Source organism: Nicotiana sylvestris, chromosome 5 (assembly GCF_000393655.2).
Source record: "Nicotiana sylvestris chromosome 5, ASM39365v2, whole genome shotgun sequence".
In the NCBI taxonomy this organism is placed as follows: domain Eukaryota; kingdom Viridiplantae; phylum Streptophyta; class Magnoliopsida; order Solanales; family Solanaceae; genus Nicotiana; species Nicotiana sylvestris.
The window spans coordinates 121,279,073-121,351,161 of NC_091061.1; the positions used below are offsets into that span (position 1 = coordinate 121,279,073).

At 38.1% G+C, this 72,089-nt stretch overlaps 3 protein-coding genes across 3 annotated transcripts; 1 reads left to right on the forward strand and 2 right to left on the reverse strand.

The window, feature by feature from the left end:
- Nucleotides 1-26,996: 26,996 nt before the first annotated feature.
- Nucleotides 26,997-39,346, forward strand: LOC104241985 (aspartic proteinase 36). Its single transcript, XM_009796958.2, has 10 exons — nt 26,997-27,701; nt 28,633-28,762; nt 28,890-29,137; nt 30,307-30,531; nt 32,550-32,712; nt 32,801-32,874; nt 34,121-34,211; nt 36,315-36,390; nt 38,347-38,418; nt 38,638-39,346. The coding sequence occupies exons 1-10, from the start codon at nt 27,475-27,477 to the stop codon at nt 38,781-38,783; spliced, it is 1,452 nt and encodes a 483-aa protein (XP_009795260.1). The 5' UTR covers nt 26,997-27,474; the 3' UTR covers nt 38,784-39,346.
- Nucleotides 39,347-40,003: 657 nt separating this feature from the next.
- On the reverse strand, nt 40,004-43,340 carry LOC104241984 (uncharacterized). Its single transcript, XM_009796957.2, has 5 exons — nt 42,914-43,340; nt 42,207-42,433; nt 41,415-41,495; nt 40,359-40,709; nt 40,004-40,225 (listed from the first exon to the last, which is right to left on the reverse strand). Exons 1-5 carry the CDS (start codon nt 43,056-43,058, stop codon nt 40,124-40,126), a joined length of 906 nt encoding a protein of 301 aa, XP_009795259.1. The 5' UTR covers nt 43,059-43,340; the 3' UTR covers nt 40,004-40,123.
- A 9,912-nt stretch (nt 43,341-53,252) lies between these two features.
- On the reverse strand, nt 53,253-53,575 carry LOC138869241 (secreted RxLR effector protein 161-like). Its single transcript, XM_070146843.1, has 2 exons — nt 53,446-53,575; nt 53,253-53,347 (listed from the first exon to the last, which is right to left on the reverse strand). The coding sequence occupies exons 1-2, from the start codon at nt 53,573-53,575 to the stop codon at nt 53,253-53,255; spliced, it is 225 nt and encodes a 74-aa protein (XP_070002944.1).
- Nucleotides 53,576-72,089: the final 18,514 nt, after the last annotated feature.

Here is a 72,089-nt window from a genome sequence, read left to right on the forward strand (position 1 = left end):
TTCAATAATAAATCCCGTTTCGATTGTCCCTTAATTGGAAAAACTCCATTTACGCCCTTGGTGAGGTGCAGGAAAAAGGAGGTGTGACAGCTCTGGCGACTCTGCTGGGGATCGAACCCAGAATCTCTGGTTTAGGGTTCAGAATTCGGGCTTAGATAAATTGTTATATTTGGCTTTGTTTATTATCTGATTTTAATATGTTTGGGCCTAATGTGCCAAATGCTGCTTTTACCGCTTTGATATTATCTGAACTGTATATAAACTGTGCTGAAACCCTTCTCTTCTTACCTCCAAGGATGTGCTTGCTGGTTAAGACTCCCTATTCTGTTAGTGTCATACCTGAAATAAGAAAGAGGCCGGACAAGTTACTAAGTCGGATGGCCTTTTGGTTCCCGGTACGTAGCCCCCTTCTCGACTCGAGTTGTCCGCTCGGGTACACAGTCTAGAACAAATACTCAGGTTATGAACCTAGAATAACTCAGCTTCATGTCGGATCCCTAGTAGGAACGTTTGTTTGCATCACGTGCATTTGACTTTGGAGGCTCAACACAGGGGTTGGGTCTGTCTAGGACAGGTGTACCAAAAAATGAAAATGGCCATCCTGATGCATCTTACTTGCTACCTGTGCATTTATTTGCTTCAGACTTGCATGCTGACTGACTTTTTGAGGAAAGCGAAATAGCAGTATGAGGGTTAAGGAGAGTTAATCGCCTGTTTTTGAAAAAAACCAATGTCCAAATAGTGTCGAAACTCTGCCAAATTTTTTGAGAAAATGGAAAAAACATATATAAGTTTTATTTGCCAATGAAAAGAGTCTGGTTTTCAAAAAGAAGTTTGTTTTATCGGCCCGAACTACGTCGGTTTGATTCTTACCGGATGTGAGATACGTAGGCAACCCTCATCGGGTCCAACTTCCCCTTTATGCAAAAATACCCAGAAAATGTCAAAAAATTTTAAGTTTTGTCATAAATAAGCCGGGTGACGTCGTTTTTGTCAAAATAGCCGAATCTTCCCGAAAGAGACGCCGGAAGACTGACTTTGCATAAACAGCCACTTTTAGTCATTTTTTGGATTTTTGACCGGTTGACTCACCCAGCTTTAAAATCTTCGTTCTCGAAGTGCTAAAAAGCCGTGTGCGGAGCCGGATATTCCTTTTAATCTGTGAAAAAATAAAAAATAGTCAATTTGTTAAGTCAAATAAATTTTATTTCTTAATCACCTTAATAAATGTGCAGGATGAGCACGATGCAAAATGAACCTTTTTCAATAATGACTAAAATCCCTTTCAAGTTGCGGCTATGGTGGGATGATTTAGGTGGTGAAGGGCAAGATGAGGTCAAGAAATATCTAAAATGTCTTACGGGTTTATTGGAAATCCAGCCTCGGGGGGATATCATAAGAGTTTTGGTCACCTGCTGGGACCCGACACACAATGTTTTCCACTTCTCCAATTTTGAACTCACTCCGACTTTGGAGGAAATAGTCGGGTACATCGGAAATGCTGAAGTTCCGTTGAGGCAAAAATACCTGGTTGCTCCAAGAGCTGTCACTGTGCATCGGTTTTTGGATTCGTTAAAGATACCCAGGACGGTCCATAACCCAGATTTGGCCGCAGGTTTTTGTAATCCGCGCTTCATATACGATAGATACGGTCATGTCGGAGGATTCAACAACCCGGGTAACAAGTTATGCAGCAAAAGTAACCATCAGAAATGGGACGAGCATAGACGAGTGGCTTTTATGATAACCTTTTTGGGCCTTTTGGTATTTCCAAGGAAAGACGGAAACATTGATCTGAAAATAGCCGGGGTCGTCAGTACCTTGCTCACTCAAGATAAAAGCACTCTTGCGCCTATGATAGTATCTGATATCTTCCGAGCTCTCACAGCCTGCAAAGCTAGAGGGAACTTTTTCGAAGGGTGTAACTTGTTGCTACAAATATGGATGACTGAGCATCTTTGCCACCGTTCCCAGCTCTTGAGTTATAGTTCCTCGAAGAAAACTTGCATAGAAGAGTTCTACACAAGAATCAAGGGGGTCAGTCTACCAGAGGGAGTTACGGCGTAGACATCATTCTTTCGGACCCTCACCGCCAGCCAAATACAGTGGACACTAGGATGGTTGCCTGTGGATGCAATCATATATGCCAGCCACTGGACCACATTTCCTTTTGATGGGACTCCGGAGTATTCAGCCCTATGCCCCGTATCGAGTCTTGAGACAGTTGGGGAGATGCTAAATAGTTCCGAAAGATGAAGATCTTCGTGGCAAAGTAGTCGAGATCGGCCCCAACGGACAGTTTCCTGAAGCAGCAGTCCGACAAATTTGGAGCGAGTGTCAATACTTAACAGCCAATACATGTGTACGCGATCGGTCCAAGGGTGAAGTTTCGCCGGGATACCTTGCTTGGGTTAGGAAAGAAATCGAGTTTAGGAGACCGGCCAAAAGGCCCCATCTCCAGGAGTTCGTCCAGGCGTCGCAAGAATAGTGGGATTGGTTGGTTAAAGAAGAGAGTTGCAGGGCAGAAATAGGCAAGCTGAGGCAACAGATTAGAGACCTGGAATTTGAAAATAGTCTACAAGTTGATGCCGACCGGGGAGAAAAGAGCAAACTGGCCCAAGAAAATGAGGCACTGAAAGCCCAAATCCGACAAATGCGGAGAGATGCTGACAAACAACAAAGGAGTCGGTCAGATGAACGGTTAATAAAAGGATTGGAAAAGGAAATTGGTGAGAGCCGGGATGATTTGAAGAAATCTGAGGATACCATAGCACAACTCCAGGCACAATGGGCAAAAGGAACGAAAGAGCGCACACAGTACTTACAGCAGGCGAGGAAAGATTATGAAAAGACCATTGCCAGTCTAAAAAGGAAGGTGACCACCCTAGAGAGCGAGACGGCTAAACAAGCCAAGGCTTTTGAAACCGAGAGTAAACACTGCTATTATATGATGGCCTCAATGGAAGATGAAATACAGCAGTTACGGAAACAACATCTGCATGATTCTCGGGTTTTGAAGGTTAGAGGGGATCAGATAGAACGCCTACTCCTAGGGAAAGATCGAACAAGGAACAAAATTCTGACTATTGCTCGTGCTATTACCAAGAAATGTCGGGAGTGTGAAAACATGACCCGCACTACCTTCTTGTCAGTGGTAATGATTTTTGTCAAGCAAACAATGTACGAACTGGAGCAACTTGAAAGGGATCTCGCACCTAAGCCTGCGGCAAGGCCGAACGATGCCTCGCGGGCACCAACTTTTGGAGCTTTAATGCATTCATAGTTCGAGTCAGTGTTCTTGTTTTAGAGTCTGTTGTCTGTCTGTATGTTCTCTTTTGCATCAAAATGTGTCAGTAGTTTTTTTTTTTAGTCCGTACTGGGTTTTACTTCGGGTTTGTTCTCCTTTCCAAAAAAATGTTTAGTTTGTATTATAATGTTTCAGTAAAGAAAATGGAAAATTCCCAAAATTTGCTTTCGCATTTATGAGGAAGAACTACGCCCGGTCTGATTCATGCGGGGACAGGATACGTAGGCAATCCACATAAGATTCGACCACCACTAAGAAGAAAAAGAGGAAAAGGCAAAGTTAATAAAAGAAAGGAAAAGAAAGAAATAAAAAGAGAGATAAAGAAAGCTTCAGAAACACTTAAACGAGGCACAAACAAAGTAAGCCGAAATGACGCATGTGGTCGAAGCAAAGACATGTTAGAAATGGTTAAACTGCCTAGGAACATTGCATCCCCCAACGTGAAATTGCAATATGTGTTAAACTCTAACGCTAACAAGTTTGTTGTTTATCCAGAGATTTCGAAACAGTTAGCTCGTTAGAACGTTCTGGCAGATTACTATTACCACACAAGATCTAAAGGGCCCATTCCGAAAAGCATGTCTGGTTCGGACAAAAGTGTTGATGAGGAAAAGACATAGATGCAAATGATGAAGGAGGAAGTAGACAGGTTGAGACAAGAGATAACTGGGATGTATCTAGACTGGGCTAGGGGACAAACATCACCAATCCCTCCCCCTACTCCTACCCTCTCACCGGCTCGGACTCCGGAACACCCTCCCACTGGTCCATCAACGAGCTTCCCCATTGCCCAATACTATCAGAGGGAAACTTCCTATAATCCCCAAACTTCACCACCCAAACAGAACCCTCCTCCACCAACTGTTCCTGTTTTCGTAGCACCTCCACCAGCCACATTGCAAAAATCATCTGATGAACCAGTGTTTCAGGTTCATGACAACCAATACTATCCTCCCGAACTCACCTTCAAAGCACCAGAGCCATACACTTACACCCCTCACCTTGAGCTCCCGACGGAAACTGAGAGGCCGACAAAGAATCCAGAGCAAGACGAAGTGCTTCGCAAAGTGAAAAACCTGGAGCAGTCCTTCAGGAATATGCATGGATTAGGCAGCCAAGTTAGTGTGGCCTACAAAGATCTGTGTCCCTTCCCCGATGTTCAATTGCCGGCAGGTTTTAAGATGCCAAAGTTTGATCTATATGAGGGATATGGTGATCCCATGGCACATCTATGAGGTTTCTGTAGTAAGATGAGAGGGGCAGGTGGAAAGGATGAGCTGCTGATAGCTTATTTTGGTCAAAGTTTAAGCGGGTCCACACTGGAATGGTACACGAGGCAGGATCCTAGCAGGTGGTATACCTGGGACGATCTAGCACAAGTATTCGCAGGTCACTTCCAGTACAACCTTGAGATCGTCCCTGACCGTCTCACATTGCTGAAACTTGAGAAGAAGTCGGGATAGAGCTTTAGAGAATTTGGGTTCCTGTGGAGAGAACAGGCAGCAAGAGTTGATCCTCCGATGAGAGAGGGGGAAATGGTGGACTACTTTCTGTATACTCTAGAGCTAACTTACTTTGGTCACTTGGTGACGTCAGTTGGCAAATCTTTCAACGAGGTGGTGAAAATGGGCGGTATGATTGAAGAAGGACTTAAGTCCAACAAAATCCTGAGCTATTCGGCAATCAAAGCAACAACTCAGGCCATTCAGAGCGGCACGGGAGGTGCGCTCGGGAAGAATAAAAGAGAAGAGGTCGCAACAATAGAGGCAGGTAATTGGTCCAGATCGAGAGGTCCTTTCCCCCGCTACCAAGCCAGACCCCATCACCCAAATTACCCACACACTCCAAATTACCCTCCACAGCCCTACTACCCACCACAAGAACCACATTTCTCCGTCCATCAAGCCCAGACATATACCCAGCCTCCGGCTCGCCCATAGTGGCGCACGTCGGCTCCCCAAAATACCTATCCACTTCCACAGAATACATATCCACCTACACAAAACACATATCCACCACCAAGGGCATACATGAATCTCGCAGGGCCAGGTTTCCGAGGAAATCAGGATTTTAGAAATGAAAGGGTGTAGAGACAAAGAACATTTACTGAGTTGGGAGAAACCTATACTGCTTTGTTCCACAAATTAAGGCTGTTAGGTTTGTTGAGTCCTGTTGAGCCCAGATTGCCGAATCCCCGTCCCCAAAATATGGACCACTCGGTAAGCTGTGAGTATTGTTCGGGGGCTCCCGGACATGATACCGAGAAGTGATGGAAGTTGAAACGTGCAGTGTAAGATCTTATTGACACCAACAAGATCGAGGTTCAGACACCGGAGGCACCTAACATCAATCAGAACCTGTTGCCAGCACACCACGAAACCCACATAATCAAGCTTGTGCACGAAGGAGGGGAGCTAAAGAAACCCTCACAGACGGTGATGTTGATCCGTGCAAGTCCAAAAGAAAAGTCGACAGGTGGAGAAGAGGTGGTACAGTTGGAAAAGGTAGACGTCAAGCCAATAGTGGTGATGAGGAAGAGTTCGCTTGCTGTTACAAAGAATCCAGAGCCGGTCAAAGTAACGGTGCGAGGGGTACCAAGCAAGCCAGCATGCATAGGGCCAGTTGTCATTAGGCCAGTAATGCAGATGCCGATAACCAGCGAGAAAGCCGTGCCATAGAGCTACAGTAAAGCGATGGTAATGTACAAAGGGAAAAAGGTTGTGGAAGAAGTATGTGAGGCCCATGGCTTAACTCGTTCGGGAAGGTGTTTTGCTCCCGTAGAGTTAAGAAGGTCCATCCCAGTGGTGGTAAAGAAGCCAGTGACGGAGGAAGAGGCTGAGGAGTTTTTGAAGAAAATGAAGGCACAAGACTACTCCATTGTGGAGTAGTTAAGAAAGACCCCAGCGCAGATTTCGTTACTATCACTGCTGATCCATTCCAGCGATCATTGCCAAACACTGATGAAAATCCTGAACGAGGCCCATGTTCCGGATAAAATCTCTGTAAATCACTTGGAAATGATAGTGCACAAAATCTTCGAAGTAAACCGAGTGACATTTTCTGATGATGAATTGCCAGTAGAGGGTACAGAACACAACAAAGCCCTATACTTGACCGTGAAATGTGAAGACTCGGTGGTCACCCGAGTATTGATTGATAATGGATCAAGCGCCAACATCTGTACTTTGACTACTCTGAAAAAGCTGAAAGTTGATCATGACCGGATTCACTAGAACAACGTCTGCGTCCGAGGTTTCGATGGAGGTGGTACCGACACGGTGGATGATATCATACTGGGATTGACCATTGGTCCAGTAGAATTCACCATGGAATTCCAAGTGGTAGACGTGGCAGTATTATACAATCTTCTATTGGGGCGACCCTGGATTCATGTCGCCAAAGCAGTGCCTTCTACATTGCACCAGATGGTGAAATTTGAATGGGACAGGCAGGAGATAGTGGTGCACGGGGATGACGGTACAGGCATTGTGAGTGATGTCGTTGTGCCATTCATAGAAACAGATGACGACAAAGGTCCATGGGTGTATCAGGTTTTCGATGCGGTTTCAGTGGATAAAATTTCTGAAGGCGAGGACCTTCCACTTCCCAGGATCGCAGCTGCGACCTTCATGGTAGCCTCGGAAATGCTAAACAGCGGGTTTTTACCAGGAAAAGGTTTGGGGTTGATCTGCAAGGTATGGTCCAGCCAGTTTCTTTGCCCAAGAACCTGGACACTTTTGGGCTAGGATTCAAGCCTATGGCAGCAGATGTAAGGCGGGCCCGAAAGTTGAAGAAGAAAGTTTGGGTTCTTCCCAAGCCAGTTCCACGTCTTTCCAGATCCTTTGTCAGAGCAGGTATCAGAAGGTTGTCAGTCCCCAAAATTCTCGGACCTCTGATTGGGTCAGATGGAGATTTGAATCAGGGTTTTGAAAGGCTGTTCGCCGACGTCAATGTGATAGACAAGGTTCCAATAGGGCAGATATACAGTTTGTGGGGCCTAGGGACAATATCAACAATTGGACAGCTACTCCTCTTCCTACCCGGAGGGAGTCTTGGTAGTAGGCTCTGGATTTTCTTTCTTGTTTTCTGGATTATTCCAGAGTTGTAATCCAGTTTTGTTTTATTTTTGTATTCGACAAAAGCGTGAAGCTCTGTTATCCCGCATTTTAATAAAGTGAAAGTTTTCTCTCTTTATTTTGTTTTAATTCTGTTTTCTTCTTTTCTTTTTCTGAACAGTTCTCTTTATGCTGGTTCTAATGACATGGCATACACAACGGATCTTCAACCTAGTCTAAAAAATCAATCTGATTCTGAACTAATTGTACAAGAGGTCGATTATGATGATGAATCGAAATACGATGAGGATGAAGCCTTTGAAGAGATAAACAGAGAATTAAGCCAGTTCGAAGAGAAACCCAAGCCCAATTTAAACGACACTAAAGCTGTCAATTTAGGGGATGCAGACGATGTCAGGGAAACCAAAATAAGCATCCACATTCGGCAGAATGTCAGGAAGCATTTGACCAAATCAAAGGATATTTATCAAATCCACCTGTGTTGGTTCCACCTGAGCCGGGAAGACCGTTAATTCTTTATCTAACGGTCCTGGAGAATTCGTTTGGCTGCGTATTGGGGCAACACGACATTACAGGAAGGAAGGAGCAAGCCATCTATTATCTCAGCAAGAAGTTTACATGCTATGAGGTTAAGTACATTCAACTCGAGAAGACATGTTGCGCCCTAACTTGGGTGGCCCAGAAATTGAAGCATTATCTATCATCATATACTATTTATCTCATTTCACGCTTGGATCCACTGAAGTATATTTTCTAGAAGCCTATGCCCACAGGGATATTGGCGAAATGGCAGATATTACTCACAGAATTCGACATCGTCTATGTGACGAGGACGGCCATGAAGGCCCAAGCATTGGCTGATCACTTGGTTGAGAATCCTGTTGATGAGGAATACGAGCCATTGAGGATGTATTTTCCTGATGAAGAAGAGATGCATATAGATGAGTTGGAATTATCTGAGGAACCAGGTTGGAAGCTTTTCTTTGATGGAGCCGCAAATGCGAAAGGAGTTGGAATAGGAGCGGTACTTATTTCTGAAACAGGACATCATTATCCTGTTACGGCACATCTACGTTTCTATTGTACCAATAACATGGCTGAATATGAGGCATGCATTTTGGGCTTACGGTTAGCTGCAGACATGGATGTCCAGGACGTCTTGGTCTTCGGAGATTCGGACCTCCTGGTGCATCAAATCCAGGGTGAATGGGAAACACAGGATTTGAAGCTTATACCATATCGACAGTGTTTGCACGATCTGAGCAAGCGATTTCGATTAGTGGAGTTCAGACACATCCCAAGAGATCACGATGAGGTTGCTGATGCTTTGGACACTTTAGCATCGATGTTGCACCACCCAAACAAAATTCATGTTGACCCGTTGCATATTCAGGTTCGTGATCAGCATGCTTATTGCAACATGTTAGAGGAAGAACTGGATGGCGAACTATGGTTCTATGATGTCAAGGAATACCTCAGGATGGGGATATACCCGGAGCAGGCCACCGGAGATCAAAAGAGAGCCATTCGGCGACTGGCAAATGGATTTTTCCTCAGTGGAGGAGTGTTGTACAAAAGAACACCAGATTTGGGATTGCTGAGATGTATAGATGCTAGTCAAGCCACGACAGTTATGACAGAGGTACATGCTGGAGTTTGTGGGCCACATATGAGCGGATATGTATTGGCGAAGAAGATTCTTCAAGCAGGGTACTATTGGCTCACTATGGAGCGTGATTGTATCAGTTTCGTGCGGAAATGCCATCAGTGTCAGATACACGGAGATCTGATTCATTCTCCGCCGACAGAATTGCATACAATGTCAGCACCTTGGCTGTTTGTTGCCTAGGGCATGGATATCATTGGACCAATTGAGCCAGCAGCATCCAACGGGCATAGGTTCATCCTGGTAGCCATTGATTATTTCACCAAATAGGTTGAGGCCAAAACTTTCAAGTCTGTGACCAAGAAAGCAGTGGTCGATTTTGTGCACTCGAATGTCATCTGTCGATTTGGAATCCCAAAGGTAATCATCACGGATAATGGTGCTAATCTTAACAGCAATTTGATGAAAGAAGTATGTCAACAGTTTAAGATTACACACCGCAATTCCACCTCATATCGTCCCAAGGCGAATGGAGCAGTTGAGGCAGCCAACAGAAACATAAAGAAGATACTTCGGAAGATGGTAGAAGGTTCAAGGCAATGGCATGAAAAATTACCGTTTGCATTGTTGGGTTATCGCACTACTGTCTGTACTTCAGTAGGGGCAACTCCTTATTTGTTGGTATATGGAACTGAAGCAGTAATACCGGCGGAAGTTGAAATTCCATCCCTTCGGATTGTCGCTGAGGTTGAGATTGATGACGGCGAGTGGGTCAAAACCCGTTTGGAGCAGTTGAACTTAATTGATGAAAAGAGATTGGCAGCTGTGTGTCATGGCCAGTTATATCAAAAGAGAATGGCAAGAGCATACAACAAAAAGGTGCGTCCCCGGAAGTTTGAAGTGGGCCAACAAGTGCTGAAACGCATCCTGCCGCATCAGGCTGAAGCAAAGGGCAAGTTCGCCCCGAATTGGCAAGGGCCGTTTATTGTGACCAGAGTGTTATCCAACGGCGCCTTATGTCTGACAGATGTCGAGGGAAGATGCATCGACATGGCTATCAATTCTGACGCAATCAAGAGATATTATGTGTAATTCCTTTGATTGCAATTGATGTTTGTCTGTTTGTACTTGGCATTTATCGGAGAATGAAATGACGGAGACAATTCTTTCTTCTATCCAAACACTTTAACCTTTGTTTCCCCTTTTGAGCCTTATTTATTCTTTCATACCCCTCTTTTGGAATCAGTAATGAAAATGAAAGAAAAAGAGAAGAGAAAAATAATGATAATAAAGACAAAAGAAAAGTCACAAGAAAAATAAAGGAATTGGGAACTACGTTTGACCTGATTCCTCAAAAAAGGATACGTAGGCACCTCACGGCTCGGTCATAGTGTAACATAGTGTAACAAAAAATAAAATCCTCAAGCAAAAAACTGGGGCAGAAGTTGTGTTTGTAATTTTGGAAAGGAAGTTTGATTCAAGAGTTGTAATATTTTACCCGTCAAAATTATTTTTGAACCTTTTGATACCCCTTTTCTTTTAGTCATACACAAAAACCCATATCAATGTACAAAAAAGACCTCCCAATCAGTATCCGAAAAGTGCCAAGTCATGCAAATGGAAGTCGGGAATAACACTCTGATCCCCAGTAGAGAAGAGGATCATAAGCTGGAAATGAATTGATAGCCGAAAGAATCACCAGTAGAGAGAATTTTATCAGCAACACTCCAATCCCTAGCTGAGAAAGAGAAAATAAAATGAGAGAGTCTTATCGGTGAAAACCTTCACAGGCACCATAAGGCGACGGGAGTTGAGAGAAATGAGAGAGTTTTATTAGTGAAAACCCCTCGAAGGGCACTATGAGGCGATAAGACAAGATTGGCGGAAAGGATCCGCATTTGGCAAAGAGTTGAGTGCATGTTTATCCCCAGCAAGATGAGGCCGTCCGAAAGATTGATTGATACAAATAGACTAGGTTGATTAATCCGGAATGCACGACATGATCGTTGGGATCGGTTATATCATTCAGATAAGTTCTTTTCTTTCCTTTTCCCCAGCATTTGTTCAGAAAGATTTCTTCTTTTTCTATCTTTTGAAATCGTCACTTTTCATTTCTTGGTCTAAAGACTTTATCTCCCCAGCAGTTTGTTTTGAAAAGGATTTTCAGAGCTTATTACCAGTTGCCAAGATGGTGCAAAAACACAATGTGGATAGGATGGGCCAAAGATAAGGCGACAAAGCAAAAAGAAGTTTGTCGCAAGACCAAATGATGAATGGGTCTAGATTCCAAGAGGACCGAATTTCCAGGGGAAGTTGGAGAAAAACAGAAAAAACAACAGTTGAAAAGTTATGGATCAAATTCCAAGAGGATCCCCAGCAGATTTGCGAGGTGCAAGAATAACTCCGACCGATTATCGACCAAGTTCCGCAATGGTCGGACAACACAGAGCGGGGAAGGAAGAGAAAAGAAAAACCATCCCCAGCAGGAATATCATCCCCAGCAAATAATATCATCCCCAGCAAGTTTTGTAATAAAACGCAAAGCAGGGAAAGGAAAAAGGGAAAAACCATCCCCAGCAGGAGTGGCACGACCACTCACCACGTTTTAAACTAACAAATTTTTCTTTGATTTGAAGCAGGGAAAGGAAATGTTATTGACAACGGGAAGATATGGCCACAAAGAAGATTATCAAACTGGGGCAGAAAATTTTCTCTCATTGCGAAAATTTTCTTGAAATCAGATACCCACTTGGGGAAGAAGGACGATAACACAAGTTTTGAAGGAAGTGGAATCCCCAGCAGTATACGGGAGAAGGCAATATAAGTTTTAAAGAAAGCAATCTTGGAAGAAGCAAGATAACCTGAGTTTTAAGGGTAGTGGTTTTTGAATCAGTGTCATCCCCACCATTGTTAAAAGGAGGGAAGTAACTAGTCTTAAAGAAGGAAGATAATTCCCCAGCAGTGTTATCCCCGACAAGTTTCAGAGAAGTGAAAACACCAGTTTGAGGAAAGTAGTTCCAGTGGAAGGAAAACGCCAGCTTTAAAAGAAGTAGTCTTTGAAGAAGGAAAAGTAACATATTTTTGAATAAAACACCGGTGTTATCCCCAGCAGTTTTCAGAGGAATAAAACACCAGTTTAGAGGAAAGCAGTTCTAAAAAAGATAATTTCAAGTTAGAAGGAAAATGGTTCAGAAGGCAGGAAGGAGCAACAACAATAAAACGCATTTTTAAGTAGTAGAGTCAGGAGCCCACCTGAAAAATAGAGGTATTATATTTTAAAGTTGTTGAAGTCAGGAGCCCGCCTGTAGAATGGAGGTTGTTATATTTTAAGTTAAAGAAGTCAGGAGCCCTCCTGTAGAATGGAGGCCGTTAAATTTCAAGTTGTTGTCAAAGTCAGGAGCCCGCCTGTAAAACGGAGGTTGTTATAATTTTAAGTCAAAGAAGTCAGAAGCCCGCCTGTAGAACGGAGGTTGTTATATTTTAAGTTGAAGAAGTCAGGATCCCGCTTGTAGAATGGAGGTCGTTAAATTTCAAGTTGTTGTCGAAGTCAGGAGCCCGCCTGTAAAACGGAGGTTGTTATAATTTTAAGTCAAAGAAGTCAGGAGCCCACCTGTAGAACGGAGGTTGTTATAATTTTAAGTCAAAGAAGTCAGGAGCCCGCCTGTAGAATGGAGGTTGTTATATTTTAAGATAAAGGAGTCAGGAGCCCTCCTGTAGAACGGAGGTTGTTAAATTTTAAGTCGATGAAGTCAGGAGCCCGCCTGTAGAATGGAGGTTGTTAAACTTTAAAGTTGTGCAGTCGGGAGCCCGCCCGTAGAACGGAGGTGTTACTTTTAAATTATTAAAGTCAGGAGCCCGCCTGCAGAACAGAGGAATACATTTCAGGATCAAATCAGAGGTCAGTAATGCGTAGGGTTACAACAAAATACCCCCAACATGAATCCCATCGCAGAAATCAGAAAGAAGACTACAAGAACAAGTCGGAGATAGATAAGATTTTATAATTCCTAGTTTAAGTATAGCTTCTTGTTTTCTTTTGGTACGGTGTAATAAGGAGATCGAAAAGCAGTAGCAACAGTAACAGCAAAAATGCAGTCCCATGGTAGTCCCAACTACCAAAACTTCTCGAACTACATTAACCTGATTCCCTTTTAACCAGGGATATGTAGGAAACCTGTGAAGCAAAGGTTTGGTTAAATCTTTTCAAAAATGCTTCACACGGAGTATTCCAACGGGCAAAAATCGCTCGTATCCGCTCACTTTATCTTTGCACAAAAACTCTTTGTGTTTTCGGACAAAGAGAGGCAGCTGCGAGCACGTGATTTTTGCTTCACTAAAACTACTCCAAAAGAAATCGAAAAATAAAACAAATGTCATTTGGGTACAAGTTTAAGAATTTCGCGTGACATTTTGGATAATTATCTTTGTCTGTGAATGTTTATTTTTGTTTTAATTAATTGAAAAATACCAAAATACATGTTGCATGTATATTTAGGATTTAATTGTGCATTTATGAATTAATTAAACCATATCCTATTTTTTTTAAAAGAATGAAAATCACAAAAAATATGAATTTTGGTAGCTTTGTCATTTTTATTGTTTAATTGTGTGATTTTATTTTAATCAATATTTGATCTTGTGTGTTAATTATTGTTAAGGGTTAATTAATTTCTTTTAAAAAATAATCTTGGTTTTACAATTTAATTAGGAATTTTTGTTTTTAGGAATTAAAAGAAAATGAAAAAGAGAGAAAAAAGAAGAGTGAAAATTGGACCAAATCGGAACTGGGCCAATTTTCAATGCAAAACCAGGCCCAAATCATCCAGTCCAATAAGCTTGGTCTCTCAGACAATCCAAACGACGCCGTTTCGATGCCTCAGATCTAAGCCGTTGATTTGTTTCCATCAGACGTCTCATTTCAACCCAGCATTATTTGAAACGACGCCGTTTTAGGCAAGTTGATCCGAGTCGTCTGTTACCAATGATCTAACGGTCCCAGCCTTCCCCCATGACCCGGTCCATTTCAACCCAGGTCAACCCGGTCTCTTAATGAGGCCAAACGACACCGTTTGATTTAAGTGAATTGATCTGGACCCTCGATCTCTCTTGATCGAACGGCCAAGATCAAACCACCCCCCACTATATAAATGCAATCTCATACCTAGCCCCCCCAATCCAAACCCATGTTCATCATCGTCTCTCAGAGACGAAGCCCCTTCCCCAAACCCTAGCTGCCATGGCGCTCCTTCGCCTGAAACCCGGCGGCAACAATGCCGTTGGTCACCAAATTGACACCCCTTAAGCATTTAACCACCCCCGATCCAAATCCACGAACCACTTGCCTCGAATCAACTTGGAACTTCTCGAATCTCCATTTGAAGATTCGAGCAGAACTCGAACCTACCCCAACCAAGCCCAAATTCATACCCTGGCACCCCCCGACCTCCCTCGTGCCCAAACCACCTTTGGTTTGGGGCGAATCTGGCTAGAAACACTTGAACCCCAAATCGAAACGTAAGAACCCTAGAAAACCAAAACTGGTTTCTGTCTGAAATTTAAGGGAATTTGGGTGTTTAACTGACCTTAGTCGGTGTTCTTAGTTGAGAACACTCGATTAAGGTCCGTTTGACCTCAAAAAGTTCAAGTCCGAGTCGATTCAAGTCCGTCTGTTCTCTGTTCCATTTAAGGTATTTTTCCTCTTTCCTTTTATTCTATTTTGATGTTTTAAACGTCTGTTTATTTGTTTAGTATTGTTATATTAATTTTTCAATTTTTGTCGATTGTTCTGTTCTTCTCCCTCAGACCTTTTTATTTGGTCAAATTTGTTTCTGCTCGTTGTTGTGTATAATTATAGGCTGTGTAATCTATTCGATTATGTTTCGTCGATTAGTTAAGTCTTATTGTAAGTTCATGTTCTTGTCAATGCCGCTTGAATTGCCTGATTGTCTATTTCTAATTGATTGTTGTCAATTATTGTAGGCAATCGGTTAATTAGTTATCGTCGATTAATTCAGTTTTATTAGTAGTTTCGTCAAATGGTTTGAGGTCGAATGTTGTATGTGATGATCTTTAGGCAATTAGCTTCAGGGCATTGTCAATATGCTGACAATGATCCTGCATTCATGTTGACTTTGTTTCAGTTTCAGCTTCAGTTTTAATGATTCTGTTGAGTTCTGTGTTATGTTAGTTTGGTTTTGATTTAAATTCAGTTCATTTGTTTCAATTGGAATTCAACCTTAGTCATTCAGTTGTCAAGAGGATTGGTTATAGCTATTAATCAGAATTAGTTTTAGATAATTGTTAGCTTGAACAGATTTTAGAGTTAAAAGGTTTTAATGCAGATGAATAGATTGTATTGGGGCAGTAATATTAAAGGGGTTTCGGGGGTGATTTGGGAATGGAACAGTTAGGATAATATATTAATGTTAGTGTCTTGTTAGTAGGGTATTAAATGTCTCTAAATTAATAAGGTAATGGGGAACAAGAGGGAATGAGGGCTGAAAATAAGGAAAAGCTTTCCTTAATAGGTTTTAAGTGGAAATATGCAGATTTTTGGTTGTTGGGGGTCGGGTAGTTAAGTTTTAAATAGGGGGCAGGTCTGGATGGCTAGAAAGGAGAAGGCATTAGGACTGATTAAGAGAGAGGAATTTTTGGGAAGATCAGAAAAAATTCAGAATTAGAAATATATAAAATAGGCTGGCTTTTAATTGAGGAGGTCAGTTGAGTTTGAGAGTAAAAGTGATTTGATTTTAACACAAAAAATTCAGTTAGTTAGAGAGTGAAAACAGACTGGATTACAATACTAAGAATTCGATATTGAGAGTAAAAAAGTCTAGTCTTCTTTGATTGCTGGAAATCAGTTAAAAGAGTAGAGTTTCTTGAAAGTGTTCTTCTTTGAGAGTTAAAGAATAGAGAATCAGAAAGTACTGTTTCATTGCATTTCTGAGTTGATTTCTGCTCTCTGTTTGTCTCTGGGAGTTCTCTGGTTTAGTTTGGTATTGCTGGGGTTGTTAATTGGTTTTTCTGAGTATGTTGTGGGTTTCTCGTTAATGTTCCATTGGTTATTGCTGGGATTTTGCTGGGTTTAATCTGTTATTGGGCTGTTGCTGTTTGTTGCTGTTGCTGTGTTGCTACTGCATCTGCTGTTTCTCATCTTCCTCTTCTTTTGTTTCCAATACCAGGTACACGACTGTAACACTGGCTATTATAAGCTGAAATATGTGGAAGCATGAATACATATAAAATGGAAGCCTGAAGTTTGATTCAGCTTTTTCTTTGTTTACTGATTGTAGTTAGAACATTTTGTATACTACTGCTATGTAGATTTCTGCTGTTTTGTATAGTTGGATTGTTATATGTTGATGCCTAAGTAATGTAGACGCAATGGTTTAGTGTAGTTTAGATTTGATTTGTATATGATTGTATAAAGTGGACTGAAGTTGAACGTGTATGTTTATGCTAATTAGCATGCATATTGGTGCTAATCACCAATCTTGATGTAAGATGATTTATCCATGTGGTTTAAATTTTGAAAGAATCAGAATCGTTTGAAGCATGAGACAAAAATGTGAGATTTACATCTTTCACGTGTAGTGATAAGTAGAAACTGGTTGTCATTTAGGATATATGCATTAATTCAAAGACATCCTTTTGACATTTGATTGCTAATAACATTTCAATATCATAGCTTCAAAATATTGGGTGTTTTTGAATATTGATCTAATGAGGCTAGCTTGAATCAATTGGTTTAATCAGTCGCTTCGCATCTTTGGCAAAAAAATTATATTTCTAGTAGTGACTTGAACAACCCCAAATGTAGTAGTGATAGTAGAATTAATAATAAAATTAGGACTTTTTCTTTTTATTTTAGAGACAAAAATATATGTATAGAAAATCATAGTCATTTTAGCATGGACCTTTAAATAAAACATGAGACGAGCCTCGCCGGGTAAAATACGTAAATTGCGAGGCTCTCAATAATTGGCTAAAAAAAACATTTAGAATTCGGGATGGGTCTTTTAGTGAATTTTACGGCCTTCCCCAAAGATATTAACGCGCTAGTCACTTTAGGCGCGCTTTTAATAATTTACTTTCTTAAACCCGGGTACACATTTATGTGATCCAAATCCAAATCTTGACGGAGTCGAAATGTGTCGATAACTACGGGTGCATTGATGTGACGTGGTTCGAGATGTATTTTTACGACGTCGCAATTCTCGTTAAAAAATAATAATAATAAAAGCGTTAAACAGTTAAAATTTGCACATAGGTTCAACATGTATTGAAACCAGATAAATAAGCTGAATATGACAGTTGAACGACCGTGCTAGAACCACGGAACTCGGAAATTTCTAACACCTTCTCCCGGGTTAACAAAATTCCTTACTCGGATTTCTGGTTCGCAGACTGTAATACAGAGTCAATCTTTTCCTAGACTCGGGATTCAACCGGTGATTTGGGACACCATAAATTTTCCAAGTGGCGACTCTGAATTCAATAATAAATCTCGTTTCGATTGTCCCTTAATTGGAAAAACCCCCTTTACGCCCTTGGCGGGGTGCATGAAAAAGGAGGTGTGACAAATACAATAAATCTATATCTATATTATATTAAAAGGAGAGTAGTGAAGCAGAGGTTAAGCCAAGTGGCAAGCTAAAAAAACCAACTTGACAATTTTAAGACAACATTAAAATTTAAATTATAAATGGAAACATAATTAATGGAAGTAGTAATTCAATAAGAATTATTTTTAATTATGATACAAATCACTATTAGTAGTATAATTTAGTTAATATTTTTTTGTATAATTATGGTAGAGACGAATTTTAATTAATTGATCAAGCTTTGTAACTGACCTTATTTTGGTACAATATACATTACTGTATGTATCTTTAATTAAAATTTTATGTATAATTTAGTTATGGTAGATATCCTTTTCTGAGAAAGAATCAATTAAATTTTCGTTTTGTATCTTACACATCAATTTTAAGTTGAAATAATAATTCTTTATTTAGTACAAGCTTTGTATCTAACCTTATTTTGGTACAATATACATTACTGTATGTATCTTTAATTAAAATTTTGTGTATAATTCAGTTATGGTAGATATCCTTTTTTGAGAAAAAATCAATTAAGTTTTTATTTTGTATCTTACACATTAATTTTAAGTTGAAAGAATAATTTTTTATTTAGTACAAGCTTTGTATCTGACCTTATTAGTGAACAATATACATTACTATAGGTATCTTTAATAAAATTTTGTATATAATTCAGTTATGGTAGGAAAAATAATTAAATAGTTATATATATATATATAGATAGATAGATAGATAGATAGATAGACAGACAGACAGATAGATAGATAGATAGATAGATAGATAGATAGATAGATAGATATAAAATGAGGTTATATTAATGTTGACAATTCGGACAAATAAATATTTCTTAAAATAATAGTAAAAATATTGTTGCAACAATTAGAGTTTTTACGATTAATATTTGAATTGAGTATTGCTAGGTTAAGTTTGAAAGTATAAGATGATTTATGAAAATGTGGTCCAATGGATAAAATAAAAGAATAAGATATATTTGAATTTGAGATGAGACTTTTCTTTTAATATGATAAGAAAAATCATATTTAAGAATATGAGCAATAAAGTTAAAGTTACTATTGAAATAATTTTTACTATTTATTATTTGTATTATATTAAAATGAATGTGATAAAAGTGGATATTAAATTCAAGTAAACTAATAAAAAGCACATGACAATGCTAATAATATTGAGTATTGAATATACAATGACAAAATAAGAAACAAACAGAGAAAAAATTAAAATTTCTATCATAAAGAACAAAGAAGGATAAAACTTATTTAAATAAAACGTTTTTTTTAAGTATGATAAAAAAAGGTCATGATGTGGATAAGGCCACATAACTGAAGTTTAATAGATTAAAAAAATAAAAATAAATTAAAATATTAATAAATTAGAGATAATGCCAGGTTATTTATACTAAGAATTAGTTTAAAAAATAAAATAAAGTAAATATATAATGCTTAAAAATATTATTAATAAATCTAAATAATTTAATAATTTTGAGTATTAATTTTAAATAAAATAAATATTTATTTCAAGATTAAAAAAATCATATATCAATTTATATAATAATATTAAAGGATATAAATAGATTATGATATTAAATAAAGAGGCATGTTAATGAAAGCCACATAAGAAAATAAAATACTATATATTAGGTAACTTAATAGCAATAATCAAAAATTTAAAAATATTTAATATTAGAAATAGAAGGGAAAGACGATTTGAACTTTAGATTTAGATTAAAATTATGGTGAAAATGCTCAAACTATGGATAGGACTACAAAATTAAAGTTTTACTAGATAAAAAACTAAAAATTAGATACAAATTAAAAATAAGGAATTACAAAATAAATATCTCATATGGGTAATTTTATGAATGAAAATTAAAGTCTAATTTGTACCCTAACTTTAAAAGAGAAAGAAAATTTAATTTCACGTGATACAAAAAATAATTATAAGAAAATTTAATAGATTTAAAATATAATAATAAAAAACTTATCTATTAATAATTTAAACTAATTCAAAGTTATAACTTAAAATAAAATGTGATATTATATATTTTGTTTATTGGTAAAATATTAATGTAAAAAAAACTAATTAAAAATTCATAGTAGGAAGAGAATGTATAAAGAGGAAAATAGAGATAATGTGAGAATATTTATACTTGGAATTAATTAAGTATAAGTATATTAAATAATTAAATAATACTCAAATATATTATTGGAAGATTTAAATGAAAAAAGAGTTCCAAGTAAGAGGATAAAAGTATAAAAATAAATTAAATTTTAGGAATAATTTTTTCTTGTATTTATATATGTTTATCAAAAGGGTAATAAGCAAGATATCAAGTCAATTAGCAAGCTAATAAAAGATCACATAAATATAACATTATTAAGTAATAGATAATGTAATAACTATAAGCAAAGATTAAAGAGAGAGTTGTTTTGGGTGAAAATGTAGAAGGATAAAACTTATTCGAATTTGTGGTGAAACATAAAAAGGTAGTAAGAATTTTGTTAAATAATATGCTCAACGTGATATGTTTAGTATTATTTAATATTGACAACAAAATAAAATACAAGTACTAAATTAAGGAGTTGCATTTTTATAGATATAAAATAAAAATATAAATAAAAAGAAACATGTTATCTGGAAGTTTTAAATTTTAAGGTAATTTCAATAACTCAAATTATAATTTGCTATTTGTGTCCGCGCATCGCGCGAGTTCTAATACTAGTTATATTAAAAGGAGAGTAGTGAAGCATGAGGTTAAGCCAAGTGACAAGCTAAAATGAAGCCATTTGGCAATTTTAAGACAACATTAATAATTATGAGTTATAAATAGAAACATAATTAATGGAAGTAGTTGAATGAATCTTATACATGATCTAAATATATCTTAGACAAATCTAATCTATATGTCAATATTTATATTTATGTGTAATTTTGTATCTATATATATAATTATATCTATATATTGATCCAATCATAGATTTATATTCTATATTAATATAGAATAGTATAATTTAGTTAGCCTTTTGTGTATAATTCAATCATGGTAGATCTCTTTTTTTTTACAAGGAATCAATTGAAATATACGTTTAGTATATTACATATTCTTTTTTATTTGCAATAATAATTATTTATTTAGTACAAGTTTTGTATCTGACCTTATTTGTGTACAATATAATTATTGTAGGTATCTTTAGTTAAACTTTTGTGTATAATTCAGTTATGATATGTCTTCTTCTTTTTTTTTTTTGACAAAGAATCAATCAAAATTTTAATTTTGTAGCTTACACATTCCTTTTGAGTTTAAATAATAATTCTTTATTTGAAAAATAAATATTGCAATAAAGAGTAGTACAAGCTTTGATATATCTAACCTGATCTGTGTACAATATAATTACTATATGTATCTTTTTTGACAAGGAATATCAAATTAATAATTGAAAAAAATATATGTTGGGAATTTGTATAGCTATTCTTGATTTATATTATCATATTTGGAATAATATTATATGGCAAAGAGTATTTAAATTTCAAATGCACAACAATACACTTGTATAAATAATGCTACAGAAAGGAATGAAAGTCGTCTATTTTTTTTCTTCTCTTTGTTTTAATTTTCTTTGCATTGATAATTTATCTATTATATGAAATACTTTAATTTAATCATGGTGGATTTTTTATTAGACAATTAAGTTAATGTGTTTCCTCTATGCATCCATATTTGATGAGCTAAACTAAAGAGGAAGAAAGAAGCATTATGATTTTATAAAAAGAAATTTAGCTGGCCTTATAAATTTTCATTTGTGCTTCATTGTTGAATCTAGAGAGCTGGATCTCTTTTTATTAAGCAAAATTTGTAAATGTGTAAATATAGTAACTATATATTGTGTATCTATATTTGTTAGAGATGTGGTATTCTATAAGATATTATAGGAATATGATATTTTGAAAATATTCTTAGGAGAAATTTTAGGGAGTATGAGCTTAAACTCATATATATATATACTCTTCTTTCTCTAAATGAGAAAGCAAGTCAGATCCATCTAAAAATTGTGCAAACTCTTATGTATTGCCTTTCCCGTTTGTGTATTCTCTTTTTCTTTCTTATTTATGATACTTTGATTTTTTTTAACCTTTATATGTTATTATTCTAAAATTTCATTCAATTTTTTCTTTGTTGTACTTAGAACATTATTGATATTCTTTTTGTTTTCAAATATTTTGCTATTTAAATGTAGCCATATCTTTGACTAAGAAAGTTAAGGAAGAAGGTGCTAATTTCTGAGACATTTTCTCATTAGTGTATGCCTCAAAAGAACATGACTTGAAATGGTAAGCATATCTAAAATGGATGTCGAATTGAGTTGCACTTCGTCTTTACTATGGATTAATTCTCATTGTTTATCTTCAAAACTTCTTATGCACTTTGGTATATCTGGAGTATAATTGTAAGAAAAATATATATATTTATGATATATAAAATAGAGTAGTGGACAACAATATTAAGTCACATGGCACTTTTAAGACAAAATCTAATAAGATTTAGGGTAAAGTCCAATAATATTTAGAATAAAATATAATAGAATTAGCAAATATCTCCTAAAAATATTATATATATATATATATATATATATATATATATATATATATATATATATATATATAATGTCAATTATCAAGCTAATAAAAAGCTACTTAATAATTTTGAGATAATATCTATTAGACTATGTAATAAAATTAAATTTGAATTAAAAAATAAGTATTTGAATCTATAGATGAAGATTTTGAATTGAATTGGAACCCGTTTGGATTGGCTTATTTTAAATTCGTTTAAACCAAAATAGCTTTTAAATCATTTTGTAGCGTTTGGACAAAGTAAAAAAGTACTTTTAAGCACTTATTTTTAAGCTAAAATGATAAAAATAAGCTAAAAGCCAAAAGCTAGAATTCCTAACTTATGACTTTTGGCTTAAAAGTCACTTAAAACAAGCACATCCAAACTGACTCTTGAAATATAAAAATAATTGTGTTGAATTAAAAGATAAACATCTTCTTAAAAAACAGTGAAAATAATGTTGAAGATATTATTTAAACAAAAGTTTTCAATTAGTAAACTTAACACTTTCAATATATAAAGTTTTCGAATTTGTACGGATAAATAAAAAAAATTATTTTAAATTGAAAGATAAACAATTTTATGAAAAGCATGAATAATAATGGTAAAGGACATTATTTTAAACAAAAATTTCAATTAATAAACATAATGGTCTTCTAAAATTATGAATACAGTATTACACTTATAAGTAAAAATGTTTAAGAATATCTTATAAAGCAATTAACTAAAATTTATTTGATTTCTCCAACAATAACGTAATATCATTTTTTGACAATTTTTTTTACAGGAGTATCATTTTCTTTGATGCCCGAATAGTGTAACTACAAGTCGTTGCGATTGATGGTAAAGTACATTATTTTAATTTGCTTGTGCTTCTCCTCAAAATCATTTTCTTTCCAAAAACTTGGCCAAACACCTTAGTTTTAGAAAATAAATATTGTTGCCTCAAAAGAAGCTTGGCTAAACACCCTAATAATGTTCGTACATCGCGCGGGTACTAATACTAGTTATTATTAATTACTATAATAGTTAATTAATCTTTCTCCAACTAATTCGGTCAAAAAATTTAGTCTGCTATTGATTTCTCGGTATACCAAAACATTGTCCAAATTTGAGAATCACTACAATGAAATATTAAAACTTGTATAATTACCCTATATCAGTGGCGGATGTACATGGATACTTATAGGTGCTCTATAGAGTGAGCACCCATAACTAAATTTTTTTTCCTCTTCTTTTGGATTTTTTATCGGCGAACACCCATCACTTTAAAATTCTGGATCCGCCACAACCCTGTATAATAAATGGTTGAAAAGGATGAAAGACAAAACTATAAAATTATCAAAGCATTTGAAAAAAGTAATAGGAAAAGAAAATAGATGTACCTGATTAAACACTTGTAGATGAGTTTGGTGTATTGGAGATACCCAAAAAAAATTTAAAGAACAATGTTTCTTATCAAAAGAGTGATTTTCACAAAAGAAATTGAGTAATTGAGTTTATCCTTCGCTCATAATAATTAAAAACTGACATACATGAATGTATAATTACTGTTGGAAGATAAAAGAAACAAATACTGAATACATATTCTAAAAGTTGTTAACAAAGTATTCATTTGCATATCAGTGGAAGATGAACCAATTTTAAAAATTAATTATGTTGCAATATACTTCCTCCGTCTCATATTATGCGCTATGATTTTTAAAAATAATTGTCTCAAATTATTTGTCTATTTAAAAGTTCAAGACTAAATTTCTTTTTCCTATTCTACCCTTTATATTAATTGTTCTCGAACACTACAATACCTTAATTATAAGTAAATATTAAATGAAGAGATTATATCTTAAGATATAAATAAGAGTAAAAAAATCAAAAATCTCTCTTATTTAATATTTTTTAAGGGGCGTGTAAAGAAAAGATACGACAGATAATTTGAGACAGAGGGAGTAATAAATAACATTAGTTTTTAGAAACATGTTCCCACCTCCACAATTCAATGTTATGATCATTGGTATCCAAACAGTCCACATAGGATTCATCTTTATTGAATGGTACTTTTACATTTTAGTACAAAAATATTTTATGAAAAGTTTTCATATAAAGTGTAAAATAATCACTCAAAATTTTATGAATATTTTGGTAAATTCACGCTAGACTTGGGGGCTTCCATATATATATATATATATATATATATATATCTTTAGAGGCAGATTAAGAAAGTATTTTTCGAGTTCAAGCAAATGCAATGCGACATTCAAGTAAAAAACAACAACCACAATCACAACCCAGTAAAGTATCACAAGTGGAGTCTGGGAAGGGTAGTGTGCATGCAGACATTACCTCTACCCTGAGGGAGTAGAGATGTTGTTTCCGATAGACCCTCAGCTCAAGAAAACGAAAAGAGATACTATATCAGTACCAGCAACAGAAACCATAAAAATAAAACAACATCGTAAGAACCAGAAAATAGATGGAAATAGATGAAAAGCAACAATAATAATCAATAAATAAGGCCTGGAAGTATGAAAAATGGAAGAATTGTGTAAACATAATATTAACCACTAGCAATCTAAGACAAAACCCTATCAAACTAGCCTCTCATCCGGTACGACGTAGAGAAATGCTCAACTAACTCCTAACCTACAACCCTAATGCTCGATCTCCACACCTTTCTATCAAGAGTCACGTCCTCGAAAATTTGAAGTCGCGCCCTTATCTGATCACCTTTCCCCAATACTTAGGTCACCCTCTACCTCTTCTCGTACCCGTCAAAGCCAACCGCTCACACCTCTTTACGGGGGCATCTGGGCTTCTCCTTCGCACGTGTCCGAACCATCTGAGCCTCGCTTCCCGCATCTTGTCGTCCATAGGAGCCATACCTACCTTCTCCCGGATATCTTCATTTTTAATCTTTTCCATCCTAGTGTGCCCACTCATCTACCTCAACATCCTCATTTATGCTACTTTTATCTTTTGAATATGAGAGTTCTTAACTGGCCAACAGTTTGCCTCATACATTATGGACGGTCTAACCACCACTCTATAAAATTTACCTTTGAGTATTAGTGGCATTCTCTTGTCACAAAGGACTCTAGATGCTAACATCTATTTCATCCATCCCCTCAATACGGTGTGTGACATCATCGTCGATATCCTCATCCCCCTGGATAACCGACCCAAGGTACCTGCAAGGCTGCAACTGCCTCTCTTGGGAATGACCTGTGATTCAAGCCTCACATCGATGCCCTCTTCCCTCGCCTCGTTGCTGAACTTGCACTCCAAGTATTGTGTCTTAGTCTTGCTCAAGTTGAAATCCTTAGACTCAAGGACATGTCTTAAAACCTCCAGCCTCTCGTGAACGCAGTCTCGTGTCTCATCATTCAGAACTATGTAATCAGCGAATACCATATCCCATGGCAATATGGTGTGTTAGTGCGTCCATCACCAAGGCGAATAAGAACGGGCTGAGCGCAGATCCTTGTTGTAACCCCATAACCACCGAAAAATACTCTGAATCGCCTTCCACTGTCCTAGCCTGAGTCTTGGCTCCATCGTACATGTTCTTAATCACCCTAATGTAATCTTCGGCATACCTTTTACCTCCAGGCATCTCCAAAGAGCTTCTCTACGAAACCTTGTCATACGCTTCTCCGGGTCAATAAACACCATATTCTGATCCTTCTTCCTATCCCTGTACCGCTCCACCAACCTCCTAATAAGGTAGATAGCTTTCGTAGTTGAATGATCCTACATGAATCTGAACTGATTGTCAGGTATAGACACCGTCCTCCTCACCTCACTTCCACCACCCTCTCCAAACTTTCATGGTATGACTTAGTAACTTGATACCCCTATAGTCATTACAACTTTGGATATCACATTTGTTCTTGTATAACAGAACCATCGTACTCCACCTCCACTTATCCGACTTCCTTTTCGTCCTAAAAATAATATTAAACATCCAAGTCAACCACTCCAAGCCTGCTCTGCCCATACACCTTCAAAATTCTACCGGAATTTCGTCTGACCCGATTGCTCTGTCCCTACTCATCTTACACGTAGCCCACAACATCCGGGCAAAAAAGAATGTGAAATATGAGAACATACATGGTTTAAAAATTAAGCAAGAATTTCTTCTCTCAAGAAAATAATTATAATTATTAGGAGTAAAAATAAAGCTATTTTCCTACAAATAATCGGTAGGTTATATTCCTTTAGCAGTCCTCTTAATTTTGGCAAACTCGTACTTAGAAAAATTTCCATCAACGAATAATAATATCTTAGAACTAGTTTATAGTGGTTTCTGAACGGTAATATGGTTGCCGTAATAGTTAAGGAACAGTCCAACTACTAAACAACTCACCTATATATATGACTTTCAGAGTCTAAATTTGGTTTTCTTTTTAGCTAAGCATGTCAGGAGATAAAGATCACGAGATTTACATTAGTAAGTAAAACTATACTAATGGAATAAAAATATTAAAATTTAAATTCTTTATAATTGCAAAAAACAAAGCAGAAACTGCAAAAAATAGAAGGCGTAGTAGCAGAATGAAGCAGAAATTTCAGTTTAGCACAAAAAAGAGAATGTTATGTGCAGACAAACGTGAGCTACACCATTGCATCACACTCATGATATGTACATGATAAAGCCTTCCTCTTTCTCTTTTTCAGAACCCCACCACCCCCCACCCCACCCCCACCTTCCTCAAGAAACACCTATGCATACGTATAACATATGTATTTGCTCTATCTTATAGTTTTACCCCTAAGAAAAATTTCCAAGAAAATTCTCAAGAAACTACACACATAATATTAGAGTGTATGTACTCTTTACCCTTTGGAAAATTTCCTAGAAAATTCTAACACAAATACTAAAACTAATAAAGAGTCCTCACCCAAAAATTTCCTTCCGTTTACTAAATTTGAACATTTGTTCTGTCCTCTCTCTCTCTCTCTCCTCTGACTCTTTCTCAATCTTCCTGTTTTCTTCCCTTGGGTTTTTCACAACCGACTCTTCTTCTGTGTATTGTACACTTTGTATTGTATCCATTAATATAAAGGAAAATAATTCCTTTCTTTTCCCCTTCACCTCAAGATCCATACATATACACATACATACACACATACATACATCACATCTATACATATTACATATACATAATACAATATCTTTTTTGTTGTTGGTATATATAGAAGGATAAAGATTGGATTTTGGGAAGTGGGTGTGTTGTATTTTAATGTTTTGACAATTCTTGAAAATGGATCTGAGGAGAAAAGGGTGTTTGATATTGCTTTTGGTTTTGGTTTTGGTGGTGAATATAGTAAAGGGAGATAATAATGTAGTGTTTAATGTGAAGCATAAATATGGTGGGCGTGGAGGTTCAGTCTTGAATGAACTCAAAGCACATGATAGTCGCCGCCATGGCAGAATGCTTGCCGCCGTTGACTTCCAATTGGGTGGCAATGGTCAACCCACTGATGCTGCGTTAGTTCCCTCTCTTTCTTCTTGTTTAATTCTACTTGTTTGTAATGATGTTTTTTCTTACATTACGGGAAAAAAATTGTTACCTGTGCATTGTAACTGGGATATTGTTATTTTTTGTTTCATAATTATTGCTACAAAGATTGATTAAAGTGCATGTATAAGTGAATGAAATGGGTTGATTTGTGTGTTTAGATCAAATTTATCTGCTTTATATGCTGAGTCTAAATTTTTTTTTTGAATGAGAAATAGCAGGGGTTAATTTTCCTTTTAGGAATGAGATTTTGTCTTAGTGGTCAATTTTGTGTCTGCTTATTTCCTTGAAGAGGGAAAATGAATGGAGTTGTTAGCTTTTTACTTGTTAATGTTTCTGCTCTGGGGATATACTTCGGCGAGATGGAGGAATGTTATGGTCCTATGGAGCAACATATTGGATTATTCTTTCTGATTCTAAATTGTATTTCGAGATATATGAATTAGTTCCTTTGGATATCTTCTGTTATATAGCTATTGAGATATAGCTAGTTATCGCTCAAGCATTTGTTTCCCTAAGAAGAAATATCTAATGTTTAGCTACAGGAAAGGTTTGATTCCTCCAGTTGATACTAGCATGTTTGTCGCATCTGTTATTTTTCTTTAAAGATGGGAATCAAGTGTTTGTATTTTAAGAAAGCACGAAGCTTTGTGACTTGATCTTTATTGCTGTTATGGCTTCTTTGTTTTGCTCAGCGAGTTCTATTACAACAAATTAGTTGGTCTTATTATATAAAATTGCGCCCCTCATCCAACCAATAGAAAACAAATAGTGCTGCTCATATGCAGGAAATGAGTTAAGGCAATTGTGGTGGAGGGTGGGAAGCATTGGATAATTCATGCATGTACATTCTTTCTGGTGCAATTGTGGTCATGTTTTCTTTGTAAATAAATTGTGCAGGCTCTATTACACTAAACTTACAATCGGGACTCCTCCAAAGGACTATCATGTCCAAGTAGATACTGGAAGTGATATCTTATGGGTGAATTGTGCTGGCTGTAGGAGATGTCCTTCAAAAAGCAGTCTTGGGGTATGATCATTCTTCTAATTTACATGTTCTCGTGCCTTCCCTGCTCAAAGAGAGTAGATATTCAATTTGTTAACTTTCTCTTCTTGATCCACCCAAGTAGTTTCTCATCTATGTTGTTATACCACAGATAGACTTGACGCTATATGACTTGAAAGCCTCAGCATCTGGGAAAACCGTTAGTTGCGACCAAGACTTTTGCACTGATATGTTTAATGCTCCCTACTCAGATTGCAGAGTGGGAGCACCCTGTGAATATCAGGTTACTTACGGGGACGGCAGCTCAACTTCTGGATACTTTGTAAAGGATTACATTCATTTTGATCAAGTGTCTGGAAATCTTAAAACCACATCAATGAATGGGTCAATAGCATTTGGGTAGTTTTCTCTTTATAATTTACATCTATTTATGCTAATTGTTGCCAAGTGAATTCATGATTGACCTGGATGACTACTATAGGGGAATCTGTTGTCCAATAGCTTTTCTTTGGTAGCCACTGTTTTACTTCATCGAGTTCTACTACCCTATCTCGTTTTCTTTGTTGTCCAAACAATATTCGAAATCTGCTTGTGTTTACATAGATTCTGTTGCAGTTATTTGGGAAGATAAACAAAATTTGTTTCTTACACCAGAAAAAAAGATAGATTTGTTGTAGTTGAAGCATCTGGCACCGTTGCTTCAAGTACAAATGAAACATGGGCCGTATTGCATATCTGTAATGTAGATATTTAAATTGATAGATGAATTGCAATGGTTAATTTAAAACCTTTCTCTTGAGCTGGAGAACAGGGGAAGGAGATTTTTAAAATAGGGATTATTTAGTGTCTCAGTCTCAGCTATATCATCTTAATTAAGTTCCCTGATGAGGAAACGTGTTAAAAGTAGTTACATGCGCAATTGAGTATATAAGTCATGAAATACTATATGTAGGCGCTGTTTCATGATTACTTTTATCAATGTACAGAGTAAAAAGGAAAGGTCTAGAACCAAAAAAAAAAAGGAAAACTATAACGTGTATGTATGTTGTTTCCGGATCCTATATTAGTTAAGTAAATGGACTGTTGTATGAGTTCATGGAACAATTTCAGTAGCACAGTCTCTTAGGCTATATTACCTGTTTTACACATCACTGGTAAATTCAACATATTTGAAAGTTCTGATGGCATGTAATATGTGTTTCTGCAATTCTGTATAGCGAGCATGATAAAGTTGTACTTCCAGATTAGATTGTTATACTGTTATTATTGCTTCTTTGATATCTCCTCCCTTCATTCTTTTAACGGGGAAGCAGTACTGACAGCAGAAAATGGGCTGCATTTTTCATTAATATATCCAATGAAGTAACTTCTTTCCTAGCCGATATGTTCTAATGGTTTTAATCTTTAATTCCTCCTCCTATAATTGTTAATTCTGTTTTGTCACCATAACTTGTGTGTGGTTTCTTATATGTAAATAAAGAAGCGTGTGAACATTGTATACTCCTTTCAGCAAGTAATTTATTTCTTGATGACAAGTATGTAGCTTACATGTTTTTTATCGAAGATAGGTGCTCATCTAGTCAATCAGGAGAGCTAGGTTCATCTACTCAAGCAGTTGATGGAATAATTGGTTTTGGGCAAGCAAACTCATCCCTTATTTCGCAGCTAGCTGTATCTGGAAAGGTGAAAAAAGTATTTGCACATTGCCTGGACGGCAGTAATGGTGGTGGCATATTTGCCATTGGACAAGTAGTTCAGCCGAAAGTAAAGTCAACACCACTAGTCCCAAATGAGTAAGTATATGTATTTTCTTCTCTTCTTCTTGCCTGCCCCACCCCAAATTAATACAAGAGGAAAAAGGAGAGATTGAAAAATAGACCGTTCACACAAACATCTGACGTGATCCCGAACTAAGATTTGGCATCGTCTTACTTGAAGTTGTATATAATTTTCTCCTATTCTGTTAGTCTGTAAATTTTATTCCATTCTTCCAGCTTTGCATAACATTCAATGTAAAAATAGCACGGTATAGCCAGTTTTCGGACTGGCCATTCAAAAATAGTCAGCGTTTACGAAGTCAATGAAAAATAGCCACTATTTTGCTGCAACAGAGACCGGTCCAACATAATATACTGGAGTTCGGAGTACCTGTGTATGAACTCCAGCATATTATGCTGGACCGTTATACTTTGTTGACTCCAGTATAATATACTGGAGACTGGAGCAGCGATGCTCCAAACTCCAGTATATTATACTGGACAATTATACTTGCTGGACTCCAGTATATTATGCTGGAGTTCTAGTGTACTTATGCTGGAGTTCCAGCATACTTATCCTGGAACTCCAGTATAATATACTAGCGTATTTTTCGGGTTTTGAACAGTGTTTTCGCTCAGATTTATCTTTACATGAAAAGTGGTTAAATTTCAATTACTTTTGAAACTGGGTTATTTTTGAACGACCAGTTGTAAATCTGGCTATTTTTGAATTTCTCCCATATTCAATTGATAGGCCCAATTCATTCATATCCTCTTGAGCTTAATCCATATGTATGCATGCGTGGATTGGTGATAGAAGATCCATACCGACTTTTATGAAATATCTTAGAAGTCAAATAATTTTTTTAGGAAATATGTACTATTGGGATAAGGAATTATTTATTTCGTCTTGTAAGAGGGAAGAAACAAGGAGGAAACTGATGTGGATGTTCCTCCTCAACCAGAAGTGAGCGTACCTCGGACCAAGGGGAAAGAGTAGACTCACAACCTATACCTTTCTCTTAAGAGTAGCTGCTTTGGCTTCAATTGCAAGCTAGTGAAAACGTTAAAAGCTTGCAGCTACTGCAAATAGCCAACAAGGGGTCAAGTTAGAATAGCACACGTGGTACATACAAAATGTAGTAGAAAAAAAACTAGTTTAGAGCCGTAAAGGCACTTAGTTGAGACCTAAGTTGCGCGGACTCTTCGATTTTGGTGCCGTCCCCGTCCCGATACGAGACGGGGACGGGAGCGGGATACGTCCCGGATTCGGTCAACTGACTTCGGACACTTTGTCCGGAGTCCATCGACAAATTTGGGAGAAAAATTGAGATTTTGATTTCTCAAAATCAAAAATAAAACAGATTTAGGAGAATGAAAAAATAATGTCCATCTTGGAGAATAAAAGAATGAATTCTACAATATTCATGTAAGTTTTTCATAGAATATCTCTCGAAATTTACAATATTTTTATAGCTTTATTTTTTATTAGTCGAATCCCTGCACCCGTATCCATATCCAGATCCACTCCCCCGAATCTTAAATTTAGATTTTGCCGAATCCAACACTCAGATCTGTCCCGGTATCAGATACCCGCACTCGAGTCCGAGCAACTTAGGTTGAGACAACCAAAGGAAGTGGTGATTTCCTTTGGTAAGGAAGTAGTTCTAATGGTCCATCGCTTTCCGGTGATATATTAATATTGGACTTGCAATAATTGGAAAGAGAACTTGAAGAAATTTAAAGCTATCTTATACCTCAAGTTTAGAACAGGAACATGAGTCCTTCCTCTAGTAATATTACTTTTTAATGAAGAAAGAAGAAATTTGAAGCTCTCTTGTCTACTTATAGCATATTTTTACTTCAGTACTTGCATTCATTTTTATTATCAGGATTGTTATTCGTTATTCTTGTCATTCACTTCTCTTGCTTTTTCTTTTTATTTCATTATACCATCATCTTTTTGACTTTTAAACATCCGTATCGTCTTAACATCACATTGGCTCCTTCCTCCTTTATTTCTTGACTTTTACTATATATGTTTTCCGATTCAGGCCACATTACAATGTTGTCATGAAGGGAATTGAGGTTAATGGTAAAGCTCTTGACATTCCTACGACTATCTTTGACGCGGGATCCAACAGAGGAACAATAATTGACAGCGGTACAACCTTAGCATATCTTCCTAACAAGGTCTATAATGCTCTTATGGACAAGGTAAATTTAGACATCTCAAAAGTGCATGTATGTATTAGATACATGTCCTTTCCTCCGGCCTGATTCTTCACTTTGCCTGTTACTATAGTTGATGGTTAAGCAACCAGATCTGCCAACTCATCTTGTTGAGGGGAGCTTCCACTGCTTTTACTACAGGGGAAAGTAAGGTTCTTTTTACCCTCTCGTCATGAATACCTTAATTTTTTCTGTTAAGATTTGGTTTGTGAGATCGTCTCATTCCTCTATGCGAATGTACACTATAACATAGTAGGGCAGATAAGATAGGTACTTTGGGTGTCCTCCATTCCTGCATCAGCTATGACCTTTGGAAAATCTGCATGACTGGCATGCAGTTGTGGTATGTTAATACATATTGTGTTTCATTAGATGTGAGGTAACAGTTAAGGTAGGCATTGATTGGGTGAGATGAGGCATGTTGCCATGATAAGGTCATCCAGTTGATTAGGTGCGGATAAACTGACAATGATTGCAAAGCAAGTTATTGTTTGCGATAGATTGAACTGTTCATTTGCAGTAGTCAGGAGTTTGTGATGCTTTATTATAAGGCTAACTGCAAGATGAACTCGTCAAATTTGCTGCTTGAAATTTTACATATATTTTTTTTCCTGTGTGTGTGTGGGGGGGGGGGGTATGTTAGCTTAGGGAAACTGAATTTTTCCTATAATCCCGAATGGAGAACACTAGTTGAGAGTGTTTGGAGGTGCTTATTACTTCTTGAAGGAACTGGTAGCTAACCGCTCTATATTGCAGATGCATATAACAGTGTGCTTTACAATTTACAGATATGATGACTATTTTACATGTCTCATTGTTCTCCAGTTTCTGTTGCTTTGAATCTTAGTGCTGCGTAAAGTGAGTAGACTGACACAAAAGTCATTCTGCAGGTTCTTAGGATAGATGCCGTGCATCTCATTTAGCCTTATTTTAAAATTTTGGTTTCTTGTGATTAGCCACTTCTCTATTAGCTTTCGTATTCCAAGCTCCATTTTTATGATGGACTTATTCGGATGAGTTGCATTTCGTTTTCCTTCTGTTAGTTTATCAGTCAGGACCAAATCCTTCTCCTAAAAATTTCTGATTTTCTTTCCTCGGCAAGTGAAGTTTCTGCCCTTGTTGAGTGAGTACGGCCCGATCGAGCTTATGTGCTTGCCAAATCTTTCACCATCTGCTTCTCCTCGAGAATGTGAGATTGCTCACAGGATGTATTAATATCTGTAATTCAGTGGTGTTTAGATCATTAACAGTAATAATGCTCCGTAACCCAGCCTTCATTTCAGAATGATGTTTATCTAGACTTCCAGATATTAATCACTGTAATTCAGATAGTTGGTGCTAATAACTTTTAATTTTCATCTCTTTTAACTTCTCTCTTCTTCTGGTGGTGCAGGGTTGATGATGGTTTCCCAGTTGTAACCTTTCAGTTTGCTAGTTCTCTGTCTTTGACAGTTTATCCGCATGATTATCTTTTCCAAGTTAATGTAAGTAATCTAACTTTGCTGAATTTCTCCAACTCTTTCCTTATTTAATCAGATTAGATTTTCCAGCTGACCCAAAAAACCTTTCTTTGTCCTATTAGTATTTGAATATAAGGATCCTTTGATCGTTATGGCTGTTACCTGAATTCTCAAGCCCAGTGTTACTAAAAGACATACTGCTTAAAACGATGATAGGAAGTGAAGCGATAGGGTTATCGCTTCATGGATGAAGTATGCCCTCCAAACAGTGACGCGCAAAGTGACTCAAAAGAGAACCGGTCGTTTCTTTTCGCTTTTAAAAACACTGCTCAAGCGATTATCTAGCTGGAATTCACTAATCAGTGAAGGCCTGACTGGACATGTATGATGGAGCTAAGTCTAGGGTTAGGACTGTGGGAGGCGACTCAGAGCATTTCCCAGTTGTTATGGGGTTACACCAAGGATCTGCACTTAGCCCGTTCTTATTTGCCTTGGTGATGGATGCACTAACACATCACATTCAGGGGGATGCGCCATGGTGTATGTTATTCGCTGATGACATAGTTCTAATTGATGAGACGCGAGACGATGTTAACGAGGGGTTGGAGGTGTGGAGACAGGCCCTCGAGTCTAACGGTTTCAAGTTGAGCAGGACTAAAACAGAGTACATGGAGTGCAAGTTCAGCGCTGAGTCGAGGGAAGTAGGCAGGGACGTGAGGCTTGGATCACAAGTTATCCCCAAGAGAGGTAGTTTCAAGTATCTTGGGTCGGTTATTCAGGGGGACGGAGAGATCGACGAGGATGTTACTCACCGTATAGGGGTGGAGTGGATGAAATGGAGGCTAGCATCTAGAGTCTTGTGTGACAAAAAAGTGCCACCGATACTCAAAGGTAAGTTTTATAGAGTTGTGGTTAGACCGATCATGTTGTATGGGCAGAGTATTGGCCGGTTAAGAACTTTCATCCAGAAGATGAAGGTAGCAGAGATGAGTATGTTGAGGTGGATGTGCGGGTAGTCTAGGATGGATAAGATTAGAAATGAAGATATTCGGGAGAAGGTGGGCGTGGCCCCTGTGGATGACAAGATGCGGGAAACGAGACTCAGATGGTTCTGGCACGTGCAGAGGAGAAGCCGTGATGCTCCGGTGAGGAGGTGTGAGCGGTTGGCTTTGGTAGGTGCGAGAAGAGGTAGAGGGCGGCCTAAGAAGTATTGGGGAGAGGTGATCAAGCAGGACATGGCACGACTGCAGATTTCCGAAGATATGGCCCTTGATAGGAAGGTCTGGAGGTCGAGCATTAGGGTTGTAGGTTAGGGGGTAGTCGAGCTTTTTCTACTTCATACCAAGGGTGAGGCGGGTTTGGTAGGTTTGATTTTAGACGGCTTGTGGTTAATGTTGAGTCCACACTATCTTTTCTGTTTTTTGTAACCCCGAGCCTTAATTGCTGGTTATTGTTATTGCATGTCATCTGTTTTATGGTTTTCATGATGCTATTACTATTTTTATAGTTTCTGTTGACGTACTGATGAATTGTCTCTTCTTGTTTTATTTCCGTCTTCCTGAGCCGAAGGTCTATCGGAAACAACCTCTCTGCCCCATTGGGTAGGGGTAAGGTCTGCGTACACACTACTCTCCCCAGACCCTCTTTGTGGGATTTTACTGGGTCGTCGTTGTTGTTGTAGTTGTTGAAGTCCTAGGACTATTGATTTGTCATCACAAATTTCCTGTCAGCATTGCAATAAGCGACTGGTCTTCTATGTTTTCATATGTTAGATTCAAGCCTAGGATTCGTGGGAAGTTGTTTCACTCTCTTTTCTATTTGTCTCATTTGCATAGGTGATTATTTTTACAATGTTATCAGTGTTGTAAATATCCGTATGAGTTTTTCTGACTTCCATGAAACCATTAGATTCATTCATATGTTATAAATTATGTGTAATCTAATGCAAACGATAGGGTACTAAGATGGGTCCTGGGGATACACTTGATCTTGTATACATGGTGAAGGCCTTTTATTGTAGGGTGCGTGGAAGGGAAAGCTACTAGATATACTTCCTTTGTAGTTTTGATAACATGACTTACAAACCCCTTTCGTTTTGAATATCTTCACTTGTGTTTAACTTGGCAGGACAATGAATGGTGTATCGGTTGGCAGGACAGTGGAATGCAGACAAAGGATGGAAAGGAAATAACTCTGTTAGGAGGTATCATTTAACCACTTATAGCGCATAAAAGTAAATCAGTTTGATGATGAACTACATTTTAGAAATTTAACTAATTTCACGAACCTAATCTTGCCCAACTAGAGTCAATAGTTCGTTCAATGTTATTGTTGCAAGTGTGATCATAAGACAGTTGAGCAACATGGGATAAATAAATTGTGTCCTAAACACGTTTAACTTCACGTCACAATTGATGAATACAATAGAATATTTGAAATTGTGGTCAACCTGTTATGGTAGAGTTTGAAAAGAAGTCACAGAGAAGTTGGTAGAAGAGCATGATCTGGTCCTCATGCAAGTAGTCATAGATCATACACAGCTGTCGGATAGAACGCATGTAAAGAAGCCGGCATATAAATAAAGAATATTTACTATATGTCATTAGTTGTTGATTCCAATTCTCTGTTGATGCGGTGTCCAATGTCTTCCGAGGATAGACAAGTTAGCTTCCAACTTATTTTCTGTGTTTCTGAAGGTTTTATCTAAACCTGTATTGTCCTCCACATACCCACATGAAAGGAAAAGATAAAACAAAAAACAAAGAAGTGTTTAAGATGTAAAGACTGACATAGAAGAGTTTTGCAGATTCTTTGTCAATCCGTTCTTAAGCTAGGGAGATTTATTTAATTGATGAAACTCTTTAAGGGTAATATTAGATAATCGTTGTAGACCTGGAAATTGGAATCAAATAATAAGTTGACATGCTGATGGCTCAATTAATTAATATTCTTGCCAGCAAAATTACTCCGTACGTACAGCTTTTCGAATACACTTCCCATTTTATGACATCTTAAGATATTTGTCGTAACTTTATAACAACTTCAATCAATGAATGGACTACATCTCAATACCGAACAAGTTCGGATGGTGACAGAAATTCTCTGTGCTCAACTCCTTTCGTGGAGTTTGCCAGAGGAAGATGCTCCGGTATAAAGATAAGAATTTAAGGCAAAGTTGGACCAATTTCATTAGGAGCATGACCTAACACATGCATTACTAAGAGGACTCAATTTGGCTTTTTGCCATAGCCATCAACCTATCTCAACCTATTTCATGTTTTACTAGATGTATGAAAAACTCAAATTAATCTTTACTAATCAGATTTTTCAACCATTACTTAAGTATTTGTTTCATCTTTTACCAATACTATGTACATGCCAAATTTGTATTATGAAACTCTTGTCCATTCATGCTAATTAATATCCAGGGAGTATTATTTATTCGAAATATCAATGATAAAAGTTAACCAGCATATGGGCTTTTATAATTAGGAGTATTACTGAAGGTCATATTTCTATATTAATTTCGTCTAAGCAAAGAAAATATTAGTTCAAAAGGAGGGATAGTAAGATTTTGAATAATTTAGTTGGCCACAATAAATTTCTTGGCGTTTTCGCTTAATTTCAAGTTTAATATTTGCTTTATCGGTTTAGCTGGTCGGAAGCTTACATCTTAAACTACACCTTGAGCACTTCAAAATTTGATTATGTTATAAGTAATATGCACATCACTTTAATTTCTCTATAATAATTAATACTCCAAAGTGATATTCTTCAAACCTTACTTTTTCTTAGTTATTGTAAATACTAATTTTATAGCTGAAATGGAGCTGTTTCCCTAGTATTTATTACTATGTATCAATAAAATACGAGTCACTGGAGAGTCGACTGGTCATTCTGCATCATCACTTGCATCTCATTTCCATTTCTTCAGTCTTTTCAAATACTTGATATAATAACAGCTCACAGAAAAAATTACATGATGAACGTGCACCTTCCCAGAATTGAGTTTAAGCTGATACAATCACTGATAGATTTGGAGAATCTAGTTTCTAAGACTTGTATAGAGCAAAATGGATGGAAAGCGTTCATATAATTGACTCACTAGTTCATGATTGAGATAAAGTTGATTGATTGATTTATCGATATTTTGATGCAGATCTTGTGCTATCCAACAAGCTTGTTCTGTATGATCTTGAAAATCAGAGTATTGGCTGGACTGAATATAACTGTGAGTATGGCTTTACCATTTAATTCAAGGATTTAATGCTTGATTAACTTATTTCTGCGTCATTGTGTAGAATCTATTTTCCATATTGAAATAGTACCAATTGTTTCCTTCTTCAGACTTGGATGATTCAGATTTGTTTTTCAGCACAACGTCAATAGTTTTATTTGAAGAGTTTCCTTTGAGGACTTTTTCTTAAAAGTATTTGTTGGTTTATTTCAGGCTCTTCGAGCATCAGAATCAGAGATGAAACTTCTGGAAAAGATTATACCATAGGTGCTCACAATATTTCATCAGCTTCGACTTGCAATTCAAGAATGGTTTTTGCGTTCTTCGTATTAATCATCTCCATCCTATGCAATCTTTGAGATATACCAGAAACAACTGTACAGGGAGTCATTGTTGTGCCATAACATCCGGTGATTTGATGATTCATTGGAATTACAAGTCCTCTTCTTATACCTTCAACATGATTCTTTGACATTACACAAATACGGACAACACTGGTTTGATGAAACCGACATTCTGCAGTTCCACTTCTGTTCTAACACATAGAGATCATCCTCATAGATGATGGTCTAAATAGTTTTTTTTTTCTTCTCATTCTGTTTCATTTTATTTTATTTTCACTGCCTTTTCTCTTGGGACATGTGATAGAAAATACAAACAGTGAATAGATGCAAGCAAATGCTTGGATAGGATAGTCCCTTTTTTCTTTCTTTTGAAGTTATTCATTAGTTTGTTTCAATTTAATGGTGAGGTAATTCCAGCTTTTGTGAGAATGTCATGTTGGTGTTTGCTCCCTTTTGAGTTTTTGGTGTATTTCCTAATTTATGAGTGTCAGATAAGAATTGTTGTACTTGTAGCTTTTCTGACAATGTGCATGTTAATGATATTTATATAATGATCAGTCACCACCTATTGGCAGTTACTTCTTTTGCTTTAGAGTGATTTAAACAACTTTTCATATCGTTAATGAAAAGCTTTTATAGTCATACAAATTTTATGGTCATGTTCAGATCATAAGTTTTAAAGTCTTATAGCCATACAAATGTTATAGTCATACAAATTTTATGGTCATGTTCAGATCATAAGTTTTAAAGTCTTATAGCCACACAAATGTTATGACATGTGTAAGACTATTGATTTCAAATGTTTTCATTTCTTTCGTAAACTTAGTGTAATATTTGGACTTCTGTCACATAAAGTGGAACCTAGGGAGGAATGAAAAATATGAAAGCCACAACCTTTATCTTGCTAGTTGTATGATACTATGGTAATTGCCTTAGAGAAGAGTAGTAGAAGAAAGAGAGTTTAACCTGTTAGAGCTAAGAAACAGAAATGTGAAAAATAAATGGCGAACATTTCTTTTCCTTGAAATTAATCAGCGGATAAATATAGACAACAATAACATACCCAGTATTATCCCACACCAGTGGCGTCTGGAGAGGTAGTGTGTATGCAGACCTTACCCCTACCTTGTGAGGATAGAGAGGTTGTTTCTAATAGACCCTCAGCTCAGAAAAGCATAAGCACCACAAACGGATAAATATAGAATGAAATATATAATTCTTTTGATTCAGCTGCATTAACTAAAGGAGCAAAATATATTTTAATATGAAATCTTCCTCAAGTATGTATATAGATACAAACATCAATTAATAATTACAATTATACAATCTTACTTGTAGCAATTTGGGAAAAAGTCTCATAAAGTTGTTTTCAAGAACTGTACGACAAAATATATAACTGCTAGGAGCAATGCAATTTGGTAGAAATCCCTCTGGAAGCTGTCATCCCTTTGAAAGAACTGTATCACAGAAATACACAATTTTCATCAGATTACACTAAAACAATTTCCATATCAAATGCCATAAACCTTTGCAATAGTTTCTTGAATAGAATTTCAAGACTTGAGACTTAAAATTTTGAACAAGAAATACCTTTGCTGGATCACCATAAGGGTCAGGATAGACATCCATGTTTTTATTCTCTGAAGTAGACTTAGAATTCAAGTCTTTCACAAAATCAGCAACATCTTTCCCAGCTTCAACTGTGGCAAAGAGACGCCGCGATGCCCAGAAATAAGCTTGAGCGATGACGGATGATCCTGATAAATCCCAGAGCTCTTCATGTTCAACTACTTGCCCACTGATTTGGTTCAAAGTGAATTTTGAGTTCACTTTGATGATCAGATCCCCTCCTATGGCAGCAAGTATAGACTTTGGCTTTCCTTTAATTGTCCACTTAATATTCAACACACTCGTTGATAACATCACCATTTCTTGCACACTCTGCATAGCAATATGATTGATAATGAAAAACTGTCTAGTACATTTCGTTGGCGACTAAAGGAGTGAGTAGTCTCATGCTAGGAAGGGGGTGCAACACAGAGGTAGATCTAGGTGCGTTGTGCAGGTTCAAGTGAACTCATTGCTTTTTTGCGAGAACTATGCATATATATATACATTTTAACAACAAGATGAAAATGTATACCTATAATAATATTATACTCATTCTGAGTCGACTGACTCAAGATTCTGAGAATTTGTTCCTACTACAACCACCTAGATTCAGCTATTAGCCCAAGTATCTTGCGTATGTCCTCCTTTATATGTTGTTGAAGGCTATAGAATAGGTAATATCATGATACTGGGAGGAGGTGCAACGGAAGACACTTCTGCACTCGGTGTTTACACTACACCAAATCAAATAATTTAATCTTGAGAGTCACAGTTTAAAGTGAGAGTACACTTAAGTGATAAAAGTATATGGAAAAAATTTCCATAATGTCTTGCATTCATTCGTCTGATGCAAACACCAGATACAACTAGACTTTATCCTGTGCGACGACAAAGGCTCATCACATCCATAAGCGCAAGTATTTTGCCTGTCCTCTTTTACATTAAAAGCTTGCAAGTCCAAAAATTGTTAAGTGTTTGATAACCTATAACTTTATAGAAGTCAAACAAACATCTAAAAGCTCCTTAATATGTTACCGTTCTAGCATTCTGCAGTGCGTCAGTTATCCATAGTGGTCTCTTGTACTTCTCTCGCCCCGTGAAACTTCTGACTGGATCCTGCAATTGATTGTTTGGCAATAGATTGAGATACTGAACAATGAATATAATCCAGTATATTAGTCCATATAAATCTAAGTACTTCCAACTACTGGTGAAGTTAAAGCAAATCCCCAAATAGGGCATGAGTTCTTTTATACTCTTATCACCCTAGAACAATACTAGGGAAGCAACTTAAGTTGCAGACATGCATCATAATTCTATAATAAGTGAAATTCGACACAAGTGATTATTTGCGAAGTTGTTTGATTGATTTGGCAATGTTTTCATCAAATTAGTTTGAGAACAACTAAAAAAGGGGGAGCCAGGAATTCTAATAAGGGAATTCAAGAAATACAAAAAATGCTACACCTAGAATTTAGACCCGCAACTTAAAGCAATTTTTGAGCTACCTTTGTTGTTACACTAGAAACTGTCCTTGTATTAAGAAGATTCAATATTGTATATATATACAAAAATATCTATCTATCTATCTATCTATCTATCTATATATATATATATATATATATAGTATAATTTTTCGATGAAGAAAATTCAATTGAATCCTTGTCGGACCATTTAGCTCTGCCCCTGAATCTTTTAACGCTAATAAGCTAAAACCATCCAATTATCCAAAGAAGTAGCCAAGACCAAATTCAACATTAGAATACGAGATATTAGAAAATGTACTAATAGAGCAAGTGAATAGTAGATGAACAAGCGATGGAGAACCTTGTATTTGACAGAAACAGCAAAGGTACCAAGGGCACGATTGCCTTCGCGAAGCTCAAGAATATCTCGAACAAGTTGCCTAGCTGTAGCTTCAACAGAAGGGCTGCTAACACATTCAAATTCATCGCAAAGTTCCCCAAAATCCATTCCATCTACAAGCTTATCCCCATCCGTTTTTTCCAAAGTGGCATCAGTAGATAAGTCTGTCCTATTGGAGTCATTAACAACTGCCATACATTCAAAAAAAAAAAAAAATCATTAGATATTAATACACATTCAGTTTTCTTTTTGTATGACAATCAACTATCTATTTAGTCCCACTGATCCGACTAATTCAGACTTATTGTGCCGCATAGCATCCATTGTAGAGGGAAGCATTTTAAGAGACAAACACTCTCTACTAGGGATTTCTCTACTCCCAGAATTCGAATTTTTGAGACCCTTAGTTGAGGATGGAGGGATTTATTCATCCCACTACACTACTTGGTGGTTACATATTTTAGTGTGGGAGATTCAAAATATAAAGAAGTAAATTCACAAACATATACTATATATACATTAAAAAATATGACCTATCTACACAATGTAATTTTTCCGACAAAGGAGTATCACTCCCCTTGCATAGCTCCGCCCCTGACATATTCAGTTTTTATCAATAATATATACAATAAAAAAAAAGAGAGAGAGAGAGAGAGAGGGACATGCACCTCGCAAGGAGAATCTATGGATGGAATTAAACTTTGAGGAGATGCCATTGATGTTGTGGAAGGAGAAAAGGTTATTGTGATTGGTGGGAAGAGAAATGGTAGTAGAAGAAGAAGAAGAAGGAAGAAGAACAGCAGAAAAGCTCATCTCGTTTGTATCCCCATGATTACTAGCTAGCCCATGGGGATGAGATGGAAGCTCTCTTCCTTTGATTCTCTATATTTGGATAAGGTACGATTTTCTCTATGTGGTTCTTGATTTTTTTAGTCCTTCATCTTTTTTTCAGCCACATTAGCTGTAATAGTTCATAGTATTTTGGTAGGGACAGATTGATTATTATCTGCGAAATTTCTTGGTTATTAGAATTTCTGCTACTTTGTGAGAGGGAGTAGTTACTAATTTTCTGAATGATTACTTGTATACTTTATTAACTCTTACTTCCTTGTTATTGTTGCTTTTTATATATTTGTACTTTAGTTTAGTAATACACTAGTATAGGTCAGCCTGGGCTGAGCCCGGGCCCAATTATCGCAGCCAAATTCAAATACTTTAGAAGGTAAAAATTGCACGGGACGCCCTGTGGGGAAGTGCATGGTTGACCACTAATAACACATGTATTTACTTTTAAGTCATCGTTTAAAATGTCTTTAGTCTTTAGCCACTGCTTTAATAAACTTTAACTGTCCGGACGAAAATACCCTTCCGCTCATGTCCTTAACTTCAGGACTACATGTCCTTAACTTTTGAACTTGGAACTCTAAGTTCAGGACTACATATCCTTAACTTTTGAACTTGGAACTCTAAGTTCAGGACTTCAAGGCTACATGTCCTTAACTTTTGAACTTGGAACTCAAACTTCAAGACCAAACGTCCTTAACTTTTGAACTTGTAAGTCAAAGTTAAGACCTATTGTCCTTAACTTTTGAACTTGTAACTGTAAGTTAAGGACTGCTTGTCCTTGACTTTTGAACGTGTAACTATAAGTTAAGGACTGTCTGTCCTTAACTTTTGAACTTGGAAATCAAAGTTAAGGACCTATTGTCCTTAACTTTTGAACTTGTAACTGTAAGTTAAGGACTGCCTGTCCTTAACTTTTGAACTTGTAACTGTGAGTTAAGGACTGTCTGTCCTTAACTTAGAACTTGTAACTATAAGTTACGGACTGTCTGTCCTTAACTTTTGAACTTGTGTCCTTAACTTTTGAATTTAACTTTAGGACTTCAGGACTACATGTCCTTAACTTCTGGGAAGGAATTGCATTTCCTGTTTACTCATCACTCTTTTTCTTATTTTCACAACGTCATATCTTAATCTTTTTTTAAAATCTGGAACCTCTCCCCATTCTCCTTTTGCTTTTGTAATCGTTCCCTTATGTTCTTCATGCTTGTTTAGCTTATCAACAAGAACTATAACCAAAGGCATTTAACATTCAGTAGCATTAACAGAAGTTCGTACCATTTGGTGCTCTCGTTGATCTTCCTTACCAATGGGTGAAGGTGAGGTTCCGAATACACGATTGCACACCTTGGATGCAGAAATAAAACAGTATAAATACACTGCATTTCCATTTGGGAAAAGAGATAAAAGAAAGGGTAACACAGTTTTTTCATATTAATTTTAATAGACTAGTGACTACTATTGCTAAGCATTAAAAATGTTGGATAAAAAGTAAATACCAGCTTAAACAGTGGCTATCCCACGCCATTTCTGCGCGCCCTATTTGGTCGTCCCCATTTAAGTAAAAATTGTATGGGGTAACCATTTTTTAAAGTGGTATTTACTTTTTATCCAACATTTTCAATGCTTAGCAATAATAGCCACTAGTCTATTAAAATTAATATGAAAAGACTGTGTTACCCTTTCTTCTATCTCTTTCATGTTAGAGAGAAGAACTGTATTGAACGAGAATGGAATGCTTTCAGAAATACAACGCAAATGGACTTTGCTCAAGTTCTGGCGCCATTACTAGCCAATACATTTGCACCTGCGTTTACAATTGTACTTGATCAATTCCCTTTTGATGCAACTTTGATTCAAACATATACTTACTTACGAATGAATATCAATGTTATAACGTTATTCTTTATTTATTAAAAGAATATTTCGTTCCTTTCTGGCATTTAACCTTTTACTTTTTTTGTTTAAACATCCGTTATTTGAAGTCTAATGATGCGACTATTTCGAATTCGCCTTATGTAAGCTTACTAGGGAATAAACATGTATTGTGAATCTGAGAGTAATCAAAGAGAATTTTGGTTTCATTCTCTAGAAAATAAATCGTCGTCACCTGTATTTTCATCAGACTAGTAATGGAAAGGTTATGTAGATTTGTCTTATCAATGTTGCATCCAAGCCGAATCTGACATCAATCTTATATGTAAACTGCAATTATTATTATTTTATGAAAAGATACAAATAACGTTTGGTTTTCTGCTACGTTATGGATTCTGAACTTACAGTTACAAGTTCAAAAGTTAAGGACACTTGGTCCTGAACTTTGAGTTCCAAGTTCAAAAGTTAAGGACACTTGGTCTTGAACTTAGAATTACAAGTTCAAAAATTAAGGACACTTGGTCCTGCACTTAGACTAACAAGCTCAAAAGTTAAGGACAATAGGTCCTGAACTTAGACTAACAAGCTCAAAAGTTAAGGACAATAGGTCCTGAACTTACAGTTACAAGTTCAAAAGTTAAGGATAATAGGTCGTGAACTTAGGCTAAGAAGCCCAAAAGTTAAGGACAATAGGTCCTGAACTTAGACTAACAAGCTCAAAAGTTAAGGACACTTAGTCCTGAACTTAGACTAACAAGCTCAAAAGTTAAGGACAATAAGTGCTGAACTTAGACTTACAAGTTCAAAAGTTAAGGACAAGTAGTCCTTAACTTAAAGTTACAAGCACAGAAATTAAGGACAGATGGTCCTGAACTTCGAGTTCCAAGTTCAAAAGTTAAGGACATGTAGTCCTGAACTTAGAGTTGCAAGTTCAAAAGTTAAGGACACTTGGTCCTGAATTTTATGAGCAGAAGGTGTTTTCGTCCGGGCAGATAAAGTTTATTAAAGCAGTGGCTAAAGACTAAAGACATTTTAAATAGTGACTTAAAAGTAAATACATGTGTTATTAGTGGCTAACTGTGCACTTCTCCCCATTTAATCTATACCCATTTTTTTAAAAAAAGTTTTAACTTGTACCCACTTTTTAAACAACTTCAGCCTCCTTTCTCCTCCTCCTCCTCCTCCCCCTCCTCCTCCTTCTCCTTCTCCTTCTCCTTCTTCTTCTCCTTCTTCTTTCTTCTGCTGCTTGTGGTACTGCTATAAAACTTCAGTTCATGGGATCATTTTCATAAGTATGTTTATCAGATTATTTAAAAATAAATTATAAATAATTACGTAAGTTAGTAGACAATAATTTGTGAATATTTCCACGTAATTCTGTTCTTTTCATGTAATTCTGATTATTTTATAGTAGTGATACACTATGAAAGAATAAGGTATTATTTATCTAGTATGTTAGAAAGCTTTTTCAAAAACTTCAGCCTATATAGTGCTGAAGTTTTTACAAATGAACTAAATAACTTCAACATTTCTGCTGAAGTTTTTGAAAAAGTTTTATGACAAAACTAATGAATCCACGACAAAAAACTTCAGCTTATATAGTACTGAAGTTTTTACAAATAAACTAAATAATTTCAGTATCTTCTGCTGAAGTTCTTGAAAAAGCTTATCCAAGACAAAAAAAACTTCAGCTTATTTAGTGCTGAAATTTTTACAAATGAACTAAATAACTTCAGCATCTTCTGCTGAAGTTTTTGAAAAAGCTTTATGACAAAACTAATAAATCCAGGACAAAAAAACTTCAGCTATTTTAGTGTTAAAGTTTTTACAAATGAACTAAATAACTTCAGCATCTTATCGAGGACAAAGAAAACTTCAGCGTATTGCCTTTGCTACTTCAGGCCCGTCTACTAGAATGCTGAAGTTTTGCGTGATTGTCTTTGCTACTTCAGCCCCGTATGCTGAAGTTACGCGAAAAAGTGGGTACGCTTATAATTTTTTTTACAAAGCGAACACAAATTAAAACGTAACCCAAAAAGCGGGTATAGATGCAAACCCCCCTTTAGAAACGGCTCAAGAGGGTGCTTTAAATACCTGTATGTTTACTTGACAGTCAAAAGGAAAGGTAAATCAAATTCATAGCAGGTATAGAAGAACACTTCACACAGCTAATGGACCAGTCAGTTTAAAATATTTATTAAATTAACTGTCATTTTTTGTTTTGAAATAATTTTTTTTAGCAAGGCTAAAGCGAAAAAGACGTCTATTATTTCTTCCTCTTTAACATTTACATACTTATATTTATTAATTGTCCAATCAAATATATTAAACATGTTTCATTCTTACTTGTAGATATAATTTAATCAAGTCGTACATTTATAGCAAAAACATGCAAAACGAAAATCAAACCTGTTTACCTTGAAAATACGAGTAACAATTAAATTTGATTTGTGATTTTAAAGATATGTGATTTAGTTCAATAACAAATAATAATCAAGAAATGTAAAGTAGAAATGAAAGAAATAAGTGAATCAAACCAATGTTACTCAGCAACAGTGACCTCAAGCTTAGTGACCTCGAGGCGGCTTAGAACAATAAGTACAATTAAGCAAGAAAAGTAAAATAAGAACAGTAGAGCTAGAGGATAATTCTAATGAACAGTAGGCAAAAAGTAGAGAGTGTATTCTTTTCTTCAATGATTAGATGATGTTACAAATGATTGGGGCCCCCTTTATATAATAGGGGAACCCTAAATAAGGTATATTTCTATTTACAGTAAGGAATATTCTTGGTACAGTTGTCTAACCGCCTAGTACGGAATCGTACAATCCTATTACGGAATTTGTGCCATGATCTCGGGGACGTGGCAGGAATCTAGCTCATTTTGTTACAAATCCATAACGGTACTATTTCGGGGTCGAGCATACTTGGCCCCAGTATTACTCATACTCCGATCTCTGGGCATTGCACTCTGTCTTAGAGCTCGAGTTTGGTCCACTAGTCTCGAACTCAACCTCGCCCGGACTCGGGCTTAGGACGGACCCTCAAGCCTATAAGTCGGAGGCATATGATTTTGACCGTATACAAATAGTCCCCGCGTTTCTTAGAATAAGATGATAAGAAACGACTTGAATCTCGATCTCCTCGATGTCTCGATCATGATGCCAATCTCGTGATGCCAACGTTTGAAGTGATTGAAAGGTTGCGTTTGCACAGTTTCCTAGGTCATTAATTAAAGGCGGCTGACGGTCGGCCTTTTGGCTTCCCCAATACGCTTAAGTGACTTCTATAAATAGGCTAACTTCACAATTTTGGAAACTTTACTTCTCAATTCGTTCCCAAATCTTGTTAGCTCTTTCAACTTCCCTGAGATCACACTTCTCTCAATTTGTTCTTTACTCCATCATCAACCTTTTCTTCTTTACTTGAACCATAATGGCTAAAACATCCAAAACCGTTCCCCAACAAGGAAAAGCCCCTTCGTCATCATGGCCATCCAGAAGCAAACTGGTGGTGCCACCTCGCATTGAAGAGTGTATTCTCCCGCTGTGTGAAATAACATCCGATTTCAAAATTGAAAAACATGTATCGACATCAGGCCAATGTGAGCCTATGTCTCGATACATCTGTTTGATAACCAAGGATGAGCTTGAGCAGGTAAAGAAGGATTGCAACTGGGATGGCAAATATGTGCTGATTCTTTCCCCAGAAGAGGACATTACTACCTATAAAGCGGGGTGCTTAAGCGTGTACACCTACCCATTCACGTTGGGTTCCGCAGTTCCAGCCCTAGGTCCCATAGACCTAGTTATCCTTGATTTCTGCCAACGATACCAAATGACGCTCGGCCAGGTCTACCCTTCATTCTGGTGAATTGTCAATTTGATTAGATACTTCTCGAGCCAAGTCGAGGGGATGCCTTTTACCCTCGACCATTTGATCAGGCTGTATAGCCCTCGCCTTTATTGAAGTGGCTTGATAAAATTGCAACGCCAATCCTCGAAATCTCTCTTCTCTAGCATCGATGAGGACAAAGACCAAGGGTGGATGAGCCAGTTTGTCCGAGTCAAGACCTCCGACCTAATTCCTGCTGAGAGGATGCCATTCCCCGAGGAATGGAACATGAAACGTAAGTACATGCTTTTTGATAATAACTTACTATCCTGCTTCCTCTTTTCTTTCTCGACTTCATTTTTTTCTCGATCTAACTCTTTTCCAATGGTGTAGCCGTTTCTTGGTTTCCTGGAGCGATCCCAAACTCGAAGGTTGGGTCCGAAAATTGGCCTCTACTTCCTCATACTTGGAGCGCTGCTGGCCTGATCTGATCAAGGGTCGATGGGAGGTTAAAAATCATGGTGAGTCCCTTTGTTTGTTTACTTGTGTTTTCTCAGTGGAATACTTACTTTGTTTTACATGCAGGCCTCAGAGACGCCGTTGCTATGCGTCCACCCCCACCTGGCAAAGAAAAGACGCCAAAGCCTTCCAAGGAAAATAAAAGAAAGAGGAGGTCGCCTGCAAATTCCCCGAGGCCAAAGAAAAGCAAAGCTCGAAAGCCCAAGGCTGAAACCCTGGCCCTATCTCCAGAAATGGCCCAACGCCTTCGGGATTAGGAGAAAGAGGAAGAGGATGATGACTGCCTGCTGGTAGATCGGGAAAGAGGAAGCTCTAACGCTCCGAAGGCCGCTGAACCAACGACGACGGAGGCGGTTCAATCTCGAACCGAAGAAATTTCAGAGGAAGCTCGAACAAAGTCCCCGAGCCATTAGGCAGAAAAAGTACACCTTGTCCCTGGGGACGTTTGGTGGATAAGCTCGAAGAGACTAACTCCGAGGCTCTTCAAAGATAGGATAGCACCTCAAGTGAATCATTTGGGGTAATCAATATAGGTGACTCGCCGCAGGGTCTAGTGTTCTCTAAAGGGCAATTCCCAGATGCCCAGGACATGGGGACTCCCGATGTGGCAACGACTTATGAAGGGAACGATATTTTTCGGGAGTGTCTTGCAGGAATCGAAGAAGGTCCCGATCCCGATGCCTCGTTTATTCTTGAGGAGGCTGAAAAACTCCTCAAACAAGTAAGTTTTGTCTTTCATTATTTCGAGTTTAATCTTTATCTTTCTGAGTATGACCTCCTTTTCTTGTGAGAAGGTTGTGTCGCTTCATCAACAAGCATTCACCAAATCTCGGACTGAACTTGCTCAATGCGAAGCCGAACTTAAGAATCTCGTGGAGGAGAGGGACAACCTTAAGATCCTTTATGTCAAAAAAGAGGGGGAGATCAGCGATCTCCGAGTTAAATTGACGCTTGCTTGTCAAGAACGAAACGAGCTTGTTAACTCGAATAAATTTATTTACACCAAATAGAAACAACACTTTCTTCTGTATTTGATAACTTTTCCATTTCTTTTGTATTAGATACAATATTTTTGTCAGATTCTTCAGCTCGATCCAATGCAAGATTATGCTGAAGCTCTACTTATAATATCTAAGAAGATTAGAAAGCACTATTTGTTGCAAAATACTATAATGTCAATTGATTGCTCTTTCAAAGTAAAGCTGGTTAGATTCAACAATTATAGTAGTATACTGACATTTTCTATTTGCTGATGCTAGATGTGCGAAGGAGTTCCCTCTAAAGTTGCAATTTCTATATGGTGAGATTTTTTTGAAAATAACTTTAGATCTCCAAAGAATATCAAATTTATAGTTAAGGTCTTTATCTCATTCATCTTCTCCAGATGCAGGATGTATCATTGTTTGGATCCATTGGTCTATTTAAAGAATTTTTAAATGCAATATTTTTCATAGACGTATTCTATTTGTAAAGGTAAGAGACTCTCATTATGATTCATAAGAGTTAATATGTCCAAAATTTCATCAGTAAGGGTTAATAAGTCCAGAGCCTCATCTAGAAAAAGTTTAAGAAGATATAGATCCTTTACATGACGATTATTTTTGAGATCTTGCTTAGTTCTTGAAGGATTGCGTATAGGTGTTCGTAAAATGCAGCGGAAGACAATAACAATCCTAGGCATATCTTTTCGTGTTTAAAATTTATTTACATGTCAAAGATCGGATCTGAGACGTACCTGGTGAAGAGAGTATCGTTTCAAAATTTCTTCGATAGTACGAAGACTCTATGCGTATCCACACCGAGACTGATCCTTACTATCAACTCTTTGATCAATGAAACCCGCGAACAAATTGAACAAAAAACTTGTGCTAAAATTTTTCTCAAAAATCTCAACTCAAAAGAAGAACAAGAAACACTTTTCTTGTAATTGTATTTTCTCTCTTGGCTTTGTATTGCACTCTCACTTTCACAAAGTGTTTTTCTTCTCTAGAAAAATCACGGCAAATTTTCTCCATCACCTTTTATATAGCATCACATATAAACCCTTTTCCTATTTGGTTGGGGTAATGATTTACTTAAGGTAAAAGTTTATTCCAAAATAAACTTCATGGAATTTTTATGGAAAATTAGAAAATCACGTCTCAATTGAAACGTGACTACCGAGCCTTTCACGTGAATCATCCAACTCAAAGTTGGATTCTCTTATTTATGAATTTTTCATATATAAGGAAAATATTAATCCCATTCCAAATGGGTTTGAATTTGCCGAACGTCCTTTTTAGGACTTTACACGTAAAGTTATCGAATTTACAATTGGATTCTACTTATCCAACAACCTGTTATTGTTTAATTAATATTTTATATAACATTTCTAATATAAAATAATATATATTTTAACCAAGAGATATAATTTTCTATTCCAAATAGAAAACTTTAATTTGTTCACAATATTAATCATATCCTTTGTACTAGCAAAAAATATAATAATATTTCATTTAGACTAATAACTAAATTTATTTGACTAATTAAATTCTTTAATTTAATTATCAAATACTAAAGTAATTAATCCTTTAGCAAAGATCAGAACACTCGTTAGTGTGCGACCCCATAGGTTCAATACTAAGTCGGTAGTAAATTGATCACATCAATATACTAATCAAGGGTGGCGTCTATCAACACTCCTTAATGACCGGATAGCATGAAGTATACAATTTACTCTCAAGAAACAGTAGAGAATAATGTAGTAATTCCTTCTGTCCTTATAGCTCTGGATCACCCTAGGATATGGTTCAACTATCAAATCCTAATAGACGACCAACTATGTGTTCATGTCAAATATAATCGACCATTGAATAACCTAAGAAACTCATTTCTTCTTTCATTCAATTGCCATGGCCAAGGTCTTAGTTTGGTTGTTTATAATTCATGACAACATGGAGCTTAAACTCATTACCAAGAGTTGACAGCTTTGTCCTTGAATTCATTCTATTTCATATCCACCGATCCGTGGAAGAGACCAAGGAATCTTGATCAATCACTAATCTACTAGTATTTAATCATACCCAATATCCTTTCAACTATCGGCCTAGGGCCATAGGTGTCTGGTATCAAAGCACAATAAATAGCTTGTCAATTACTATGACGATCTCAGATCAAAGGAAACTTTTACATCACATTCTTCAAGAGAATATCTTATTGACAGTTTATGGTAATTCTAACCATTAGGAATTATCCAATGAGTCGGTTCAATGATCATATCTCTATATGCATCATCTATCTATGTGATTTAGTTAATGAGATCAACTAATATTTATCCCATAAAGACGATCACATAAAAATTGATCTAACCGGATTACTAATGTCCAAATTAATAATCATACGATCAAGAACAAATTTAGATTAAATTATAAGAAACTTTACTCTCATTATCATGATCTCCATCACAATGTCAAGTCTCAAAATTTAATCAAGGACCTTATTAAATTAATCAAACAATTAATAATAACTATTATAATAGAATATCAAATGCCATATATTTTTATATCAAATAACGTTCAGAAAAATATGTTCAAATCATCAAATATGAGATTGGATCTAGGGCATATCTGCTATATCCCTAACAATCTCCCACTTGCACTAGAGTCAATCGCTCTTGTACTTCATTCCCAATTTCCACTTGTGCTTGTCAAACTCCTTTGCACCAAGTGCTTTAGTGAATGGGTATGGAGCATTTTCCTTTTCCATCAACCTTTTGAATCTAGACGTCTCCATGTCCAATGATTTCTCTTATCAAGTGATCCCTTTGCAGAACATGTTTGGATTTTTGGTGTGATCTTGGTTCTATGCTAGAGCAATGGCTCCATCATTGTCACACAATAATGAAACTGTACCTTCTATTGAAGGAACCACACCAAATTCAGTTAAGAACTTTTCCATCTATACAGTTTCCTTAGCAGCTTCACTAGCTGCTATATATTCTGCTTCAATCACTGAATCAGCTACTGTAGCTTGTTTGGAACTTTTCCAACTCACTGCACCACCATTTAAGGTGAATACATAACCAGAAATAGATTTGCTATCATCTCTATCTGAAGAGAAACTTGCATCAGTTTAACCTTCAAGTTTCAACTCAGAATCCCATAGATGAGGAATTGGTCTTTAGTCCTTCTTAAGTACTTAAGAATGGTCTTCACCACCTTCCAATGTTCCTCACAAGGATTTGCCAGATATCGACTAGTCACTCCAAGTGCATAAGCCATATTAGGACGTGTACATGTCATGGTATACATGATAGCTCCTACTGCACTAGCGTATGAGATCCTACTCATGCTTTCTCTCTCTTCAGGTGTTTTAGGACAATCCTCCTGTCACGACCCCGGTTCGCCCTCCATGAACCATCGTGATGATACCTAGTCTCTACGACTAGGTAAGCTTAATTTGCGGAAGAAAACTAAAACTTGCGGAAGTAAACAATTTAAAACAAAAATAAAGCAATAACAATGTATAAATGCACCGCTTGGCATACACCATGTTTAACTCTCAATACCAAACATCAATCCAAGATCCGAAAACCCATGCATCACAAGCTAAGAAAAGAAATACTACATGGCTCTAACTCCGGAATTTCTAATAAAGAACATAAAAGTACAGAAGGGCTAAATACTAAAGGTAGGAATAGAAAGGGACTCCTTGGTCTGCGGACGCGGCAGATGTACCTCGGAGTCTCTAAGCAGTCGCCTCCCTCAACGTTAGTAGGCCTGATCGGCGGTACCTGGATCTGCACATGAAAAACATGCGCAGAAGGGGCATGAGTACACCACAGCGGTACTTAGTAAGTGCCAAGCCTAACCTCGGTTGGGTAGTGACGAGGAAGGTCAGGGCCCTACTGAGATTACATACAATATAAGGGTTAACTGTGTGGAATAAAACATGATAGATAAGTGCAACAGTAAGAAATAACATAGAATTGACAGAACAATAACAACTAGAACAAAGACAATACAAGCCACATAAAGAAATACAGCTCAACACAAAGATAACAACCGGGGGCACCTTCCAGGATACCGTCCTGTAGTCCTATCTTTACATGTCCAGTGGATCTCCCGGGATACCGTCCCGTAATCCATCATATATATATATATATATATTCGAAGGATCTCCCGGGATACCGTCCCGTAGTCCAACTCATAATGCGCGGGGATCTACTGGAATCTCGTTCCGTAGTCCCAAATGTAAATACCCAGTACTGGGGGAATCTACCGGGTGCATTCCCGTAGTTCCATATAACTGTGCAGGGGGATCTATCAGGAATCTAACCCGTAGTCCCAAAGTAAATATGCAGGGGGATCTACCGGGAATCTAACCCGTAGTCCCAAAGTAAACAGACAAGGGGGGAGCTACCGGAATCCCACATCCGTAGTCCCAATGTAAATACATAGTGACAACAAGAAGATATTCAGAAATGAAATTTCATATCAAGAAACCAAGTAATTCTAGCCCAACATGCTTCACGTAGTGCAATCAAGGCAATTTAAGCAAATAGGCAATTCAAGTCAACTAAACATGCTTTCTAACTAACAACATGCTAAATTTTGCAAGTATAATAAAGCGGGAAAGGAATCATGCTAATAAATACTTTGAGAAAATCGGATTTCCAACAATTTGCACAAGGACGTTCCCGTCACCTCACGCACAAGGCAATTCAATTACCAAACATACCAATCCTAAGGGGAAGGTCCCCCACACAAGGTTAGACAAGCCACTTATCTCGAACCGACTCAAAATCAACTTGAAACCACACTTTTGCCACGAGTATCCGACTCCAAATGACCCAAATCTATTCAATTCAATCGCATATTGTAAATAACACTTCAAGTAACTGATTCTACAATTAAATTCTAAGCTAATACGCAAAAACATGTAAAATAACCAAAATGCCCCTCGGGCCCACATCTCAGAATCGGGTAAAATTTACATTTTCAGAATTCTCATACCCTCACGAGTCTAACCATACCAAAATTATCCAATTCTGATACCATTTGGTCCTCCAAATCATCATTTTACATTTTTGAAAGATTTCACAAGTTTCTTCCCAAATTCCATCCCAAATCACGAATTAAATGATGAATTCGAGTATGGATTCATGTACTCTAGCCAAATCTAAGTTAGAATCACTTACCCCGATGGATTTCTTGAAAAACCTTCGAAAAATCACCAAAATCCGAGCTCTCTAGGTCAAAATATGAAATAAAATCCAAAACCTCGTATTTATAGGGCATCCCCCGGATTTCCACCTCTGCGGACCGCACAAAAACGACTGCGGTCCGCACAAAAATGACTGCGGCCGCACAGATTTTTACTGCAGAGACATGCTTTAGTATTTGACCATAACTTTCGCTACAGATGTCCAAATTGTGATTTTTTTTACCGTTATAGAAATTAGACATGAAGGGCTACAATTTCCCTTTTTAAATCATCCCAATATTCCTTGTAGATCAAAAGATATGAGCTTGCGAAGTAGGACCAGTGAAATTTTCCTCACCGCGGACCACACTGCATTTTGTGCGACCGCACAGCCCCCACCGCGGACACACTAGACTTTGTGCGGACCGCACTGGTGGGTTCTGAGGCTTGCACCTCTTCTGGACCTGCAATAGCTATGATTTTCGCCCTAAAACATCCCGAAACCTACCCTGAACTCACCCAAGCCCCCGGGACTTCAAACCAATAGTGCCAACACATCCCATGACATTGTTCAATCTTGTTCAAAACTTTGGAACGCTCACAACAATATCAAATCACAAATTTAATATAGGATTCAAGAAGAAGAACTCCAAGAACTCTTAACTTATGCTTTCGATCAAAAAGTCTGTCAAATCTCGTCCGAATGACATGAAATTTTGCAAGCATGTCACATTCAACACTATGGAGCTACTCCAATTTTCGGAATTCCATTCCGACCCTTGGATCAAAATCTCACTATCGGACTGGAAACTTCAAAAATTCGACTCTCGTCATTTCAAGCCTAAATTAGCTACGGACCTCCAAAACACAATCCGATCACGCTACTAAGCCCGAAATCACCCAACGGAGCTTACAGAACCGTCAGATTTCCATTCTGAGGCCATCTTCACACTGTTCTGACTACGGTCAACTTTTTAATACTTACGCTCTCATTTAGGGACTAAGTGTCCCAAAACTCCCCGAAACTCAAAATCGAACATCCCGACAAATCACATTAGCAGAAATAAACTTGGGGAAAGCAGCTAATAGGGGATCAGGGCGTTAATTCTTAAGACGACCAGCCGGGTCATCACATCCTCCTACACTTAAACATTCATTCGTCCTCGAACGAGCATAGAGACATACCTGAAGTAGTAAAAAGATAAGGATAACGGTTGCGCATATCCTGCTCGGTCTCCTAGGTCGCCTCCTCGACCAGCTGGCCTCGCCACTAAACCTTTAGTGAAGCAATGTTCTTTGACCTCAGCTTTCTAATATGTTTTTCCAATATTGCCACTGGCTCCTCAACATAATATAGATCCTTATCCAACTGGACTGAACTGAAATCCAACATGTGTGACAGATTGTCGTGATACCTCCGGAGCATAGAAACATGAAATACCGGATGAACTCCTGCCAAGCTGAGAGGTAAGGCCAGTTCATAAGCAACCTCCCCAATACGCCTCAATATCTCAAAAGGGCCAATAAACCTCGGACTCAACTTTCCTTTCTTCTCGAACCTCATAACGCCTTTCATAGGCGAAACCTGAAGCAGAACCCGCTCTCCAACCATATAGGAAACATCACGAACCTTTCGGTTTGCGTAATTCTTCTGTCTGGACTGGGCAGTGCGGAGTCTATCCTGAATCACCTTAACTTTCTCCAAAGCATCCTGAACCAGGTCTGTGCCACACAACCTGGACTCACCCTACTCAAACCAACCCACCAGGGATCTATACTGCCTCCCATATAAAGCCTCATACGGTTCCATCTAGATGCTGGACTGATAGCTGTTGTTGTAAGCAAACTCCGCCAATGGCAAAAACTGATCCCAAGACCCTCCAAACTCGATCACACTCGCACAGAGCATATCCTCAAGAATCTGAATAGTGTGCTCGGACTGTCCGTCCGTCTGAGGGTGAAATGTTGTACTCAACTCTACTCGAGTACCTAACTTATGCTGAACGGCTTTCCAGAACTGTGATGTGAACTGGGTACCTCTATCTGAAATGATGGAAACCTGAATACCATGCAGATGAACAATCTCCCGGATATAGATCTTTGCCAGTCACTCCAAGGAATAAGTAGTACACACAGGAATAAAATAAGCGGACTTGGTCAGCCGATCCACAATCACCCAAATAACATTAAACTTCCTCAACATCCGTGGGAGCCCAACTACAAAGTCCATGGTGATCCACTCCCACTTTCAGTCCGGAATCTCTATCTGCTAAAGCAACCCACCCGGTCGTTGGTGCTCATACTTCACCTGCTGACAGTTGAGACACCGAGCTACGAATCCAACTATATCCTTCTTCATCCGCCTCTACCAATAGTGCTATCTCAAATCCTGATACATCTTCATGGCACCCAGATGAATGGAATACCGTGAGCTATGGGCCTCCTCCAGAATCAACTCTCGAAGCCCATCAACATTGGGTACACAAATCCGACCCTGCATCCTCATTACCCCATCATCACCAATAGTTACATCCCTAGCATCACCGTGCTGAACCTTGTCCTTGAGGACAAGCAAATAAGGGTCATCATACTGCCGCTCCCTGATACGATCAAATAAGGAAGATTGAGAAACCACGCAAGCTAGAAATCGACTGGGCTCCAAAAGATCCAATCTCACAAACTGGCTAGCTAAGGCCTGAACATCCATCGCCATAGGCCTCTCCGAAGCTGGTAAATAAGCCAAACTCCCTAAACTCTTTGCCCGGCGACTCAAGGCATCAACCACCACATTGGCCTTGCCCGGGTGATACAAAATAGTGATATCATAGTCCTTTAGCAACTCCAACCACCTCCTCTGGCGCAAATTTAGATCCTTTTGCTTGAACAAGTGCTGTAAGCTCCGATGGTTAGTATAAATCTCATAGGGAACCCCATATAAATAATGGCGCCAAATCTTCAGGGCGTGAACAATGGAAGATAACTCAAGGTCGTGAACATGGTAGTTCTTCTCATGTATCTTCAACTGTCTGGATGCATAGGTAATCACCCTACCGTCTTGAATCAACATTGCTCCGAGGCCAACCCTCAAGGCATCACAATAGACCGTATAAGACCCCGAACCTGTAGGAAATATCAAAATTGGGGCTGTGGTCAAAGCTGTCTTGAACTTCTGAAAGCTCGCCTCACACTCCTCCGTCCACTGAAACGGAGCACCCTTCTGGGTCAACCTGCTCATAGGGGCTGCAATCGATGAAAACCCCTCTACCAAACGACGGTAGTAGCCAGCCAGACCAAGGAAACTACGGAACTCGGTAGCTGAGGATGGTCTGGGCCAACTTTGCACGACCTCTATCTTCTTCGGATCCACCTGAATACCCTCACTCGATACCACGTGGCCTAAGAATGCCACTGAATCCAACCAAAACTCACATTTCGAGAATTTAGCATACAACTTCTTCTTTCTCAGAGTCTGAAAAACAGTCCTCAGGTGCTGCTCATGATCTTCCCGACTCCGGAAATACACCAGAATATCATCAATAAAGACAATGATGAACGAGTCAAGATACGATCGGAACACACTGTGCATCAAATGCATAAAGGCTGCTGGGGCATTGGTCAACCCAAATGACATAACAAGGAACTCGTAATGACCATACCGAGTCTTGAAAGCAGTCTTCGGGATATCTAGCTCCCGAATCTTCAACTGATGGTAACCTGAGCGCAAGTCAATCTTAGAAAACACCCTTGCACCCTGAAGCTGGTCAAACAGATCATCAATACGAGGCAAAGGATAACGGTTCTTCATTATAACCTTGTTCAACTAGCAATAATCAATACACATACACATAGAACCATCCTTTTTCTTCACAAACAAGACAGGATCACCCCAAGGTGATACACTGGGTCAAACAAAACCCTTATTAAGCAATTCCTGTAACTGATCCTTCAACTCCTTCAACTCAGAAATATACATATGATACGGAGGAATAGAAATGGGCTGAGTGCCCAGCAATAGATCAATGCCAAAATCAATATCTTTATCAGGCGGCATGCCTGGAAGGTCAGCTGGAAACACATCGGGAAAATCCCGTACTACTGGAACTGAATCAACTGAAGGGGTATCAATACAAACATCTCTCACATAAGCTAAATATACGTAACACCCCTTCTCAACCATACACTAAGCTTTAAGAAAAGAAATGACTCTACTGGGGTGTAATCTAAGGTACCTCTCCACTCAACACGTGGTACACCTGGCATAACTAGCGTCACAGTTTTGTCGTGACAATCAAGAATAGCATAATGGGGCGACAACCAGTCTATGCCCAAGATAATATCAAAATCGACCATACTGAGTAACAATAGATCGACTCTGGTCTCAAAACCACTAAGAGCAACCAAACACGACTGATAAACGCGGTCCACAATGAGAGAATCTCCCATAAGAGTAGAAACATAAATAGGGGAACTCAAAGAATCCCGAGGTACACCCAAATGCGGAGCAAAATAAGAAGACACATAAGAGTAAGTAGAGCCTAGATCGAATAGAACCGATGCATCTCTGTGGCAAACCAGTATAATACCTATGATGACAGAATCATATGCGATAGGCTCAGTACGGGAAGGAAGGGCATTGTATCTGGCCTGGCCTCCCCCTCTAGGGCGACCTCTACCTCCCCGACCTCCACCTCTAGCTGGCTAAGCAGGTGGGGTAGAAACTGGAGCTGTAAGCCTGAGAACTCTGCGGGGCACGCTGTGGCTGAGAAGTCTGTGGAGGTGCACCCCTCCCAAGTCTGGGGAAATCCCTCACCATATGACGTGTGTCGCCACACTCAAAACAAGCCCTGGGAAGACGTGGCAGCTGTGACTGGCTTGGGCCAGGTCTGCTGGACTGACCTCTAAAAGCACCCCGCGCAGGAGGCGCGCTAGAAATCGAAGGTGCATAATAAGGCTCCTGAGGCCTAGGAGGAGCTAGAGAACTACTGGCTGCTGGAAGAGCTGAATAAATAGGGAGACTCATATAACCCCTACCATGACGACCTGCAGCGGGGGCACGGGCACCAGAATAATGGCCCGACTCTCGAGACTTCTTGGCCTCCCTCTTCTCTCTCTCCCTAACATGCATACCCTCAATCCTCCTAGCAATGCTCACCACCTGCTGATAAGAAATATCCATCTCTAACTCACGAGCCATGCTAGATCTGATGTTGGGAATAAGGTCCTCAATAAATCGGCGAACTCTCTCACGAACAGTAGAAACCAAGGCTAGTGCATGCCTAGCCAAACTGGTGTAACAGACAACATACTCTGAAACAGTCATAGCTCCCTGGCGCAAATGCTCAAGACACGCCATACGTCCTTGAGGCTCTGAGGAACATACTTCCTCAGGAACAGATCTGAAAACTGAGTCCAAGTCAGTGAAGCAGCCTCATCTGGACTATCTAGCTCATAGGTGCGCCACCACTCATAGGCAGTTCCTCAAAGCTGGAAAGTAGTGAAAGAAACCCCGCTCGATCCTGAGATACCCATGGTACAGAGAATGCGATAACACTCATCAAGAAATCCCATAGCATCCTCCGATGCCAGACCACTAAATACATGAGGCTTGTACTTCTTGAACCTCTCAAGCCTCAACTGCTCATCCTCGGAAGCAGCTGCCTGATAACGAGGGATTTTGTTTCATGCTCCTTTTTACTTATGCTTTGATTATAAATTCTTACAAAATAGTTCCCAAAAGGCTCATAAGTTGTGCTTGATTACAGGTTTGATCAACAAAGTGACGAAATGTCAAAGATCAGCTCAAAAGGAGTGAAACCTGCTCAAATACCAAAGGCAAGGCAAACTAAGGACAAACAGGCCTAGTGCGGCCGCACTACACTTTGTACGGTCCGAACTAGGGGATTCAGAGAACTAGCAAATCAAGATTCAAGGCAGTGCGGCCGCATTTGATTTTGCACGGTCCGCACTGAAGGCTCCATGGCCGTATTACCATTTTGTGCGGTCCGCGGAGGAGAAGATCAGAGAGATATCCAGTGCCAACTTCAAACCCATGCGGTCCGCGGTCATATTTGTACGGAACGCGCTAGTTGCCTCCGCAGTCGCGGTCCATTCAGCGCGATCCGCGGAGCCTGAGTTCAGAGAGCCAAGACTAAAGTCCAAGAGCCTAGTGCGGCCACGGTCCATTTTGTGCGGTCTGCACTGACCCCGCAGAGGCATTTTTGTCTAGTTTTTCCAGCTTAGTATAAATAGAACATTCTTCCATTTTTAGGGTATCAGATATTATCAGACATTAGCTGCGCTCGTGAGAAGACCATCTGTAGCCACTTTGGGCATTTTTACTTAGTTTTTATCATTGAATCTTTATATTTACTTTAGCAATTAATTATTATGTCTTGTTCTTCATCTATTTCTCTATTTTCTTCTTCAAGCATGAGTATCTAAACCCTTTATCTAGGGTTGTGGCTCAACCCTAGTGTGGGTAATTGATGGGTGTTGCCATTTAGGGCTAGATTGACTATGGGTGTTTGCTATTTGGGTCAATTTTATGGTTTAATCTATGAATTAGTGGTTGCAAACACTGGTTTGTGCTAAGTTGACTTGGCTCTTCTTGAGAAAGAGAGCCTAAGTCTCCAAAAAATACCCAACAAGGAATTGGGATGGACTCAAGAGAATTGATAGTCCCAATTAAAGGGTTAAACCTCGAGAGAGTAATTACCCAACTTGAACCCTAGTTGCTTGAGCTAATTTGCCTACCAATTTGGTCTCGAGAGAGTCAATTGGGCAAAATCACTCTCTCTACCGAGAGGTTTGAGAGTGGGTAAAATTGTACAACGGTTATAGCATATTTCCCCAATCATGTCAATCGAACCTAGAAGCATTTACCCGTCAATTAGCCACCTAGGTGAAAGTCACTACGCTAATGTCTTTCTACCCATTAGATACTACTCTAGCAATTTCCTCATTAGCATAATTTAGTTCTAATTAGTAATTGATAATATTAGTTTGTTAAAGAAAATTCAAAAGATGTTTGGAAGTGACATTTGGAACAATTACACGACTTTAGTCTAGACAGATACTCAACTCCCTTCCAAGCTTCCTGAGGAATTTGATCCCGAACCTCATATCGGGTAAAAGCTATTACGACCCTCTCTTCCTACTTAGTGTCACACCTCCTTTTTTCATTACACCCATGAGGGTATAAAGGAGTTTTTTCAATTAAAGGACAATCAAAACGGGATTATATTTATTAAAAGATTCAGAGTCTCCACTTGAGTGATTTATGGTGTCCCAAGTCACCAGTTCCAATCCCGAATCGAGGAAAAGATTGACTCTATTTAACAGTCCGCGAACCGGAAATCCGGGTAAGGAATTCTATTAACCCGGGTAATGTATCTAACAACATTCTTATTAGCCCATAACTAAAACCATACTAGACCAAATTACTCATCCACTTTACAAATGCTTTAATAATAACTTAATGAACACACAACCATGCAACAGGACTACATGAATACAGAACCAAATAATTTAACATATACTGCCATAAAACATGGTATCATTAGCATGCTCATTCCCATTTCAATATGTCATTTGAAGTCGAATGTGTACCTGGTTACAGCAAAGACAATCAAGAGTTTTGAGAATCAACTTAAAGCAAAACCACGCCAACAAGTATAGCAGCAAAGATCAGCAGTAAAACCAAAGCAAACAGCTTCCAGAGATCCAGCAATTTCAGCTCTTTAAACCATTTTTTCACCCAGATAAAGCTAGAATTCTTTGAAGCTTTTAAATTCCAGTTGAAATTCAAGATTAGTGAGCTGATTCAGAACCAATTCACACCCCAAAAGATGCAGAAATCTCAATGTGTTTTCAGAATAACTTTTCTCAGCCGTTTTGCCTTTTAGTATTTTTTTTTAATCCCTCAATTCTGACTTGCTAAAGAAGGAAACACCCCTTTATAGGCAAGTCTTAGGGCAACATAAAAGGGATTTAGATTTGCACTCCTACCCTTTTTAAATTCTTAATTTTGCTCACATACCCTTAATTTAAAAATCAAGTTTCACTTTAGTCCCAATCCCAGCTTCTAGGAAGCTTCCTATTCAGTTACAAGAGATTCCCCCACCTACAATTCCTAAACTACCCCTTAGGATCCCTGTTTTTACCCTGAAATCTATGGGTCAAGTTGACCCAATGACTTAACTAAATGAACGGGCTGCCTTTGCAAATGGGTCAGAAACCCAAAGCTCAAACAAAATAAACCAAAGCATTCTATAATCTCATGGAAGGCAGAGGAAAGCAGCACTTAAACGATTTCAAACAAATTAAAAATCTAGACTAAATGAATGACTTATAAATGGGCTAGAATTAACTAGATTATCAGATTGACACCAAATTTAACTAGATTAGTTATCGACTGAAACAGAAATCAGAAGTTAAAACATGTAGAATGCACAAACCAACAAAATTATTGAAAATTCTAAAATAAAACAAAACAAAGAAGAACCTAAAATCAAAAGCTAAACAAATTCAATAGAAGAGACCTAAACCTACAGAAATAATAGACGAGAGAAGAACAGATGTGAAATAATGTAAAAAAAACCAAACGAAACAAAAAGGAAATGCAGAAACTTACCAAATAGACTCGGAATCGATACTGATATTCCAACTTAACCCAAGATAATGTTAATCGCTTGTTCCTTTTCAAGAACCAGCGACCATCCTTATTTTGTGGTAAGTTGGCCTTGAAAAACTCAGAAAACTCGAGACATAACCTTGCATGCAACCAATTTCGAGAATAGGCCTTTTAGGGTTCAGACTTCAGATTTAAGATTCAAGGGATTTGGGATAGATTCGAGGGAAAAGAGTTAGAGATTTGGGGAGAGGGAACCATGGGGATTTTGGGGTGTTAATTTGGGGTGATTTGGGGGTGGCGCCGCCGGGCGGATATGGTGGGAAACCAAGGCGGCGCTAGGGTTTTTTGTTTGGGTCTCTGATGATGGGAAGTGAGAGACGAGTTTGAGAGAGGGGGGGGGGTAGGCTTTAGGACATTTAAATACTAAAACGTGACCCAGTTCCCGACCGTTGATTAAAAGAAATCGAAGGCTCAGATTTAATAAGGGAAACAATGTCGTTTGGTCATATAGTGAGATTTGGGACCGGGTTGGGGCATGGTTTAGGCTGGAATTGTACAGGTTTCAGGGTATCAATTGGGCTAATGGAGGTTTAATTAAAATGGCCCAAGTCCGAACTTCTCTTTGTTTTTGAATCTTTTCTCTTTTTCAATTTCAAAATTTCTTTTCTTTTCAAAATTAGAAATAAAACCTAAATTAGTTATTAAAACTAATATTATCCTACCAAATTAAACTAATTAAACTCTAAAAATAATTACCACAACTAATTAAACACCAAATTAAAAGAAAACTACCGAAATTCAAAGCTAAGAATTAAAAAAATTCAAAATATGTTATTTTTTGTGGTTTTTCTATTTTTGTAAAACACTAATTACTAATTAATTTAAAAAAATGTAAAATTAAATCCTAAATGCAAATGCAGCATATTTTGTATTTATTAATTAAACAAAAATGAAATGCACAGACAAATGCAAATAATTAACAGAAAATGCCATGAAATCCTCAAAAGGTTCCAAATAAAAGGAAGTTATTTTGTTTTGAATTTATGGGAGTAATTCATGTAGGGAAAAAATCGCGTGCTCACAGCTGCCCCTCTTTGCTCGGAAACACGAAGAGTTTTCGTGCAAAGATAAAGTGAGCGAATATGAGCGATTTTTGCCCGTTTGAATACTCCGTGGGAAATATTTTTTGAAAGATTTGACCGCACCCTGCTTCTAAGGTTACCTACATATCCTTGGCTAGAAAGGAATCAGGTCAGTGTAGTTCAGGAATGTCTTGGTAGCTGGGACTACCATGAAGCTGTGATTTCACTGTTGTTGTTGTTGCTGCCATTGCTTACTGAACCTCCTTGTTACACCATGTCAAAATAAAATAAGAAGCTAGACTAGACTATGATCTATGGATTACAAAAGTCCTATCTATATCTTCAAACTTGATCTTGTAGTTCTTGTTGCCTTGTTGTCCTCTATTCTCTCGGTGACATCCATTTGTTGCCACCTTGAACTGTAAGCTGAGATGTTTTCCCCTTCTTCAGGTGGGTGCCTGACTGCTGAACTTGATATATATTCCCATGCTCTCCAGGTGGGCTCCTGATCGCTGAACTTGAATGTATTCCCATGCTATCCAGGCGGGCTCCTGACTTCAAAACGTGAATGTATTCCCATGCTATCCAGGCGGGCTCCTGACTTCAGTAAAATAGATAAAAACAAGGAAAATTTTCTGCCCCAGTTTGGGTATGTGGGCCCATGTGTAAGTGTAAAACGAATCACATTACCGAATATCAATAAGAATTTTGAAAACCAGAACTTGAATTGTACTCCCTTGTTCTCCAGGTGGGCTCCTGACTGCTAAGCGTGAAAGTAATCCCTTCTTTCCAGGCGGGCTCCTGACTTCAACTTGAAAGAACTCCCTGCTCTCCAGGCAGTCTCCTGACTTCAAAATAGACAAAACAAAGAATTTGAAAGCTAAAACTTAAATTGTACTCCCTTGTTCTCCAGACGGGCTCCTGACTGCTACGCTTGAACGTATTCCCTGCTCTCCAGGCGGGCTCCTGACTTCAAAATAAACAAAGCAAAGAATTTGAAAGCTAAAACTTGAATTGTACTCCCTTGTTCTCCAAGCGGGCTCTTGACTGCTACGCTCGAATGTATTCCCTGCTATCCAGGCGGGCTCCTGATTGCTAAACTTGAATGTATTCCCTGCTCTCCAGGCGAGCTTCTGACTTCAACATAGACAAAACAAAGAATTTGAAAGCTTAAACTTAAATTGTACTCCCTTGTTCTCCAGGCAGGCTCCTGACTGATACGCTTGAATGTATTCCCTGCTCTCCAGGCGGGCTCCTGACTTCAACTTGAAATGTATTCCCTGCTCTCCAGGCGGGCTCCTGACTGCTGCTTTTAAAAGTATTCCCTGCTCTCCAGGCGGGCTTTTGACTGCTGCATTTGAAAGTATTCTTTGCTCTCCAGGTGGGCTCCTGACTGCTGCATTTGAAAGTATTCCCTGCTCTCCAGGTGAGCTCCTGACTTCAACATAGACAAAACAAAGAGTTTGAAAGCTAAAACTTAAATTGTACTCCCTTGTTCTCCAGGCGAGCTCCTGACTGTTGCGCTTGAAAGTGTTCCCTGCTCTCCAGGTGGGCTCCTAACTTCAACTTGAAATGTATTCCCTGCTCTTTAGGCGGGCTCCTGACTTCAACATAGACAAAACGAAGAGTTTGAAAGCTAAAACTTAAATTGTACTCCCTTGTTCTCCAGGCGGGCTCCTGACTGCTGCGCTTGAAAGTGTTCCCTGCTCTCCAGGCGGGCTCCTGACTTCAACTTGAAATGTATTCCCTGCTCTCCAGGCGGGCTCCTAACTTCAACTTGAAATGTATTCCCTGCTCTTCAGGCGGGCTCCTGACTGCAACAAAATAGACAAAGAAAATTTTTCTGCCCCAGTTTGGTGGATGGGCACATATGTGAGTGTAAAATTAAGTCATATTACCAAGTATTACTAAAAATTTGAAAGATAGTTCCCATTATCCAGGGGGGTCCTGACAACTCTTAATTAAATGACAATTTTAAATATAAATTATATATTCTAAAGGTGTGACTTCTGCTAAATCTTGTTATCTAAGAGGGTCTTTAAACTACTCCTCATTATCCAGGAGGGTCCTGAAAATCGAAGGTCAAATTTTATCTTAAGGGTGACGACTTTCATGTCTGAATTATACTACCCTGCAACAAACTTTACGCTAAATGTTGTTATCTAATCAAAATCTTAAAGCTAAGTCCCATTATTCAGGAGGGTCCTGGAAACTCTTATTTGATTCTTATCTCAAGCATGCAAACTTCTAAACCAACTTATATTCCTTTGGGATACATTTATGCTAGATTATTCTATTTCTGAACTTTAAACTAGGTCCCATTTTCCATGAGGGTCCTGAAAATCAAAAATCAAACCTGTTTGGTGACTGCCTTTCTCCACGGAGGGTTTCTCCGAAATAGCCGAAATTTCCTGCCCCTGTTTCAGATCAAAGAAAAATCTTATCAGTTTAAAAATGTGGTGGTTGGTTTGTGGCCTTGACTTTGAGGGCGATTGCTCCTTCACTTCCCTTGATAACTGATTTTCACTCGAGGACCTTGCTTGCTTATGGACTAACCACTTTCTCTGTCATCCTTATAACAGAAAATACCCCTTCTCCGTTCAGACCCAATTCCCTTTATCTATTGCATTGCTCATGAACTGACATTTACCAACCTTTGTGTTTCACCTAAAATACCTTTGATCCGTCCACCTAACACCTTCCACCTGTTGCATCGTGCTCTTGTGTTGACATGAATTCCAGAGCACATTAATTGCCATCCACTTAGTGCGCATGTTGTTCCATCCTGACTTAAATCACTGGCCTTGGCCTTGAAGTCTATTGTTCCCTCACTTGTCATGATAACTTTGATTTCGGCTTGGAATACCTTACTTGTTACTGGTTAAACACTTTCTTTGTTGATCTCATCACAGAGAATACCTTTGACCCGTTCACCCAACATCCTCTATCTGTTGCACTGTTCACAAATTGAAATATACCAAACCTTTGTATTTCTGATGGATCCTAAAGCATGTTGATTGTTACCAACTCAGTGTGCTTGTTGTTCTTTCCTGACTTATGACACTGATGTACTGGCCAGATCCCGTTTTGTGCAATTGGAAAGCCTGGTGGCAAATTTTGAAGTCATTTTTCACTTATTTTGACTAAACCGACTCAGGAAGAAGAAGTAAGCAAGACAAAAGGAACAGAGTAAAGGACAAAGGAAAGAGGTGATTCCTAACAAGAAAACTACAAAGTAGAAACCTATCAGATGTGGATACCAACTATAATGACCATGACATGCACCTGTGGCCTATTCTGTCAAATAAGCCTGATGTTTAACTCTTGTTGTACCTTTAAACCATGAAACTGGGCTTCAATGCTATGATTATCCAATCTGATTCACAATCCTTATTCGACTTGTAGTGCCCGAAGAGTTTTCACCATCAAGCCTCTCTCATTTGTTCTTTCTCTCAACTTACTTTCGCCTTACGGTGCCCGTGAGGGTTTTCACCAATAAGACTCTCTCATTTTTGGATTTCTCTTAGCTCCTATCGCCCTACGGTGCCCGTGAGGGTTTTCACCAATAAGACTCTCTCATTTTCATTATTTTTCTGTTTGGACCAGAGTGTTGCCCCTGATATGAATTACCTCTCCTTGCTTGACGTGGCATCTCTCGAAGACTGATCGGAAGGTCTTTCTTTGGACCGTAATGTGGGCTTTTGGATAGGATTAAAAAGAAATGATATCAAAGGCTCAAAACAATTCACATAGGTTCAAAATTACAACTTTCGGAATCAGATTTCTTACAACAACCACAACTTCTGCCTCAGTTTCTTGCTTGGGGACTTTTGGATTTTTATTTTGATGAGACCGAACCGTGAGACTGCCTACGTATCCTTTAAAGGAATCAGGTCGAACGTAGTTCATGACATAGGAATTACTTTGTTGTTGTGATTTTCTCTTTTCTCTTTCTTTTCTTTCTCTTTTTTGCTTTCTTTTTCTCTTTTTGTTGTTTTTCTTTTTTTTTTCTTTTTTTTGTCTTTCTTTTTTTCTTTTTTTTTGATTTTCATTTTTCTTCTCTCCCTTTTCGTTCTTTTCTTTTCTCCTTTTCCTTTACTTATCTTTCACGCTTGTGTTTCTGATCTTTGCTACTGATTCTGAAAGAGGGGTATGAAAGAAAATAAACAAGGCTCAAAGGGGTAACAAAGGATAAGGTGTTTAAATAGCAGAACAAAATGCCTTCGTCATTCCAATCTTCAAAACATGCCAAATGAAAACTACACAATTTAAACAAACCAAGAAAAATATTTGTAACATCTTTTGATTGCACTAGACTTGATAACCATATCCATGTATTCGCCTTCTATATCTGTTAATTACCAAGCCCCATTGGACAACACCCTCACTCTCATTACCACGAACGACCTCCCTACAAATTTGGGGCAAACTTGCCTTTATCTTCACCCGATGCATCATGATGCATTCTAATAGTGTATTTTTATGTTCTACCTGCCCCAGTTTCACACAATTCGGGCTTGAAGTGATCTCAAAATGCCTTCACTTATTTCCCTCCAATGTCCCTACATCTTCAACATTGTTTTATTGCTTCGTGACTAACTGACTTTTACAAACAGGATGAGAATTACGCGTGCATGTCATGTCACTAGAGTCAACAGGAAAAGGACTATAAAAGGAAAAGAGAACTAAAAAAAATGACTAGAAATAACAGAAAACAGAAAATTGCATTAAACAGATGGTGAAAGGGTTTGGACAACAAAACAAACAAACTAAACTAGGGTTAGAAACCTAGAACAAACCTAGAAAACACTAAGAGGGATACTACGACTAAAGGAACTAGACAAAATAAGAGGATAGAAGGGTTTGAATTACAAGACAATATCCGGATTACAACCCTGAAATAACCCGGACAACATAAATGGCAACAAACTAAGCCACCAAAGCTCCCCTCCGGCTGCTCAAGAAATGGTGCATCTTTCCAATTACCCAGCATGGTATCTTAGCCACTGAATTCTGCATCAAAAATACTAGGAACTTCACAAGTCTTCATCACATTGTTCTTGACAAATTGCTTTTGGGTTCCTTCTGCCGACTCGTTCTTAAGATCAACCTCCGATAGAGCTGAACGATTAGTAGCACGTGGGCCTCCAAGGCTCCTAGAAGAATTCTCACATTCCTTTTCAAAATAAACCATATCCACCATGTGCGTCTCATTATGCACAGGCGATGGACTTTGGCTGGCGTCTGCTGTATCTGGATTTTGCACGACAATGTCGCCTGCATCAATAAGCTTCTGAATCGCATCCTTCAGATTCCCACACTTCTCTATGTCATTCCCCAGGGCATCTGAGCAATATGCGCACCTTTGAGAAAAATCAAACTTCTTTGGAAGAGGGTTTGACATTTTTATCTGGATCGGCTTCAACATGTCCAATTGCTTCAACTTTTGGAACAAACTGGCGTATAACACTCCCAATGGGGTGAAAGCCTTTTCTTTTTTCAGCAACCTCTCATTCTTAAATGCTTGATTGGGCCGGAAACCTGATCCAGAGGGTTTTTGGTAGGCTCATGGGGGTGGATAGGCATTTCGTGGAGCTGGGTACTAGGAAAATGCCGTATGACTTTGGGAGTTCTGTGGAGAGAAGTGGTATTGGGGAGGATCATCTGGTGCACAGGGATATCCACGGGGATGATGTTGAGGTTGGAAGTGTTGATCGGGAATGCCCATTGAATCATTTTTTCTATTTCTCTTTCTTCCACCCAAGCTTACTGGGATGTTCTGAATGTCTTTCGAACAACTCATGATATTGCCTGACTTGATTCCCTCTTCTACTAGCTCCCCCATTTTTAACACATCTTTGAAAGGCTTTTCCAAGGCCGAGATCAAATGACTGAAGTAGGTGGGCCCCTAGGCTTTTAGGAAGAGCTCAACCATTTCTTCTTCCCCAATCGGGGTATTGACTCAAGCAGCCTGCTCCCTCCATCTGAGTCCAAATTCTCTAAAGCTTTCCTCCGGCTTCTTTTCCATTTTAGATAGGGAGGAGCGGTCTGAGGTAACACCTGATATGTATTGAAAGTATCGAACAAAATCTTGAGCCATGTCACCCAATGTAGGCCACTTACCAACATCTTAACGATTATGCCATTCCAATGCTGCCCCAGTCAGGATCTTACTGAAATATGCCATCATCAAGTCATCTTTCTCTCCAAGAGTTCTCATTTCACTGCAATAAACTTTCAGGTGGGCTACCGGATCTCCAAACCCATCATACAAGTTAAATTTTGGCACTTTAAACCCCGCGGGCAGGCGAACGTCAGGGGACACAGACAGTTCTTTATAAGTTATGCTACCTTGGTCTTCCCTTCCTTGTTTATTTTTCAAGGATAGTTCTATGCCTTTCAGCCTCCTGGGTATCCCATCTTTCCTTTCTTTTCCTGTGAACCTTTTATTTTCAACATGCAACTTATCCCGAGGGCTCTGTTTGTATGAGTTGAGAACTTTGTGGGCAACCTCTGAGGGGTAATATTGGGAATCGTGAGCTTTGAGTGGGTGTTCATTATTGGAGATAGTGGATAGGATAGGAGGGCACTTTTGGGAAAAGGTAGTTGGAGGACGAGTGATGGAGCTACTAGGGTGGTTGGGAAAACTGTGATAAGCGAGTATATCTAGAGAGTATGGAGGATCATCTGGCACTGTGACCGGTGTTTGGGTAAGAGTAGTATTTAGGAAGCTAGGTGGTGGCGGGGGTGGTGCCTCCCCAGTCATCCAAGCCCGGTACATGTCAGCCACGTGTTGTTTTAACATCTTTACCTCTTTAACCAACCCATTGTCTTGTTCAACTAACTGCTTTCGAGTGCCGGTATCAACCAACTCAG

Excerpts from the sequence above, each read along its gene's own strand:
- LOC104241985 (XM_009796958.2), top strand. The coding sequence starts at position 27,475 with ATGGATCTGAGGAGAAAAGGGTGTTTGATATTGCTTTTGGTTTTGGTT. Across the intron at positions 28,763-28,889 it reads CTTCAAAAAGCAGTCTTGGG|ATAGACTTGACGCTATATGA; the intron begins GTATGATCATTC and ends GTTATACCACAG. Across the intron at positions 38,419-38,637 it reads TGGCTGGACTGAATATAACT|GCTCTTCGAGCATCAGAATC; the intron begins GTGAGTATGGCT and ends GGTTTATTTCAG.
- LOC104241984 (XM_009796957.2), bottom strand. The coding sequence starts at position 43,058 with ATGAGCTTTTCTGCTGTTCTTCTTCCTTCTTCTTCTTCTTCTACTACC. Across the intron at positions 40,710-41,414 it reads CACTGCAGAATGCTAGAACG|AGTGTGCAAGAAATGGTGAT; the intron begins GTAACATATTAA and ends ATTGCTATGCAG. Across the intron at positions 40,226-40,358 it reads CTTATGGTGATCCAGCAAAG|TTCTTTCAAAGGGATGACAG; the intron begins GTATTTCTTGTT and ends TCTGTGATACAG.
- LOC138869241 (XM_070146843.1), bottom strand. The coding sequence starts at position 53,575 with ATGGCTTATGCACTTGGAGTGACTAGTCGATATCTGGCAAATCCTTGT. Across the intron at positions 53,348-53,445 it reads CCTCATCTATGGGATTCTGA|TGAGTTGGAAAAGTTCCAAA; the intron begins GTTGAAACTTGA and ends ATGGTGGTGCAG.